Source organism: Magnolia sinica, chromosome 4 (assembly GCF_029962835.1).
Source record: "Magnolia sinica isolate HGM2019 chromosome 4, MsV1, whole genome shotgun sequence".
In the NCBI taxonomy this organism is placed as follows: Eukaryota; Viridiplantae; Streptophyta; class Magnoliopsida; order Magnoliales; family Magnoliaceae; genus Magnolia; species Magnolia sinica.
In genome coordinates this window covers 50,098,498-50,170,586 of record NC_080576.1, presented here as the reverse complement: position 1 = coordinate 50,170,586, position 72,089 = coordinate 50,098,498, and the positions used below count along the sequence as shown (strand labels likewise).

Sequence of the window (72,089 nt, the reverse complement as noted above, 5' to 3'; positions counted from 1 at the left end):
TGGACTTCTTGCTGTCGAGACAACACGTAAAATCTGCATCTCTATATGTAACTAGCTCCAAACGGTCGGATCTTGGATCTTCTATATGTGAGTGCAAAGTCCTTTGTCCTTTGCAAGTTGCGTAATACTTTCTTAACAGCTATCCAATGATTCATCCCTAGATTGTTAAGGTACCTGCCCAACATTTCAACCACAAAAGTAATATCTGTGCGCGTACAGACCTTAACATACATGATGCTTCCTACTGCTAACGCATATGGTATATCTTTCATCTTGTCCTTTTTTAGGTCATTCTTAGGACACTGAAATTGGCCAAACCTATCACCTTTTATAAGAGGCGCTTGGCCAGGAGCACAACCTTGTATATTAAACCTTTTAAGAACCATATCAATATAAGCCCTCTACAACAAGCCAAGCAGTCCACGTGATTTGTCTCAGCTAATCTGAATGCCGATGACAAATGATGCATCACCAAGATCTTTCATATTAAAGTTTTGAGATAGAAATTTCTTAGTCTCATGCAATAGTCTAATATCACTACTAGCTAACAAAATGTCATCAACATACAAAACTAAAATAACAAACTTACTCCCACTGACTTTCACATATGTACACTCATCCGCATTGTTTTTAATGAAACTATATAATGAAACGACTTTATGAAACTTTAAGTACCACTGTCATGATGCCTGTTTCAACCCATAAATGGACTTCTTAAGCTTGCAGACTAGATGTTCTGAGCCTTTGGCTTTGAAACCTTTTGGTTGCAATACATATACATTCTCACTTAGGTCTTCATTGAGAAACGCAGTTTTTACGTCCATTTGATGTAGCTCTAAATCCATATGAGCCATAATAGTCATAATGATCCTAAATGAGTCTTTCTTAGACACTGGTGAGAAAGTCTCCTTAAAGTCAATGCCCTCACGCTGACTGAACCCTTTACAACTAGTCTGGCTTTATACCTTTCGATATTGCCCTTAGAGTCTCATTTGGTTTTGAATACCCACTTACAACCAATCGTCCAATCCCTTCAGGCAATTCAACATGGTCCAAGACTTTGTTATCCTTCATAGATTTCAATTCATATTTCATGGCATCGAAACAATGAGAAGAATTCGCACTTTGTTTGACTTGTGAAAAAGATACAGGATTCTTTTCAGCCCCAATGTCAAAGTCATGCTCCCGCAGATAAACGATGTAATCGTCTGGAATCGCAGATCTTCTCTCTCTATGTGATCGTCTTAAAGGCTCAATATTTTGAATTGGGTTTTCTATTTCTTCATTAGTGGGTTGTATTTGAGGGTGTGCATGGTCATTCATAGGGATCTCAGGGTCCGCTGTTGGATGGATAACTACGCTACTCTGAATGATTGTGGTGGTAATCACAATCCGTTCTTGTTCAAACACAATGTTTCTTAAGTTTGTGCTCCCAATATCTTCGGTATTCTCAATAAACCTAGCATTCGTAGTCTTAATGACTCTCATGGATAGGATGGACAATAGAATCTGAATCTTTTGGATCTTTCTAGGTATCCAATAAAGAAGCAACTAAACCTTCTAGAGTCAAGCTTTCTATCATGCTGGTTATACGATTTGGCTTCTGCAGGACAACCCCCTTACATGAAAGTATCATAAACTGGGTTTTCGCCCTGTCCACAATTCATATAGAGTTTTCATTATAACCTTACTTGGGACTCTATTAAGGATATGTAAAATTATTTTCAACGCATCACCCTACAAAGATTCTGGCAACGTTGAATTACTAATCATAGACCGCACCATGTTTTTTAGGGTGCGATTACGCCTTTCCGCTACACCATTCTCTGAAGTACCAGGCATGGTATACTGGGGGATGATGCCACATTCTTATAGGTACCTAGCGAATGGCCCTGAATTACGCCTATATTCGTCATACCTTCCGTAGTACTCACCACCATGGCCGGATCTAATGACTTTGATCTTTCTATCGAGTTGATTCTCGACTTCAGCCTTATATATCTTAAATATATCTAGGTTATCTGATTTATCGTTAATAAGGTATAAGTACCCATAATGAGAGTAGTCGTTTATAAAAGTGATACAATACTTCTGCCCATCCCAAGATGCTGAAGGGAACGGTTCACAGATGTATGTATGAATCACTTCCAAGAGTCCTACATTCCTAGTGGCATAATTTTTCCTAGTTCTAGTCTGTTTACCTTTAATGCAATCTATACAAACCCCAAAGCCTGAGAAGTCTAAAGAGTGAAGAATTTATTGATGCATAAGCCTTTCCAATCTCTCACGAGAGATATGGCCTAATCGCCCATGCCACAACATAGATGAATTTTCACAATCTAGCCTTCTCTTGACACCTTTAGTGTTTTCATGTGATGAGTTAATGCCGTAGACATGTAAAACATCCAAATCTAGCTGATAAAGATTATTTGCTAAAGTGCTAGAACCAATCACAACCGAATTATAAGAAATACTCAATTTTCCATTTCTAGATTTAAACTCATAACCAAATTTGTCTAAACGAGAAATGGAAATCAAATTGCACCTTATAGAAGGCACACAAACAGTATCTACTAGATCAAGAAAGTGTCATGACGGTAACCTAAGCCTACAGACTCCAATAGCTTCCACGTCTACTCTAATGCCATTTTCCATATAGACCGATCTTTCTACATCAGTTAGTGTCCAACTTTGGAGCATACCCTGTATGGAATTACATATGTGAATAGTTGCACCAGAATCTATCCTCCAGGAGTCTGTGGACATATTAGATAAATTAGATTCAAAACAGACTAAAACTTGATTCTTACTCTTAGAAACGAGCCATTCTTTAAACTATGCGCAATCCTTCTTTTAATGACCAGGCTTCTTGTAGAAGAAGCAACCATCTTTACATCCCAACTTTTTTTTTCTTTGATTTTTCCTCATAGTTAAGCTGATTGCCACTCTTAGGACCTGAAGAACAATTTCCTGAATTATGCTTCCTTTTCTTATTGCCTTTTCGTCCTTGACAAGGTGTTACTAGGTGTGAACTTTGTATCTTGGTCAAATTTCTAAGTCTCTCTTCCTCCTAAACACACTGAGATATTAGTTGGTTTAATGTCCACTTTTCTGGGCCTTTTATTTAGGCATGTGCAAGACCAACCCCTGTATTCCCAGTGGTTGTTCCTTGGACTCGTGTCCATTAACCTATAGGCTGGGCTTTGAGAGCCATGTAGGGCATGCTTTTATTCCCATTTTGTGACTCCTTTATACCCTAATATAGGCCTACAATTTGATGAATTGAGGCCCATGTTTAGGATAGATTTAGTACTCATTATCGACCTAACCTTATGCCTAACATCATTTTCATTCTTTAGACCCTTTGGGCTTGCTTTAGTTATTTAGACTTCTTGTTCATATAAGATAATCTTAACCATTGATTATACTCGGACCGTCTTTTAGATATAAGTAAAACTTAAATAAATTGATGGTTGGTGTGTTTTACTTGATAGATGGCCCGTGTAATTAAGTATATATGGTTAAAATTGTTATTTAGTTCTGATCTGACTCAATAGGACCACTACCCATATGTTTGAGGCTGATATTGAGTAGTTGATCATTAAGAATTAAATCCAATCATCACTTTAGAATTTTTAAGCCTACAGGTAATTGACATCAGCCATATATTGGGCCAAATCAGAATTGTTTCAGAGTGGTCCGTTATGGGCAGGACCATGTAGCAATCCTTGAGTCTGGGAGTGAGAATTAAAGCTGGTTGTGTTAGACACCAAAGTGACCTCGATTGGCGAAGATTTTTACTTTTAGACTTCAATTTTATGGAATTCAGTGAATATCCATCATAAGGATTACATTCAGTTGCGTTCATATCCGTAGCGGGTGGTGGTCAGAACAAAGAGATATCATCGCTTAGTAGAATAGGAGCAGAATGAAGTGATTGGTGATAGTGATATAAGTTTGAGAGATTCATTTTGCCCAAAGATGATGGACGTCTTAGATTTATTTTACTAACATTGGTCAACTTCATGTTCAATACAGCCTCCTGTATGTTGCAATTTTGCCCAGAGGATGAGTTACAATGATATGTCGGGCTCTTGCTAGAATTTGATGACTATGGTTCATCATCAGTCTGGGTCATTTAATTGAAGGCCCAAATCAATCGAATGTTTATACATGTATAATATTTGTGGTTTATATTCATGTAGTATTATGTGAGACTTGTTTATTTATTAATATGAGTGTTATGCTTTATTTGTCTAGCTATGATTATTTTCAATGTTTCAAACCAGTTCAATTCCATACCTTTGCTTACTGGGTCCAACTATCATAAATGGAAATCGTCTATTGAAATAGTCCGAAGCTGCATGGACTTGGATCTGGCCCTAAAGGAAGCTGAGCCTCCCGTTCCATTTGACTCTAGTAGGAATTCAGAAAAGGCTTAGTACAAGGCCTGGACCAAGTCGAGCAAAATGTGTCTGAAGATCATAAAGAACTCGATCTCTATGACCATGCGGGGTGCCATGCCCAACACTAAGAAAGCCAAAGAGTTCCTGACCGAAATAGGGAACCGATTCATAAGGTTGGATAAAGCTGAGCTGAGTTCGCTTCTGCATAAGTTAACTCAAGCCACATATAATGGTCAGGGAAACATCAGGGAGTACATTTGTGGGTTGTCTGATGTGGTGGCAAAAATCTGTGCATTAGGCCTTTAGATTGATGATGAACTCTTGGTTTTCTTAGTTCCGAACTCCCTACCTCCACAGTCCGGTCAATTTCAAATCAATTATAATACCCAAAAGAAAGTAGACATTGAATAATTGAAATCTCAGTACGTTCAGTAGGAAGAGAGACTCAGAAGGTTGAGTAAGACATAGAGTGCACACCTAGTGACATCTGGTCAAGGATGAAAAGGTAATAAAAAAAGGAAGCATAATTCAGGAAATCATTCTTCGGATCCTGCTAGTGGCAATCAACCTAACTCTGATTGCCACCCGTAGGACCTGAAGAACGATTTCCTGAATTACGCTTCCTTTTCTTATTGTCTTTTCATCCTTGACCAAGTGTCACTAAGTGTGCACTCTGTCTTACCCAAGATTTTGAGTCTCTCTTCCTCCTGAACGCATTGGAAATTTTCAAAACAATACAGTTGGATAATTATGAGCAATGCTTGGCAGATTTGGTCCATCAAGACTACAAATATTGAATTGTGGTAGTCACCACAACATTTATACATTTCGAAGTACGATTAATCACGATCACGAATACCAATGGCCTTAATACTATGGATCAAGGATATGGGGTGTGGTATGAAAATCACACGTCTAATGTGATCACACTCACCTATCTTCAAGTGGTCCATTTGAACGTGTCACCAAGACATAAACCAAAACCGAAAGTGTACATTGAAGGAGAAACAAGATATAAAGTGAAAACTTAATCATCAATGCATATGAAAGAGATATCTAAAATCTCTGTACATAATCGGATCAAAACTGAAAACTCCCACTACTCAAATACATCCTTGGGATCTACAACTCCCATAGATGTCACATGTTCCTTAAATAGTGTAATAGGAAGGCCTTTAGTGAGAGGATCCGCTATCTTCTGCCTCGTGCTAATGAATTCTACAGACATCAGACGATTCTGAACTCTCTCCTTCACAATAAGATATTTAATGTCAATATGTTTTGATCTCGATGAATGCTTGTTGTTGTTGGATAAGTTAACTGCAGTTGAACTATCACAATACATTTTTCATGGTTTCGGGGTCATTTGTATAACCCGTAAAGCAAAGAAAAAACTCTTAAGCCAGATCGCTTGACTCGTGGCTTCATGACAAGCTACATACTCTGCTTCTATAGTAGAAGATGTCGTAATCGACTATTTTACACTCTTCTATGATACGGCTCCACCACCCATCATGAATACATAGTCCAAGGTGAACTTCTTGTTGTCGAGACAATCCGCAAAAATTTGCATCTATATATTTAACTAGCTCTAAACAGTTGTATCCTGGATCTTCTATATGTGAGTGCGAAGTCCTTTGTCCTTTGCAGGTAGAGTAATACTTTCTTAAAAGCTATCCAATAATTCATCCCTAGATTGCTAAGGTACTTGCCCAACACTCAAACCACAAAAGCAATATCCGGGCGCGTACGGACCTGAGCATACATGATAAGAATTGCCAGGAAATCTACCACATTGAAGCACAGATGGCTCTGATACCAATTATTAGATCTATATTGCGGAATTGACGGATCATCTATGCATTAATAATAGAGATTCAATATCATGATATAAAAGTGTACTTAATTGGGAAGATATTCCCGCTAACAGGAATCCTGATCTTCCACACCTCACACCTTTAAGAGAACCTTCAATGGGACCAGAGTTTTCTCTCTTGTATTGGTGAGGGTTCAAGACATCTATTTATAGGAAAGAGGGCTAGAAGCTTACCCATCGCACTTCTCACCTCTAGGGTCTCCACACCACAAGTTTCCATATCTGGCTTATTAACTAAGTATAGGGACCACGGTTCAAGCATCCCGCCCCAAGCCTATTTACAATTATCACAACTAAAGTGGGGCCCATTGAATCGCTCAATCTGAATAATCCAACGATCAGATTTAAATCAATGATCATGTGTGGCCCACCTAATAAGAGTCTTACAATCACAAATTTATAGACTTCATTAGGTGGAGGAATATTTCCGCTAGTGGGAATAAAATTCCTATGGGTGAAAAGTGGTTTTCATTTTTCAAGTCAAGCATTTATTAGATAATAAGTCCAGTGTTCTTTATTAGAAAAATATTTTTTTGGATTAGTGGTAATATTTTTCCTACCAGTGTGTTTTGTCTTTTTTCGGCATAGTTTATTTTTTGTTGAAGCATATAATTAATCAGGGATTTGATTAGACAGGGATTTGATTTATCTTAGTTACTTTTCTGCCAGTCGGGCCACTGTAGGTTTTGCCTAGTTCCAAGGATCTTTTGATTAGGATCTATTATACTTTTTTGAGTCGACCATAAATTGATTCTGAAGTTCGATTGTGGTTTGGAAATATAGTTTTTTTTTAAAATTTTATTATTATTATTATTATTGGCTTGAATCTTTGAGGCATATGCCAGGTTGGCACGTGTTGGGCGATCCGCCTCATCAACAGTCGCAATATCCATTCTCACGGCAACTAGGATCACGTGACATGTTCGAAAAGCTATGTAAAACCTTCATATGATGTGCCTGTCTCACATTTAGATCTACCTCGTGTTTTTTTTTTTTTTTTTTTTTTTTTAAAAAAAAAAAATCATATCTTCAAATGAGCTGATAAAATGATGCGGTGTATAAAACATGTAAATTATGTTAGGCCCAAAGAGCACTTCCTGCACTATAAAGCACGTCGGTGCTGTGTGCTACACTACGCAATATGGGTCGTCCTCACGTACGCGGATTAGCTACCGACATGTTGTGTAGCGAGACACGCTAGAGGTCACCAAGTTCCGTGGGCCCCACTATGATGTTTGTTTTGTATCCACACGGTTCATCCATTTTGAGATATCATATAGGGCATGATCCAAAGAATGAATCCGATTCAAAACTCGAGTGGACCCACCATAGAAAACAGTGGGGAGAGTGACACCTACCGTTAAAAACTTCTAAATGCCACAAAAGTTTTCAATCAAGCTGATATTTATGTTTTCTCTTCTTTCATGTCTGCGTTAACACATGAACAGGTTCGATCTCAAATAAACATCATGGTGGACCTTAGGAGGATTTCAACGGTGGACATCACTTTTACAACTGTTTTCTATGGTGGGGTCCACTTCAGATTTGGATCTGCCTCATTCTTTGGATCATAGACTAAAATGATATCTCCAAATGGATTAACGGTGTGGATATAACACATACATCAGGGGGGGTTCACATAATTTAATGACGTCACTTCAGTAGCGAGTCTCGTTACTCAACCTGTAAGTAGCTAATCTGCGTCCGTCCTCACGTAAGAACGGTAGAAAAACGCGCTTCCATGTCGGCCCTTTCGTTGACTTGGGAATTCTGTGTAGTCACAATCTGTGTGCGGCTTCGTCTTCGTGGATCCATCCAAACTGCGCTCTCACAATCTCGACTGTTATTGGATGCATTTGGATTTACGGGTGTGATTCATCATACGTGAATAGCGTCCTGATGGATCCACCGTATACTAATGATGCTGATGGCTCGGCATCGAGACCGTTGAGATGAAGAGCGTCAGTGCTACCGACGTGGAATGCCGAAGACGGGCGCGGCTTCGGTGGATGTGGTTTGGATCCCTGACTGTGGAGCCCACATTAATATATTTGACTTACATCCACGCCGTCCATCCGTATTGAAAAATCATTTTAGTGTATGATAAAAAATGAAGTAGATCCAAATCTCAGGTGGACCATAGTACAAGAAACACTAGCAATTGATCATTAAAAACTTCTAGTGGGCGACAAAAGTTTTGGATCAAGATGATATTTTGTGTAGTCTCTTCATCCAGGTTTTTGTGACCTTATCGGCAGGTTGGATGGCAAATAAACATTCCAGTGGACCCATGAAGTTTTTAACGGTGGAGATTCAATCATGATTGTTTCCTGTGATGTGATCCATTTATTGGATATGCTTATTTTTTTCATCATGCTGAAAAATAGGTTTCCAATACGGATAGATGGCGTGGATGTAATTCACATACATCAAGGTGGGTTCCACAGTGAGGGATCCCACTCACCTCGTGGATCGGGGGATCCATGGAAGCCGCGTCTGCGGAATACATTCATATTCTTAGAAGTAAGTGCTTGGCGCGTGAGTTAACACAGTTTGCTACGCCTTTAAGTTTTCTCAAGTGAAGACCATATCTCAGTGATCCGCACCGTTGATTTGATGGGTTGCATCCGAAAGATCTATGCAACAAAATCTTTATATTAGAAGATCCAATCCGTGGAATCTTTGGTTTCATTGAATGTGAACAGCTGATGTATTTTTTCCCTAACCGTGTATATTTCCGGACACCAATTGATGTGCTACAAATTTTCTATCTTCGAGATCTTGCATGTATGGGTCATCCGGAACTTTTCAATCATACCAACGGCGTCGATCACCTGAACGATGGAACCATACTTGTATATAAAAAATAAATATAAATAGAGAGAGAGAGAGAGAGAGAGAGAGAGAGAGAGTTCAACAATAATAGAGAAAGCCCAACTCAGAAAAAGGAAACGAGAGAGAGAGAGAGCCTTCAACAGAACAATAATAGAGAAGAAACCAGAGAGAGAGAGAGAGAGAGAGAGAGAGAGAGAGAGAGAGAGAGAGAGAGAGAGTTCAACAATAATAGAGAAAGCCCAACTCAGAAAAAGGAAACGAGAGAGAGAGAGCCTTCAACAGAACAATAATAGAGAAGAAACCAGAGAGAGAGAGAGAGAGAGAGAGAGAGAGAGAGAGAGAGAGAGAGAGAGATGGGGAAGCTGCAGTACGACCCAATGATCCACCACTTCAGCCATCCACACCCCTTACAACTCACGACCCCACAACAGGCACAGATCAAAGGACCATGCAACGGCTGCAAGCTCCAACCGTCTGGATGGATCTACACATGCATCCCATGCAACTATGTCCTCCACCTCCATTGCTCCCAGATGCCCCAACTCATCCACCACCCCTCCGATCTCAACCATTCACTCACCCTCCTCCCCTGCCCCGCCTACCCCGAAGGCTTCTTCAACTGTAATGCCTGCGGCCACCCCGGCTACGGTTTCTCCTACCACTGCACCCCTTGTGATCTCGACATCCACATCCAATGCGCTTCCATGCCTCTCTCCCTTGAAAACCCGGCTCACCACCACCCTCTCACCCTCTCCTTCTTCCCTCCCTACCGCAACAAGGGCTTCTCCTGCGACATTTGCCTCAACTTGGGCTCCAACCATTGGCTCTACCGTTGCAATGCCTGTGAATTCGACTCGCACTTGGCCTGTGCGACTGCCAAACCCAAGACTGTCGTCCAAGCCCAGACCCATCAGCTGGTGGCCCTTCAGCAACAACAGATGGTGGCGAAAGCTGGACCTGGAACGCGTTTTCAAGCTCAACCAAGAACCGGCACCCAGTTCCAATCTCCAAGCACCGGGTTTGTGAATGGATGTCAGCAACAGAATTACTACATGAATGATCAGAATACGGGACTTTCTCAGTCAGCTGATCTGCCCATGGTAATGATGAATGGGCCACAAGCCAATCAGCCCATGATAATGAGGAATGGGCCCCAATCCAATCAGCCCATGATGATGATGATGATGAATGGACTGCCACAAGCCAATCAGCCTACGACGATGATGAATGGATCACGCAACGGTGTGGTGGACCAAGCGATCCAAGGGTTCATCAACAGTGCTACTCAGCAGATGGGCCAGAGCCTGGTACAAAGTTTCCTAGGCGGTGGCGGAGGTGGTGGTTCAGGTGGAGATGCTGGCGGCGGTGGAGGCGGAGATTCTTCTTGTAATTCTATATCGGTGTCGTTGGATTTCAATACCGCCTTCGAATCATCAGACTCTTCGGCTTTGGAATGACTGGTTCGGATTGAGGTTAGAGATTACAGAATATCAATGTTTTGTTTTTGTGGTTTTCTATTGTTAAACATGTGTGAATTGTTATTAACAAAAAGACTGGAATTCTTCCTTGACAATATTCATCTTCAATTTTAATGTCGACCGTAGATTGCTGCTTTGGCCGCTGCAGGTGTTTCAGGTTTCGCCATTGCCGGTGTTTGGTACATGGCCAGAGGTTGTTGACTTAAGGTAAGTCAATATTGGAGAATGCATGAAAGTCTAACAAGGAATCTGTTTCATTTTCAAAGGAGATAGAAAGTGGAAGAAGCAATTGGTGGATCTTATCGCAATTTGGAGTGGCAATGGGCCCCACCTAGCCTGGAAAACCCGGCTGGCTCTGGACTGGGCTTGAATTATTCGTGTATGTCGTATTCGGAATTGGGCGAGACATATATGGCTGGTAAAATTTTGGGCTGGACCTTGGGCTCAAGTCATTTTATTCGGATCTATTTCTATGAAGTTATATACATGTGATCTATCCCACAACTATGCGGTTCGATCCTTGGTTTGGCGTGGCCCACTTGATCAATGAATGGATTAGGAGTATTCATATGTAAAATATGCAGGTTTTTATTTTTTTATTATTATTTTTATTTTTTTATTTTTTTTATTTTTTATTTTTTAAGGCTAGGGCTTGGCATTGTACAAAACATGTGGCACACGTGCGCCACTATAAACGTGCCCTGGAGCTAAAAATCGTGCTATTCAACTTATTGTGTGTGCCTCACGCGTGCATTAAGAGCCTGTTTCTATACCATCGAATAAGTTACTTTAACTAATTAAGTTATTTTTTTCACTTAAGCTAGTTTGTTAAGTATTATTGTAAAAATAACTTATGTGCCAAAAGCTATCTATTTTAACAAGTATTTTTTAAAAACTTCTTACCTGATGACTTTCTAGTTCTCTCTCTCTCACTGTCCATGTCAAGGGAGGCTCTCTCTCACCCCCTATCAAAGGAGGCCTCACGTGGTGAAATGTCCATATTAAAGGTGGGGCTCACACTGTGGACCATCACGTAAATGATGGGCCTCACATGATGGATGACTCCATATTATTGTGGGCCCATATGGATGGTCCGCGTCAAAGGTTGGCCCATAATGATAAAAAGCCAACATCCAAAGGAGTTTAGTATAATGGACGACTCACTTCAAAGGTGGAACCTACATTATGGATGGTCCACATTAAAAGTAGGCTCCATATGATGGATGGTAGGCATCGAAGTTAGGCCCCACATAATGGATGACCCATATTGAAGTGGCCCCACATGATGGATGGTCCACATCAAAGGTCGGCCCTTAATGATGAATGACACATATCCAAGGCAAGCCCTGCACGATGGGCAACCAACATTGAAGGTGAGGCACACATGATGGATAGTCTACATCAAAGGTGGACTCCACATGATGGGCAATAATAATAGTGGGCCCCACATGATGGGTAGTCCAAATCAAAGGTCAGCCCAATGATAAACAACCTAAATCAAAGGTGGGGGCCACATGATAGACAATCCACGTAAAAGGTGGGCTCCACATGATGGGCGGTGGATATTGAAGGTGGGCCACACATGATGGATAGTAGCATTGATGGTGGGCCCCACATGATGAGTGACCAACATCAAAGGTAGGCCCTACATATTGAATGGTGCACATTAAAGGTCGGGCCATAGTGATGAATGGCCTACATCCAAGGTGGGCCCTATATGATGGATGACCCATGTTATGGGGAAAATAGACCGACCTATGATTGACAGGCCAGGTCAACAATTCAAACAAGAGACCGATGTGGTCCAATGGCTAGACCTCCATCACCTCGACCAAGTATGGAGAAAGGCCGAGCTCGACCTCTTCAACCAAGTGTGGAGAAAGGCTGACCTCGACCTTTAGGCATGAGATCAAAGCATTTACTAATTAATTGCAATATGAAGCAAGCTCACCTCAAGTTGGCGAGACCTATCCTTAGATGAACACAGTGCCGACTTCGGCTGTGACCTAGCTCGGACTACTTTGGGATGGCTGAACTTACCCTCTGTGGGATCCGACCTAACCTCAATCAGGTCTATCCATGTTCTCGGCCGAACACCACGGAAACCGACTTCCACACGGACCACCCCGAGATTCCAGCCAAGGATCTAGAAAGATCTGCCGCTTAAGGAGTCTGAATCCTACCATAATCGTTTCCTTCTAAACAGGGATATGTGCCCCCTATGATACCGCCTCTCCTCACCTATAAATAAGAAGACCCCTAATGGTGACAGGTAGGCATAATCTTTAGCCCTAAACCCTCAATATTCAACTAGACCCAGGTTCCTGACTTAGGCATCGGAGGGTCCCCTGCACGAGTCAGGATCTTCTTTGTCTATCCCTTATGCAGGTTTGCGAGTCCAGGGAAGGCTAACCAGATTTATGCATCAACAAATTTATGCAAGTACCCTCTAAATCGTGAAGTGCAAGGGTAAATGAAAGCCGCACTGCAAAGCCACAACATAGACGGCCAACTTGCCCACGCGAGGCTGGCCAGGCACCTCCCTCAACTCTGAAGCTTGGAGTACGATCGACTCAGGGATCTGATAATCCTCCCAGACCCGAATTAGGTTTACCTCAGTCATAGTGGAGCCGAAAATACCGACCTCCATAACTTTGGCATCAAGACCCCCTGGTCCTGGCCTGACTCCCTCGTCACTCAAACCCTGAAATTCGACTTCTTTGTCCCCCATGTCTGAGGAAGAGGGGACGACCCTATTCAGACGAGTGTCTTCAAGGGAGTAGTACAAGTTGTCTCAGAAGGCCCCGACACTGACCTAACTTTGGACTAGTTTGACATCTTGGTTGAACAAGAAAAGAAGGAAAAAAGCTAGCCGAAAAGAGGAAAAAAGAAGCCGGAGAAAGGAAAACTGCAGGAAAGAGGGAAATAGAGAGGATTTTTGACTTACCGAAAATCACCTTGTCCGGTGAAGAGCAAAGAGAAAGGAGGAGAAGTGATGAGTTTTAAGCCTCCCACCCCCTCTTACACACACCTAGCCCAATACATTAATGAGACTCAATCAATGCCTAAGCACGAGGAGTTATAGTGTCGCACGAGAACACCCTCTCTGCAAGGCACGTGGCATGTAGTGACCTAGGGTGCTGAGCCACAGACAGCTGGAGCTCGATCATATGTTCGAAGATCAAGCGACGCCGTCATCCAAAGAAACACTATCATCATTACCCTCACCTCGAGCTCCGCATCCACCGCTCCTTATCATCAATGGCGGCAAACTGGCAACCCGTCCTCCTTGACTTCCCAACCTGCTCAGCAGTATAGCTCGGTTCACTTTTAAGGTTGATTTAAGATTGTCTGACCTAGTCAAACTCATACTTTTCAAGTCCACTATGCGAACTATTAAGTAGGGGGCACTTACTGTTATGGGGAAAATAGACTAACCTAGTATTGGCAGGCTAGGTCAACAATTCAAACAAGCGACTGGTGTGGTCCAATGGCTAGACCTTCGTCGCCTCGACCAAGCATGGAGAAAGGCTAAGCTCGACCTCTTCAACCAAGTATGGAGAAAGGCCAACCTCAACCTCTAAGCACGAGGTCAAGGCAGTTACTAATCAACTGCAATATGAAGCAAGCTCACCTTAGGTCGGCGAGACCCATCCTTAGATGAACACAGAGCTGACTTTGGCTATGACCTAACTCAGACTACTTCGAGACGACTAAACCCGCCCTCTGTGGGATCCGACCTGATCTCGATCAGGTCTATCCATGTTCTCGCCCGAAGACCACGGAAACCGACTTCCACATGGATCACCCTGAGAATCCAGCCAAGGATCTAGAAAAATCCGTCGCTCAAAGAGTCCGAATCCTACTATAATCAGTTCCTACCAAACATGGATATGTGCCCCTTACGACACCACTTCTCCTCACCTATAAATGAGAAGGCCCCCAACGGTGAAAGGTACACATAATCTCTAGCCCTAAACCCTTAATATTCAACTAGACCCAGGTTTCTGACTTAAACATCAAAGGGTCCCTTGTACGAGCAAGGATCTTCTTTGTTTGTCCCATCGTGTAGGTTCGTGAGTCTAGGGAAGGCTAACCAAATTTTTGCATCAACAACCCACATCAAAGGTGGGGCCCACACCATGAATGGTCCGCATCAAACGCCGGCCCCACATGATGGATGGTGGATGTGACAGAGACCAAACAAACTCAAGAGATAATTGCTTATGATGTTAGAAATCAAATATGCTTTTTGACTTTTTGGTTGATAAGTACCTTGGTTACCAAACATCCTTATCGACTGAATAAGTAGAAACAAAGCTAAGCTACTTATGGTATAAGTATCTTATCCAAAGTAACTTATGACCTTAAGGGCTTGTTTGGATACCATCAGATAAGTTACTTTTGAACTAATGTTAAGTAATTAACTTACTTTTCTCACTTAAGTTAGTTAGGTAAGCATCAAGTTTTTTTTTTTTTTTCTTTTTGCTTTTTAACCCATGGCTTTTAGAGGTGTACACGAACCGAGTTAGCTCGGTTAGCTCGCTCAACTCGACTTGAAAAAGCCCGATTCGACTTGGTTTGAAGCTGAATTCGATCGCGTCGAGCTGATTTTTTGAGCTCGAAAATGAGTTCAAGCCGAGTTCAAGCTGGCCCCAGTTCAACTTGACTTGAATCGAACCAAGCTCAAATCGAACTCAGATCGAACCAGTTCGATGACTCGGTTACTTTGATATTGATGTTGCTCACTAAGTATTTGATGAAATGACTCAACGAAGTGTGGCTGGTGGCAAGGAAGGAATGTATATGAAACAAATATCCTTTTTTTTTCTTAATTTTTATGTTGCTTAGAAGGTGTTTGATAAAATAAATGAAAAACCTTTGTTGCTGCTTTACATATAGTGGGTTTTTGAAGGTGCAGTCCAAGTGTTTATGGAAATGCTTCACAGACGAACTCGGCTCGAACTGGTCCGAGCTACTGACCGAACTGAGTCGAGCTAGCCAGCCAGGCTCGAGGACCGAGCCAAGCCGAGTTTGAGCTGAGGTCAGCTAGTGGCCAAGCCGAGTCGAGCTGAGGCCAGCTCGACTCAGTTCAACGCGATGTACACCCTTGGTAGCTTTTATACTTCTCTCTCATGGTATATGTCAAAGGAGGCTCTATCTCCTAGTCCATATCAAAGGAGGCCCCATATGGTGGACTGTCCACATTGAAAGTGGGGCTCACACATTGGTAGTTCACATAAAAGGTGGGCCCCACATGATGGATGACCCCATGTTAATGTAGGCCCACATATGGATGGTCCACATCAAAGGTTAGCCCATAATGATAAAAAGCCCACATCCAAAGCGGGCTAGGTGATGGACAACTAACTTCAAAGGTGGGGCCTTCATGATGGGCGAGTGATTTTAAAGTTGAGCCCCACATGATGACTGGCCCATACTGAGGTGGCCCCACTTGATGGACGGTCTACATCAAAGGTCGACCCCTAATGATGAATGACTCACATTCAAGGCAAGCCTTGCATGATGGGCAACCCACATTGATGGTGGGGCTCACATGATGGATAGTCCACATCAAAGGTGGCCTCCACATGATGGATAGTCGAGATCAAAAGTGGGCTCCACATGCTGTGAAATTAATAATGGTGGCCCCTACATGATGGACAGTCCACGTCAAGGTGAGCTCCACCTGATGGGCGGACCACATCAAAGGTTGGCCCTAATGATGAGTGGCCCATATCCAAGGTGGGCCCTGCATGATGAACGACCCACATCAAGGTGGGCCTCACATGATGGATGGTCCACATCAAAGATCAGCCCTAATGATGAATGTCCCATATCCAAGGGGAGCCTTGCATAATGGACGACCCACATCAAGGTGGGCCCCACATGATGGATGGTCCACATCAAAGTTCGGCCCTAATGATGAGTTGCCCATATCCAAGGCTGGCCCTACATGATGGAAGGCCCACATCAGATGTGGGGCCCACTAAAAGGTGGGCTCCACATGTTGGGCAGTGGATATTGAAGGTGGGCCGCACATTAGGGACAATAACATTAATGGTGGACCCAACTTGATGATGACCAACATTAAAGGTGGGCACGACATAGTGAATGGTGCACATTATAGGTTGGGCCGTAATAATGAATGCCCACATCCAAGGTGGGCCCCATATGGTGGACAACCCACATCAAAGGCGAGGCCCATACAAGAAATGGTCCACATCAAAGGTTGGCCCCATATAATGGATGGTGCATGTGAGGGGGACCAAATAAACTTGAGGGATAATTGCTTATGATGTTGGAAACTAAACATGTTTTTCTTCTTTTTTATTGATAAGTATGTTCATTACCAAGCATACAGTCGATGAGTAGAAACCAAGATAAGCTACTTATGGGATAAGTAGCTTATCCAAAGTAACTTTTAGTCCAAACGCCCCCTAAGGGCCCATTTGGATATCACCAAATAAGTTGCCTTTCTACTTCCAGCAGTAGATAAGCAACTTATTTGAGATAAGTAAGCTTGTGGTTTATGATCAATTATAAGTAGTTTTTTTTTTTTTTTTTTTTTTTTTTTAAAAATTTATTTTAAATTTTAAATTTTAAATTAAAAGTTACTTAATCACTACATTTTAATAAGTAGAAATAAAGATAAGCCACTTTAATGCATAAGTAGCTTATCTTAAGTAACTTACTATCCAAACGCCCCCCTAAGTTGAGAGCATTGGTCGTTTCACTCCTACAGCCGACTTCACTTATAAAAGCACCGCCCGGCCAATGAGCGGGCCATCCCAGTGAACGTTCATGGTGAAACCTATTTAGTGAGGGGCCTGCCAATTTCGTACAAATGCTCTATGCTGGTAGTTGTGCTAAGAATCATCAGAAAAAGAACGACTGTACGTCCACACAGTTACTCTTTACGTATGGCAAACATGAACCTCAATTAAAATAATAATAATAATAATAAACCCTCTAAATCGTGTCCATATTCAGCGAACAAATGCTCACTAATCATCTCTGTGAGGCCCTCATTGAGGATGGACCATGATCCAAAAATCTCCTGGATACGACAATCCTATCTTTTTAAATTTTGTAGGGAATATAAATGGCTAAGAAGATAAACGAATGTAAGATTGATGGCCATAAGAGGTGGGAAATCGTGAATCTTTGATGCTGCTTAGCAGACCATCCCCACTTTCACAAACTAAAATTAACAATGCAAATCATTGCGTACTCATTATATAAAATTTATCAGTGCCAAAGGTTTGTATCACTAGTGCCGGATGTGCCAGTGTGGACTAATGAACATGTCCACCAAAAATCAGGTCAGTCCACGCATAAGATGGGACACGAGCATTTGATGAATACAGACCACTGATCATTTTTTAACCGTCTATTGTACAAACACATCTCACAAGATAAAGCTGCCTAGATTGATTTTGGAGCCAAGACATGTTTATGCACCTGGCCGGATCAATGGTTCCACTTCCTGTGCTGTATGGGTACCTGTGGCTACACCTCTCACTTGCACAAATGGGCAAACTAGGATTCACTAATCCCGGATTGACAACATCCCAGGATTTGCAACAGAACCATCAATGCTCATCCTAAACCAGATTGTCATGAAATAGAACCAGAATAAATGTACAATTTTAAGAGATGAGAAGGGTACTCAGCTGTTAATCAGATGGGCCCACATGCATCTGCCATGGTCAAAGGACAAACAGGCTGCTCCGTCCATGAAGTAGACCATACTTTGTAAATTAAATGTACATTGATTGATCAATTTTTCTCACCACCCATAAAATCTTCTCACCTGGCCCAACTGATGAGAGGATCAACCTGATTTTTGTGCAATGGCCCACTCATGATGGGAAGCCTACCCAATGAACAACCCGGATCTCAAACATGTGAATCATCATTGTACCAGTTGCCTTGGCAGGGAAACAAATTTTAAATTGCATTCCAGATACATGAACCACACATCAGTGGCAGCAATTGGATCATCTTAAAAGAAATGCAACCAGCATACAGATTCAAACGTGGTTGTATACAGATTCAAACATATTACTTTAAATACTTACAGAACATGTTCCCACATACAACTAATCACTTATAAAGCTCAAAGTAGCTCTCTGGCAATTCATGCATAAGATGGTTACACCCAAAATACAAGGACAGAAGAATATCACACATGAAGCCTCCCTCAAATGTCCTCAGCGCTCTTGATCTCCTGGCAAAACATCATTATGTGCATTAGTAGGAAAGCATTTCAATGCCTAATGGGTTGATGAATGGTGATCAATAAGAGTTGAAAAGAGATCCAAAGTATCCTTCTTTACCTTGTTCTCGAGTGTAACTCCATCAGGTATCTCCAGTTTCACTCCAGCTTTGGCAATGATGCTCACTTTCCCCTATGAGAGAATGTTTACATATATAATGTAAAATTGAAAACATTTTATACAAACCTTACACTAGAGCTTCTCACATGCAAGTAGCTGTAGATGAGAACATCATGCAACTGGCTGCATGTGGGGTCCACACCTGCTAAGTATATATAGCATGCAACCCATCCAGCCAGGTTGCATGTGGGGCCATCCTATTTTAATGATGGAGTCCCATTTTAATGGTAGGGCAACCTGTCTGGATGTGTTGGATGCCATGCAAAAACTAGTAGCATTTACAGTTAGTTGTATGTGAGATGTTCACAGCTTGAAAATACTAATTAGGAATATAAAAGGACACTAGGGCTCACTGTGAAGACACTGTTGGATGCAGAAAGCATGTGAATAAGCTATCGATAAACTATGCATACTTACGGTCCGTTTGGATGCACCCTCAAAACGAGGGTTTGACACCTAAAGACCATTTTGAGCCAAACCCCTTTCTGACATACATGTTTGCATGCACATTCACAACTGCCTTTTGATCCTTTGCTCGATGAAATAAGAGGTAAAAAACCCACAAGCCCACTCGATGTTATGGACCTGCTTTTTCAGATACTACCTTCAGTGGAAGTTGCATCCAAGCAGGCCCTTAAGACGGTCATACAGGAAATGCCATTTCATGAAATCTTAAAAGAAATGGAGGCAAAACATACTTGAACAAGTTTTTGTTACGTTGATAGGAAAGGAAGAGAAGGTCAACTACCATGTTCTAGTTATGAAACTACACTTCATTAGATAGATGATTCTCATGCAGTCAGGTGCATGAGAATCAGACCACTCTTCTTGTCATCTAGTTAATTTATAATCACCATTTCTAGAAGGGAATATTTCAAAAGAGAGACCTAAAAGAACACAAGACATAATTTTCTAGAAAAGACTGCAAAGTGAAATAAAATAAAAAGAATAAATATTTAGGTCACATTTGGGCACACCAATTAACTGAATTGAGAATGTTCAATTTATTTTAGGATGAAATGACAAAAGTCGATGCTTTGTAGAATTCAAAATGACTTGAGCAGCCTTCATATTGCAGTTACATTTGTTTCAACTCCAAAAGTGACATAGATTCAAGTGAGGCCAGCCAACTGTCGATGAGAGGATCGGCAGTGGAATGGGAATAGTTTCAAAAGGAATGGAAACCTAACTTGTCACTAATGGAAGCAAAAAGGATCCAAAAAAGAACACCCAGCTAGAGGAAACAGAAATTTCTAGATAACAAGGTGGGAATCGCGAGACTTGCAGCAGTAATGAGAGTTTGAAGCGCACTTCAACGCCGAGTGTTTTGTGGAAAGAATTGTATCCAAATCGTTTAGGAGTACTGTTTATGTGGATGCATCTTTTCTCTACCTAATGCAAGCATTAGCTTGTTACACATAAGTGAAGCAACTCCACACTGTTAGAGAAGAATTTCTTTCTTTCTTAGGTTTGATTATGTTAGCCCTTGTTCCAAGTTAAGCCTCATTAAGATACAGAGAGAGTGTCGAAAGGTTGATGGTTGAATAAGGCCCATTGGGCCCAAGTATATGTCATAAGGCCCATAGGGCCCATTCACAAGTCCATGCAATAAGACCCATAGAACCCATTCATGTTTTTACTATTATAAATAAGAGTGGAGGGCTAGGGTTTCAATACGCCCTAAGCATCTCATGTTCTTGCTCTCTCTCTCTCGTTGTCTCTCTCATCCATCTTTCTTCTCCTTTATTCTTCTCGTTTTAGCTCCCATAGGCCCTCAATATTAGCACCATGTAACTATTTAACATTTACCACGATAGTTTTAGTTATCAGCTTGCTTGATTGCTTTATTTGCCTTATTTAGTTACATGGAGTATACATGAGTTTGTGTTAACAATAATGGGCAGACATCAGTAACAGATGAAGCAATGTTGTCTATCTCATATAATCTCATAGCATGAATTGGCATGAAATAGATCAATGATCCAAAAGGAAAGAACCACAGAAGTATGCATACTCATGTGTGCGCACACACATATATAGATATGAGGTAGAATTATATTCGATAGTCTAATACCTTGAGGGTTATGCCAGAACCAAACCATACATCACCAGCCACCTTCAAGCTATCAAGCTCAACAATGCTAGGGATGGACTTGAAGCGACTAAGGAAGTTGCCAACCTGGAAAGAGGAAAAGATTTAAAAAAATAAAAAAAATCATGTAAGGAAAAAAGGGCCTATAGACCTAATAAGAACACCCAGTATAACTGGATAAACTTACCTTTTTAAATTCGGGCCCCAATTCAATAGAGGGATTTTCCAGATTAGTTCTAGCTTTGTTTTGGATAACAAAGCCATCAACCAAGGTGTAAAGGTCCGACTACAAAACAAACACAAGTATTAGCAATGCTCGAAAAAGTCCATAGCCAAGTCAAGGGAATCATCAGCAGGACTTTCGGTTAACCTGGACAAGGAGCAGATCAGATGTCGCCTTCACCGGAAGGAACCGAGATCGGGGAACATTAATACCAATTGCATGATCAAAGAACTGGTTTGGGAGAAGGATCACACTGAGGTAAGAAACTGCAACAAGAAGTAGACATGGCATCTTAAGAATGATGTAGCGGATTTTATGCATACCCGTATAGCTGCTCCGGCTGCTGTTTCCAACTGAAGAACTTTCACACCATTCACTTCCTGGAAAAACCAGCAAAACCAGTAACTTCATCATCACCTTATAGAACTTAAACATGATAAGCCTAGAAACTTTATTAGTGCATTAGTGCAATGCCAATCCCAGGATAGGCAAGAAAATGCACCTACCTTAGGGTTTGGAATGATCTCCATTCTAAGTGCATCAGCCTCCACAAGCTGTTTAATGGCTTTCAAATTCACCCACCTAAACAAAATATATGAGCATGCCATCATTGTACACATGCGATTTTAGGAGAACATCAAATACAAGGCATGAGTTACATACAGGTTGTTGGTATTGAATATCTTGAATTTTTCTATCGACTTGAATTCATTGACCTGGATTAAATAGGAATTAGAATCATATATCCAGCATATTTCAAGAAATCCATACTTCCTATGAGCACATCACATGAAAGAAATGTTGATTAGCCAAGCAGCATATTTAATACATAGAAAAAAGAAAGGAAAATAAAAAAGTTATCACGTGGCACAGTGACTTACATGTTCATCAGGAACCTGTGCGATTTCCAGAAGCTGCATTTCACAAAGAGATAATGTCAAATAAGACTTAAGTATTGAAGATAGTATACAGATCATGGAAAATTAGCATGCGATCTGCATCTCATAGAACCAAGTGTGAATGGATCAGCATGACATCGCAAAGAGAAAAGGCCTAAGAAGCAGATCAACTAAAAGCATATGAGAGCGAGATAGGTTAAGTAGTTTGCAATGATCAAGTATTTCACAATTTTTGAATAAGAAAGGCACAACCAAGTGGCCCTGAGAACAGAGATGCCAGCATTGATAGTTGATTTCCAACCCATACCTGAACTTTTCCTTCATAAGAAATAAGGGTGCCGCCTTTTACATCTGCCAAGGTTTTTGGGGTCACCTGAACAAAATATGGAGGTTTTATAAAAAGCCCTAAACTATACTGTTTATTATTAATATGCTTGTCAGGTACCTCCATACAGTATTCATTCTGGTGTTGGATCAAATGACTTAGGATTTCTATTCCATTTAGTCAAGGATCATCGTCCACATGATTGGTTCTTATATTATGGACTACAATAAAGGCAAATTATGCGATATACTTAACTAGAAAAAGGAAAGGACTTATAGGCGCTCAATTAGAAATAAGCAGCACCTGTTTCATATGGTGTCAGTTTTGAAATTAGAAAAAGGTACCTCACATGCCTTGTGGCTGTGATTGGTCATATAGGCAGTCAAACTGAATAGAAAAAGCATCCATGCCCAGATGTGTTTGTCTCACTGCCCATGTGGACCAACAGGAGGCTGGGTAGGCCCCTATTTCTTTCTCACCCAAAATATGATTGGACATAGAAAAGCATTAGGAACGTACAACATGAAAGAATTACGCCATGAAAACCATGACAAGGATACTTAAGTCAACAATTGCACCCAAGTTATCTGAGTTGGCAACAAAAACATATTCCTTGCCCTGAAAACAAAAGGAAAAAAAAAAAAACAAAAAGAGAAGAAAAAGCAATGAAAATGAGTTAAGATCAACTAGAAAAATACAAATGTCAGCATAGGAATATCACAACTAGCTGCACAAAGATGCTGTCCTTACACAAACCTGTGATATAAATGTGTCAAGCTTGCCACTGTTCAACAAAGATGGGAACACATCACCGTGACCAGGAGGATACCTTCATATATGTGCAGCAGGTGTGAGTAGAAGGCAATAGCAGACAACTGGATTTAATGCTGTTCAATTGCTCTCCTATCTATTTAGTCATGAGAAATAATCAAGTGAGCACCATTTTTCAACTGTTTGTCTGAGCAGTGGCAGTTTTCCTGTTTGACTATATAGTACCAAAGAACTACATATGACAACTATTATTTATAGTACCCAACAATTACCATTGGACGATAAAAATTTCATACACCCATCTCTTAAAAACATTGTGATGCGGACATCGGACCATTCAAAGTATATCTACGCAAGAGACGTGCATTACCCGTGTCAATCAAGGTATCCCGTATCGGTATTGGTTGGCATAACGGTGCCCTCCAAAACCGATACGGATACGGGGGCGTGACGGCGATTCGGGGGCATAATGGCCCGTAACGGCGCAATTTTATTTTATTTTTTGCCAAAAAAATATGGATTAAATACGGAATATTCCAAGCATTCCAACTATGCATTCATTTATAAATTGGAACATGTTTATGGTGGTGTAACGGTCCACTCTTTGGTGAGAAGTTGTATTGGACTGTTGTATTAATTTTTGAACCAGACAACTTGAATTTGACTACAAAATTTATATATTTAATTTTCTAAATATCTAATTTATATACTTAACAATTTAATATCTTTCTCCCAATAGTTCTTTAAAAAAATGAAATTAAATTCAGGTAGATCGCGTTGCCAATTTGGGGCTGACTTGGAGGACCAATTCATGCCCCAAATCAGCCTCATATTCATGCAACTTATTGGCATTATCCCACTTGTGAATTGGTGGACATTGATTGGATAGTGAATCATGAAAAAATAAATAAATCAAAAGGCCCTGTTTTAAAAAATAAGCGTCCACAAATTAACAATCAAAACTATTCAAACAATTTGATTTTGGCATTTTGAGTTAGCAATTACAGTCCATAATTTAATTGGTAAATTTTAAGTTAATACATGTCTAGTGTACAATTTTTTAAGAGCCCAAATTAGGTAGGACTCGGATTGTGAAGTGTAGCACACGAGTGTCAAAGTTTTTTGGACCCCACTCGTGATGAATGTGTTATATCCACACCGTCCATCCATTTTGCCAAATAATTTTAGGGCATAAGCCCAAAAATGAGGCAGATCCAAAGCTCAGGTGGACCGTACCATAAGAAACAACAATAATTAAACGATTATCATTAAAAATTTATTGGGGCTACAAAAGTTTTAGATCAAGCTGACATGTGTGTTTTCCCTTCATCCACGTCAGTGTGACCCTATTAACAGGTTAGATGGAAAATAAACATTATAGTGGACCCTAAGAAATTTTTAATGGTGAGCATTCTATAACCATTGTTTCCTATGCTGTGGTCCACCTGAGATTTGGATCTTACTAATATTTTGAATCATAACCTAAAATGATGTGGCAAAATGGATGGACGGCATGGATAAAATATATACATCATGGTGGGGCCCATGTGGCACATGTACAATTTAATAAAATGTGCAGCGTGCTGCGTAACTCGTACGCAGTCCATTCATTTCACGCAAGTAGGTTCTATGGGTCTGATCATGAGGTATGTGTTATATCTAAACCGTCCATTCATTTGACGAGCTCGTCTTAAGGCTTGACACGAAAAATAATACAGATCTAATTATCAAGTGGACCACACTGCAAAAAGCAGTGGGGGATTGAACGTCTACCATTGAAACCCTTTTTGGGATCACAGAACTTTTAGATCAATATGAAATTTGTTTTTCCTCTTCATTCAAGTCTTTTTGACCTTATGAACAGATTGGATGGAAAATAAATGTTATGGTGGGCCTACGAATTGTTTAACGGTGAAAATCATCTTCTCCGCTGCTATTTTTGGTGTGGTCCAGACGATCTTTGGATACGATTCATTTTTTAGGTAATGCTCTAAAATGATATTTAAAAATAGATGAACGGTGCAGATATAATAAATACATCACTGTGGAGCCCATATAACTTTGATCTCCTTTGTACTGTTCATACAACTCGGAGCTCGAGGAGCGTCAGCGCTCGTCTTAGAGTGACACGTACCTACAGTAGCTAAGCTAGTGTGGTACACTTGAAAAAAAAAAAGAAGAAGAGGGAAACTAAAAAGAAAAGAGAAGAAGAAAAAAGAGGGAAAGAGGGAAAGAACAGAGAGAGAGAGAGAGAGAGAGAGAGAGAGAGAGAGAAGAAGAAGAAGAAGAAGACGACGAGGCTGCAGCCGCAGCCGCAGCAGGGCCGCAGCTGTCCGAGAAGAAGAAGGAGAAAAAGAAGAAGAAGAAAGAGAAGAAGAAGAAGAAAAGAAAGGAAAAAGTAAGTTTTTTTTTTCCAGGCCCATAACAGCCGTTATGGGTCAGTAACGGCCGTTACGGGTACAAAATCGGGACATAGCCGATACAGCCCCGTATCGCGTAACGGGTCCCACCGTTACCGTTACGGCCGATACGTAACCGATTTAGGACACCTTGGTGTCAATGTGGTTAGATGACGGGTACGGGTCGGGTCTCTAGAGGTTGAAGACTTTATATGTGTTTGTGACGTGTGTAAGTTGTTTGAATGAAATATTTTGACCGTTGGATTGTGAGGATAGTGTGATCGGGACCGTTGGATCGTCGCGGCTCACCTTCATTGCACTATCATTGGAGCCCATCGGGCATCTTGGATTTGAGTTTTTCTTATGAATATTTTATTTATTTGAGTTTTGAGACTGCGCGCGCACAATTTTTGTACGAATTTCTTTTTTTTAAAACTTTTTTAATAGGGGCATTTTGGTTATTTAATGTAATTTCGAATTTATAAGGGTGTTTTGCCATAAACCTTTGAGGAACATATGTTATGTTTATGAAAAAAGAAAACTTTTGCTTCTTCATGGCCGGATGATTCTGTCTTCGACTTCCAGTGATTGAAAGAGGGCGTGAGGCCCAGGGAAGTGATTTCTCATCTTCTCATTCTCTATCCTTCTTTCTTTTTTGAAGGTATTATCTTCTTTAAACCTATTTTCTTCCTTTTCTTCTAAATTCTCTAGATTTAGAAGCCAATCCATTTCTTTTCAATCCAAATCATTAGATCTTTGAAGATCTTGATCCCCACATATGCATATTTTGATCTTCCTCAAATCCCATCATCTAAGGCCCTAGATTTGAACCATAATCAAAGAATCATCATTTTTTCTGAATTTTTCAATCAAGAAAATTCATATTTCCTGGATTAGAAAATCTACTTAGATTGTCAGAAGGACCTATTGGAAGACGAAAGTCCTATTTTTCGCCGGATTCAACTAAATTCAGATTTTAAGGTTCAATACAACGTGTTTGTGATGGATGGCCATGATCATTACTGAATTTTCCTTAGCTCCTTCTTGTTTTATGATGTATAATGCTGAATTTTTATTGTTAATGCTTGCATAAATCTGCCCCTTTTAAATACAACATCCATTTAGGGTTGGATTACGCTGTCTTACACCACATGGATAAGCATTTATGGTAATCATTAAGTCATTTGAATATTCCAATGTATGTTGACTTTTATTTGTTATCAATTCTCATGGGAAAGGCTCAGTCTTGTGCCCTCATTTGGGTTTATTTGGCCCCTTGAGTTGAAGTTCTTATTTGGATGGCAGTCACAGACATGCCTCACAATTCATCACCACAAACACCAGAACACAAACTCCGTAGTATATCCTTCTTGTGCAAGAAGGATGAATCATCCTGCCACTTATTTGTTGTACAATGGTCCTAGAAAAGCTAGGAGAGGCCATGAGCAATGTTTTAAATATCGACGATATCGGTTGATATATCCCATAATATATCTTGTATCCCACCTGTGCAGTACAAAACACACGGGTAGTGTCGATATATCCCACATGTTTGAGCTAGTGAGCATTTTCAATTTTTGATCCTTTTTTTGTTGAAATTATGTTAAATCAATGACAAATTGTTATAAATCCATTAATTCTTTATGTATTGCATTAAAAATAATGGAGTTGGAGCTTTGATTTTGATATCTATTGGTTCTTCATGTTCTCCATGGATCTTTTATTTTTATTTTTTGAATTTTTCCTTCAACCAGCTATCAATTGAGACTAATTTCGTAGTATTTAGGAGTATATGATAAAATGATCATCACATACACTCTAATTGCGAAATTTGAGTATAGGTATGATTTGGCGAAAATTAGGAAAAATTCAAAAATTTTCCAATTTCTCCCAAATTGCTTGTAATGTTGCACCCCAAGCATGAAATCAAGCATGTATGAGGGGTTGATCTACTGATTTAAGTCCTTGTTAGTTTTTGAAAAATAAAAATCATTTTTTAATTAAAAATTAATAAAAAAAGTTTTTTTTTTTCGAAATTTCCCTTCAACCAACTGTCAATTAAGACTAATTTCAAAATATTTATGAGTGTTTGATGAAATAATCATCACAAACAATCTAAATGTTATGCATTCAATTTGAATATCGTTGCATTAGTTCAGTCAGACAACGCGTAGCTAAGGATCCGATACAAAGGAAACCTATTACATGCACTTCTTTTTTAAGATTTTATGATTTAAAAGTGTGAATTAAGGGTTATTTATTTATTTATTTATTTATTTTTATAACAATCCTTGAAGTTTCATTGAAAAATTCAACCATTTTTCCAATGTCTCCCCATGTTTCCCAAAAAGTGAGATAAATTATCCAATACAAACAATATATCCCATGCGATAACCGATATGTATCTGTATCCCAAGGATGCGATATGTAACGCGATACCGATATTTCGAACACTAGTCATGAGTAGTGTTTGAAAAATTGATAATATCAGCCGATATTATTGATATTGGCAGTCAGCAACACGAAACCTCCTAGAAATACCAAAAAAAAAGAAGAAAAAAAAAAAAGAAGAAAAAGACATTTAAAAAAAAAAGAAGCCAAATTGCTGTGTATCGTGCAATACATCGCATGATATCGCAAAATATCGTGCAATATTGCCGATATATCGCATGCTTTATCTTAATATATATATATAACCGATATCGTCGATATTGGTCGATATCGACAAATATCGACGATATCGGCCAAGAACTTCTTCCATGTAAAAAAAAAAAATCCCCAAAACCCAAAATTTCCCAATTTCCCCTCAAAATTCTAACTTAGGCTGATCTATTAATTTGTTAACTTTTTTTTATCTTCAGATTTTGGGAAAAAAAATATTTTTATTAAAAAAATAATATATATATATATATATATATATTTCAAAATTTTCTTTCTACCAGCTGTCAATTGAGATTGATTTCCAAGTATTTAGGAGTGTTTGATGAAATGATCATCGCATACACTCTAATTTTGAAATTCGAGTATAGGTGGCCCGATTTGGGGGAAATTTCAAAATTTCCCCAATTTCTCCAAATTGCTTGCAATGTTGCACTCCAAACATGAAATCAAGCATGTATGAGGGCTGATCTACTGAATTTTTTAGTCCTAGTCAATTTTTAGAAAATAAAAATCATTTTTTAATTAAATAATAATAAAATATTTTTTTTTCCTGAAATTTCCCTTCAACCAATTGTCAATTAAGACCAATTTCGATCTAGCAGCGCATAGCTTAGGACCCTATATAAAGGAAACCTATTATGTGCACTTTTTTTTGAGATGTTATGATTTAAAAGTATGTACTAGGGTCTTTTAAAAAAATCCCTAAAGTTTCATTGAAAAATTGAACCAATTTCCCAATGTTTCCCCATGTTTCCCAAAAACTGCGATAAATTACCTGATACAAACAATATACCCTGTGCAATAACCGATACATACTTGTATCCCAAGGGTGTGATATGTAACGCGACATCAACATTTTGAACACTGTTCATGAGAAGTTGGTGAGGGGGACCATCCAAATCTAAAGGCAAAACCTTCAAAGAATGCTTCCTCTTGCTCTTTATTGGAAAACATGGAAGGAAAGAAACAGTAGGATTTTTATTGACATAGTGGTGTATCTTTCCAAAGCTACAGAAGGAATCAAAACTAACTCATAAAATGGAAACTTTTGAGACCCAAGTTTTGAGGGATATCTTATTCAAACTCTCTACAATTGGTCCTTGAGTATGAATAGCAAAAATGTCCTGATAAAAGGTTTACCTACACGAAGGTGTCCATAGAATGGTTAGTGGAAGCTCAATTTCAATGGGTCCTAGCAATGTAATCCCATTACTAGTGGAATCAGTGGCATGTTGAGAAATGAGGAAGAAGCAGCTCGTCCTTTCACCTTTGACTAAAGTTGCTTGCTTACACACGTGTGTGCCTCATTTCATAAAAATCAATTATCTATGGAACAACTTTCTTTTGTTCCTCCAGCCTAGTAGTGGAGGGCGACTCAACTAGAGCGGAAGCTTTGGCCTTAGACATGGGTCAGATTGTCGATAACAGGTGCTCCAGCACAGTTATCATCGAAAGGGACCCCACTGATGTCATTAACTGGGTGGGAGGGGGCTCCGATGAGCTACAGAAACTATTTTATGATCGTTATGAATTCCTTCTTCTCTTTGCTAGGCTAAGGATTTACTTTGCTCTTGATGGCAGACAAAAATATTATTGGTTGATGTATTAGATAGAGAAAGGGGCCAATTGCCCTTCTTAATTTATTGGGAATTCTTTCCTTGCTCTTGAAGTTCATTTTGTTTCTTTGTAATAAATACCCGCTACTTATCATATGTGAGTGTGTCACACACAGACACTCGTTCACACATGCACGCAGACACACGTGCACTCATACTCACACGTGTGCACCATGCACATTGGCACACATGTTCTTAGGGGGAAAACTTGTAAATCAATATTGGGAATTCTTTCCTCGCTCTTGAAGTTCATTTTGTTTCTTTGTAATAAATACCCGCTACTTATCATATGTGAGTGTGTCACACACAGACACTCATTCACACATGCACGCAGACACACGTGCACTCATACTCACACGTGTGCACCATGCACATTGGCACACATGTTCTTAGGGGGAAAACGTGTAAATCAATTCACACAAAGGATTCTAAGGAGAGGTGTTGCTTCACTTTTACTTTGGTTTAGCTCACATGAAACAAATGTGGAAATGTGTTTTTGAATTTTCTTGCGTTTTGCTTCTTTAAGTGAAATTGTAGTTAAGTAATTTTCTTTTTTAATGTTTGTATGGTCAGGATTTGAAGCTAGGAGTATGAAACATCACCATCATCATCTAAACCTTATCCCAACTAATTGGGGTTGGCTAAACGAATCCTGCTCCGGCATTCCACTCTATCAAGGGCCAGAACTTTAGTTAGACCACAGATCATCAAGTCTTTTCTTGTTACCTCCATGATGCAGGACAATTAACCACTTGCTCTAAAAGCTCGAACTGATAGAGCATTGAGAATTAATCCCTTTATCTCATAACCCAAGCCCCACATGCATGGGTTAGGTCCTTGGTCAAACCCTCCTTGTGGGCCCCGAATCCATGGGTTCCACCCCCTCGTGGGCCCCAAATCACATGAGTTCTACCTCACACGAGCCCCCCGCAACCCACAGGCCACCCCACTCGAGCTCAATGTGAAAATGCCCCCACATTAATCACCCCCGACGAGGAATCTCGAACATGACACCTCTTACTCTGATACCAATTTGATGCAGGACAATTAACCACTTGCTCTAAAACTCCACCCATGCTCTTTTGGGTCTTCCACTTGCACTTCTAGAGCTATCTACTTGCACCAATTCACTCCTAACTGGCACGGTTCTAGGTCTCAAACTTGAGTCAATGGTTTAAAGTGTTAGGTACTAAGGCTTGGTGTAAATAGTCCTAAAAATGTAGTTGGAGTCATAACAATTAAATGAAATAGATTTCTCTTGTGAGTGAGGGTGGATTTCCTTCTTTGGTTCTTGAGATTGGGCATGCACATCACTCGAGTTACTCACAGAATGCCCAATTTTGAAGGATTTCTTTCTCTACTAAAAATGCTCACCAGGAATCTGCACCCTGCAGTCAGCCACATCATGGATTCAACATTATAAAGTCAAATCTAAGATTAATTTGCATCCTTAGGGCACCCAAATTCTAGTGCAAGCTAGACTACATTTCAATTAAGAGAGACAACAGAGGTATTGCTAGTTCAACGGCCCAACTTATTATAAAGCTAACAAACTGAGATTGGAGTGAGATGCATCAAATTTCGCAACATGCACTGCAAAGATATGATTGCCATGAGAGAATAATTATTCATTCCTCATTCCAGAACGAAAACACAAATTAAGACTTACAGGTAATGCATCCTCAATATTGAAAGATTTAATTTTAAAAGAAAAGGCATATTAGGTTTGAACATTGAAACATTAAAATTTTGGAGTCAAAACAACCCTCATCAGTTCCCATGGTGACTGGTGAGTAAGAACCCTCTTCCTAATAGTGATGAACATGTGTATATTAAAACAACACCCCAATATATTAACAACTGAACTGGGAGAAGTGAAAACATACCACCCATCCTTGCCAATCTCCCCTTTGCACGGCAATGGCATAAAATCTTCAACAACCAAACGAGGATATTGACTCTAAAGAAGGAACATCAATTTTAAGGATAGAGTCACAAATTAAGACTTAGAAAAAGAACTTAAAAAAGATATTTCAGCAACATATATCATTCATAGTTTCACAAACCTGATTGAAGGTATGAATCTCAATGTTGGAATTGGAATACTTCTCCACTATCTACACAGCACAGGTTAAACTAGTTATCCATTTGAACACATCACAACACCCACAGAAAAGCAGTGAAAAGTAAGAACATTCACCTTCAATGTATCATCATGTGTATTGAATGAGTTCATTAGAAGCAGTGGCACATTGCATCCGTACTTGGTATTGAGAGACTAATGACAACAATTGAAAATGGCATATCATACACAAGCCAAAATAGAATAGGAAAAAAAGCAAGAAAGTCTTTTACAAGCGAACCTCTATTTGGATGACAATTAAGTCAAGAAACGTTAATCCATTACGAACTTCAATGACAGACCTGTAATAAAACAAGAAAATAAAAATAAAATAAAAAGAGAGAAGAAATATCAAGGTACTTGCTACAAAGAAATACTTCCATCTAATTAGAACATGAGAAATTCGAAAGCAAGCAAGCATGCATCCACGAACGCACACACACATATATCAAAGCGTATATATTCGCATGATTCTAGTTTTCTGGAATATTTTGATCCTATCATTGACAGACTTATATATATATATATATATATGATTTACTTCCAGCGATTCTTCAAAATCTGATTTCCCTTACTGTCCTTCTCTAAATGTTGGTGATAAGACCACAGTTTATAACAAGAACAATTCTACATCGGTGAAAGTTGTCATTTAAAGAATTTGATTTCCAAGATTTTCAGTCGTTTGAACTAAAACTTTGGTTTAAATTAGTTGCTAATTGCTTATTGAACTCAACTGCAGATTCTTTTTATCTGCTTACGTTAATCTATTTGAAAACTCCAACCAAATTGCTGATTTTTAACTTAATGAGATTTGAATCCAGTTGCCAAACCCAAGTAGTTCATAGAAGGCTGAGATGATGATATATCAAAGCATAGCTGTTGAAACTTGAGAAATTAGCATATGTTGGAACATGCACATTCAGAAGACATCATTAGAAGTAACCAAATATCAGCGATTCTGGTAAAATATTAGTAATAGGAATATTTGGACTGGGGGCATTCAAATCACTATTAGAGTGTGTGTGTGTGTGTGTGTGTGTGTGTGTGTGTGTGTGTGTGTGTGAGAGAGAGAGAGAGAGAGAGAGAGAGAGAGAGATAACAACAAAACAGGAAAAGACGAAAAAAAAAAAAAAAAAGGCGGGGGGAAAAAGGACCAATGCAACAACTATGCAGAGCCTCCCAGCCTTCTAACTTAAATGACCAGGGCTGGGCTGGAAACTCCCTCCTTGGCCAACTTGTCGGCAATTCCATTTGCCTCCCGGGGAGTGTGGACAAAAGAAACAAACTGGCTTCTACATAATTCTGGAGCTTCTTCAATTAAATCTGCTATCCAGCATGGACTAGTCCATGAAGATGCCCAACCAATAGCAATAGCAGAATCACCTTCGACAATTGCAGGGAGAGCTGAAATAAGACCAAGACTTGATGACTTGTGAAAGACTAATAGCTTCAGCAAATTAGAATCTCGGAAGCCAATAGGACCAGAGAATTCAATGAGAATTATACCTATTAGTCACAAACAACCCTACCAATACCAGCCCGTCCTGGATTTCCAAAGGAGCTTCCGTCAAAATTAATTTTGAAAGTACCAGCTGGAGGAAGAAACCAATTAGCCTTAAAGATCCAGTTTCTGACTTTAGGAGCACTGCCTCAAAATTAGAAAAGAAAGCAGCTGATGGAATGGATCGGATAATATGATTGCCCCTTGTCCATGCTACCAATCTCCACTTGGAGCATGATTTTTGTGTTTGGAGTTTCTGGACATTGGAATGCCGGATATTCAAATCCCGATGGGCATCTCAATACATAAAATAAAAGAATTACAATGCCCCACACAAACTAGGATGTTCTGATTTCCACCCAGCAATTACCCCCTCTTGAGAAGGATGGACAATCAAAGGAGGAAAACATGTGATGGTTATGATCATCTGACCAAAGTGAGTTTTTGAGAGGGATGGGCAATAAAGGTGGGAACCCACATGGTGAAGGGTCTAAATCAATGATGGCACCATTTGTAGTATGATTATTATGGACCATCCATTTACCTAGCCGCTGAGTTTATAGGTAGGATCATCTGACCAGAGTGAGTTTGAGAGGAAAAGACAATAAAAGGAGGGACCCATATGATGGATGATCTATGTAAATGATCGAACAATTTGCAGTATGATCAATATCAACCATCCATTTCCTTGGCATTAATTGGACAGTTAGGATCATTGAACAATGTGATTTTTTGATAGGGATGCGCAATCAAGGCTAGGACTCATAGATAGATGATCCAGATCCATGATCAGACCATTCGTAGTATGATCAATATGGACCACCCACTTCCCTAGGCATTGATTGGAAGATTAGGATCACCCGACCAAAGTGATTTTTGAGAGGGATGAGCAATCAAGGATGGGACCCATATGATGGATGGTCTTGATCAATGATCAAACTACATTTGGTGTGATCAATATTGATTATCCATTTCCTAAGGAATCGAACAAACAACTAGGATGACCCAAAAAAGTGATCTTTTGAGAGTGATGAGCAACCAAGGATGGGACCCACAAGATGGATGATTTAGATCAATGATTGGACCCTTTGTATTGTGATCAATATGAACTATCCATTTCCCTAACAATTGAATAGATTGTTAGGATCTTCCAAGAAAGGTATTTTTTATGTTGATGGGTACCACGTGATGGATGGTATAGATAAGTCATCGAAACCATTGTAGTATGGGCAATATGGAGCACCCATTGATCAATATTGTAGTGTGATCAATATTTTTATGATGATGGGCTATCAAGGGTGGGACTCACTTGATGGATGGTCTAGATCAATGATCTAACAATTTGTAGAATGATCAATATGGGCCATCATTTCCCTAACTATTGAAGGGACAGGTAGGGTCTGTTTGTTAAATCTAAAGTTCATAGTCTGAATCTGAAGTTTGAATCTAAAGTCGGAAAGCTAGCAGTGAATTTAGAGCAACCAGTTTGTTAACTAATGTTTGAAATATTTGAAATATGTTAATTTGACACATTTACCCATATGAAATAATCGTAATTGAATCCCTATCATTAAAAGCTTCATAGATTCCTCTAGAATGTTTATTTGCTATCTAACCCGTTGATATGGTAAAAAATACCCAGATGAAAAGACCAAATAAATATCATGTTAATCCAAAGCTTTTATAGCCCACAAGAAATTTTTAATGTATGTGTTTTATCCACGCCCTCCATTCATTTTTACAAATCATTTTAAGGAATGATCCAAATCTCATGTGGCACAAAACTTTCATGGCCCATTAATGGTCAATCACCACTGTTTCCTATGTTATGGTCCACTTGATAATTGGATTTGCTTCATTTTTTTATTTTTAATTTTTAATTTTTAATTTATTTTTATAATGCCCTAAAATGAGCTTTCCATACGGATGAATGGTGTGGATGTAGTCACATACATCACAGTGGGCCCCACAGTCAAGCATCCCACCCACCTCGATGGATCCGAGGTCTCACCTAATTTGCTCCCCAAGCGGGAATTGTGTACTACGCCCACCAACCAGAAGGGGATTGGCTGGTGTGTTGACATCAACAAGTTTTGTGGGTCCCATCATGAGGTGTGTGTTATATCCCAACCGTCCTTTCATTTGGAGAGCTCGTCCTAAGGCTTGAACAGAAAAGTAAGACAGATCCAATGATCAAGTGGACCACACTGTAAAAAGTTGTGGGGGATTGAGCATCTACCATTGAAACCCTTTTAGGGGTCACAGAAGTTTTGGATCAATCTGATATATGTTTTTCCTCTTCATCCTGGTTTGTGTGACCTTATGAACAGATTGGATGGAAAATGAACGCTATGGTGGGCCCTACAAATGTTTTAATGGTGAGAATCATTGTCCAACTGCTATTTCTGGTGTGGTCCACTTTAAGATTTGGATATGAATAATTTTTAGTACCATGCTCTAAAATGATCTCACAAAATGAATGAACGGTGTGGATATAATACATACATCATTTTGGGCCCATGAAACTTTGATATTTTTTGAATCATTCGTATAATTGGGAGCTCGAGAAACGGCAGCCCTGTCCTGAATGACACCTACCCAAACCAGTACACCAGCCATTCCATTTCCACCGAAATCGAGCTAGAGACGGACGGTCTTATAAAGGAGCTTTGTGGGGCCTACCGTGATGTATATATTTTATCCACACCATTAATCCATTTTTTCATATCATTTTAGAAACTAACACACACACACACACACACACATAAAAACACACACACACACACACACACACACACACACACACACACACACACACAAGGCAAATCTAAGGCTTATGTGGGTCACACTACAGGAAACCGTGGGAATTGGGTGCCTACCATTAAAAACTCCTTGAGGCCACGGAAGGCTATGATCAAGCTGATTTTTGTGTTTTCCCTTAATACAGGTCTGTGTGACCTTATGAAGAGGTTAGATGGCAAATAAGCTTCATGGTGTACCTCAAGAAGGTTTTAACAGTAGTCATTCCATTCCACAACTTTATGTAGTATGGTTGACTTGAGCTTTGGATGTGCATATTTTTTGGGATCATGCTCTAGAATGATACAAAAAAGTTGATGGACGGTGTGGATCTAATACATAAATCATGGTGGGCCTAAAGAAGTGTCGTACATTAAAAGTTGGGTTGTGCATCTTGTAAAGGAAAAAATCTCTCTGGCAGAGGTTAATATTGGATTTTAAAATAAATAAATAAATAAATAAATGGCGGAGCGCATTTTGGATTCACCGTTAAGCTAGACCTTATTCGCTAAAAAAATTCACTATAAAATTAGGAGTGCTTTCCATGTTCGGCATTAACAAACACCACTAAACACGGGGCGCTTTCCAAATTCCACATTAAGTAAAAAAATTCAGTGTTAACAAACAAGCCCTTAGTATCATCTGCAAAAGTGATTTTTATAGTGATAGGCAATCAAGTTCCAAGTCATTCATCTGATAAAAGCGATTTTTTAAGAGGGATGGGCAACCAAGTGTGGGACACACATGATGGGTGGTCTAGATTGGCGTCAAGCCATTTCATAATATGATCAATACCATGTGTGATTGCTAACTTATAATTCAGCCAAAATGTAGGTATTGAAGTTATGGGAATCACATTCACCTACTCCGAAATATTACCCAAAAACAATGATGATATAATTCAACCAAAACATAGGTATTCAAGTTATGGGAGTCACAATCACCTATTCCAAAATGTTACCTAGTGTTTTAAATAGCAAATAGTGTGGAGTGTAGCATTCACCCCTCTGAAGCATGAGGGGTAAGCTACATGCTGCTTTTAGATCTTTAATTAAGGCTATGGTTTGTGGCAACAAATATCATGTCATTTCATGATATTCATTATTTTGCACCAAATTACTGATTAATAATAAATTTTCATGATATTTTGCACCAAATTACTGGTTAATAATGAAATTTCATGATATTTTGCACCAAATTATTGATTAGTAATGAAATTTCATGATATTTGGTCAACCAAACACAACCTAAAATAATGGAAAAAAATAGGGCAAAGAGTAAGAATAAAGGTAAAGAAAGGGCTTCAGAACTCATTTAACACAGTTACTCGAATTATTTTACTAAAATCATTGAAAAGATTAATTAATTTTTTTTTATTGAAAATAGAAAATGTCAGAAATCATTGACAACATTAATTGATTTTAATATTTTATTGAAAAAATAACTTTTACTGTAAGCTAAGAAGCACGTAACGTAATTTATGTAGCGTGTAGCGTATGCAAATTAGCGTGTAGCATAGGTTGCACAGGACTTGAGCTATTTGCATGAAGCACATAGCATTAAGGCTAAGCTATGCTATGTAGCATAAGCTACATGCTACATAGTGTAAGAAATTTAAAACACCAATGTTACCCAAACACAAATGATGATAATTCCCAGCAATTACAACACTAGGGTATAGCAATACCCTGTAGTTGAAATCCATAGGACGTCCAAATACCTTGAATCCAAACGGACCCTTAGAGAACTTCTATTGCAAGCATACAACCACAATATACAGCAAAGATCCATAACAGAAACTATCATTCTCTTTTGAGACATTCCTTTAGGAATGCAAGTGGACCAACAATGAGAGATTTAGTGAAAGTCCATCATTATACTTTTGATCAATAGTTAACCTCATACTTCAGAAAGACAATTCCACTAGCAATACGCAGAAGTACCATAGCAAGAGAACTAAAACAGTTCAGACCATGGAAGTATACAGGTGGAACTTCGTTTATAAGCTGCCACATTATCTTTTTTAGGAGTGTAACATATATTAAAGCATACCATTTAGACAAAACACAACTTGACAAAATGAAGACGCTGAATCAGGAATAACATGCTTCCAGTAAGTGTAATTTTAAGATCATACAATACCATGAAGTATGAACAGAAAAATACAAATTATGCTATTGGGAAACCCTTAACACCCTGAGACTAATATATTGATAGAGACTTAGCTATAAATAAATAAACAAAGTACACACTGGCATGTTTCGCAAGAATCTATTATCCAGGTGAACCGAGAAGGATCCATGCTATGTAACAACTAACAAGGAGATGGCATTTTGTGGATTTTCCCATGTTGATATGTGTCCTTTTCTGCAACTCTGAGAATCATCGACACCTCTCATAACAGAAATAACTTTCACGTTTAATTATTAGTTTCTTTTGGTTATTGGGAAATACCTTTCTACTCGTAAATAATAATTTTCTAAGGTTATATTTGCATTATTATTTTTAGGATTTGTTTACATGTAAGAATTACAGTATTGGAATATAATACTTTATCGCCTCCAGCTCTTTAGTTGAGTTGATGAGTGACCATCCTTCTAGAAGAGAACCAGGCTCCAGCCTATACTGGTTTCGGTCTCTGCTTGAATCGAAAACCCAAAAGAAAGAAACGTAATACTTATTTCAAATATTTGCATGGACACCAGCAAATCTGACTTTTAAAAGCCAGTGTGTCTGACACCCCATATCCATGCCCAACACTGACATCTGCACGTTTCAGGGTTAAAAAGGATTATCAAACCATACAACCACATCAATCAGTTCAGAATTTTTCCTTGTAAGAGTTTTTTTGTTATCATTGTGAGAATTGATATCTTAGGCTGCATGAATTGCAAAAACAAGAGATTTTTCCTTCATCTATACCCTCAAGTAAAAGCAGCTAAACCACTAAGATCAACATTCAGAGAGCAGGACTCAACTTAGAGCTGACAGAGGCCCTAGAGAAGTCAGATGAATAACAAGATTTTAAGCACAAAAATTATTATGAATTGTCAACGTAAAACCATAAGAGTAAGTTGTAACTCAATCAAATCTACAGTCATCCAAGCTTTTATCAAGAATCTTCAAGTTCTTCTGGTAAGGTGATTAAAAGGCCTTTGCTTCACATCACACTCATTTGACAATTTGACACACACACGTACAAAAATTGTAGGACCATCCTTTGTCCAGAGCCAAGATTGACAGATGATCAGGAACAGTGGTGAACCAAGACAAACAAGGTAGAAATATGAAACATGGGATTTTTTATTTTTTTATTTTTTTATTTTTGTATTGTTTAAAGATGACAACGGGATCCATCCAAGCTAACCTATCACCAAGGGATGAAATATAAAATAAATTACACAGTTAAGATTGTGGCCAACCAAAAAATAACCAGTGGAGGCAAAAGTCTACGTTGCAGATTATGATATTTGAATGAGTTCGTGCAGCACTTCTTATGAGAAGGAACATTATCCTTGATATAAACAATAGACATTAAAGTGAAGACAAAAACAATCACAGAGACACTCAAAGGTCAGATTAGACGATCTATAGGTGGGTTCATCATCTTCGTAACAAATATCTACTTACCTGCATAGGTACATGTATTTATATACATAGGGTTTTCCTATGGTGCCCCTGGGACCACTGGAGTCACCATCCTCCTATATTGTATTCATGCACATGGCAGATGTTGAAAGGATATTGACCATTCATCCAGTGGGCCCAGCTGTGAATGGATTGACCAAATATCCCACTGATCATAACTATCTAATCGTGGTGAACCAATGACACTATCAGACGAAAATTTCACAAATTGTTCAGTTCTCACATTCAAAAGGCAAAAGTTCATTGATAAGATAGTTAAAAACATCTGGTCAAGGCAAGTTTTGGCAAGAAAGGATTAGATAAGGGTCCTTACTCTTGCCCGGGCGGTAGATTCTCGGGAGTTTCAACTCCCAGTCAAGGGTTTGAGTACCCATAGGTGGTGAAATTCCACCAGTGTGAGTGTGTGTGCGTGTGTAAAAAAAAAAAAGAAAAAAGGATTAGATAAGCAGTTGTACCAAAAGTTCTGATACAGTCCTTTTTCTTTCCCATCAGCATGTCTTGTGTAGAATATCCAACCCGTGCAAAAGGCGGGCTGCACTATGATGATCACCTGATACAAGAATCAAGCCGATCCAGTCTCGGATGGGCTATACCAGTCCATTGAGTCATACCATTGGCTGTCCATTGATCTTGATGTTGTGTCCCGCTCAATGAGTGGATTGGATATTCTATACATGTGACATGTTGGTGGGAAAAAGAAACGATATATCAGAACTTCTGATACAACCAATGCATCTGTTCATGTCTCTTTTTTGGTGAATGTATAATCCATGGTCTAACCATCACCATGGATGTGTGGTTTGGCTCATCATACACATGGACTTGCTCATGGAACAAGGTAATGCCCTATTTATTTATTCATGCATAAAAAAAATAAGAAGATGCTGATTACAGATATTTTGGATAAGATCTTACTTAGGACCAGTACAACCCATCGTCGTCCCCAAACCTCCATTGAGCTTTAACACAACAAGCTTGTCGAGGAGCTCCTTGGTCTCCGAAAGATCTGCACATCTCCGAATAATTGGAATCATCACCGAAAGTTCGAAATATTTTTATTGATAATCAAACTTATGTTCAACAAAAAGGAAACTACAAATACATACACTGGAAATAACAATGTATCATATTGTACAGGCAATGTATCATGATAAATTCATTGGGCGATACGATAAAACTTTCATATCACAGTATGGAAATGTATTGGATATTATAGTTTACATCGGTTTGTATCCTCAGTTCATTCCAATGCAAATGGAAAGCATCATAATGTATCGTCAATCTATTTGCCTTCATATAATTTCAGTGAAATTCAATATCATACCAAGATCAATAATAACAGAACATATCATATTGTATATATGGAATGTGTCACGATAAATTTATATGGAGAGACAATACAGTCAAATGATAGTTTGAACCTTGATCTCCAAAACACTTCAGACACATCTAGACTCTATAGTTCAAAAACCCAGAAATATATTCAGTTGAATCAGGTCAACCTGAAGACTCAGCTCAGCTCAACTTGACTTGATAATTAATAATTATAAACTAAGAAGTGTTTAGGTTAATAGTAGATGTTTGGAATAGGTACGAGTATAAAAAAGGCTTAAATCTGTCACATATACAACACACGACAAGTTAGTAAACACACACACACTTCACTGTGAGGTTAGGTCATGTGTTCCAATCTCATCTTCCACTATTTTTTTATTATCATTAAAAAACCGACATGAGACTTAGTTCAAGTTGCATCGAGTTAACTGAATTAGCAAACCAACTCAACAAGTCTTGCTGACTCAAAACCGAGTCTTGCTCCTTGAAATCTCATTGAGTTGAGTTGGCTCGGCGGAGTTTCGAGTCGAGTAACCGAGTTGGAAGTAGCATTAATCAATCAGGAATTAGAAAAAATCATCTGCCAATTTTCTAGATTGTCAATTAAAAAAAAAAAAAAAACTGTAAACACGTCAGATCAGATAATTACCATTCGGAGGTGGCGACAGGCTCTCATAAGGAATAACAACTTCATCAGTCGGAGTCTTAATCTTACACCATTCAATCTGCTGCACTTCTTCACTTCAACACAATCAACCGCAACGAAAACATCAAAAGTTCAGTCGCCAGTGACAAAATCGATAAAAGAAAACGTAAGAAGAAGCCACGGGATCTACCTGAGATAGCGAGATACGAGATTTATGAACCCTGATTTCTCGTTTTCGCTGCAAATACAATGAAATCCAATTCAGTTCTGAGATTTTGAAGTGCGGGAAACTAAAAGAACCGAAATTTTGAAAATTCGAAAACTAGACGGAGCGTTTTCTTCGTGTAATGAGAGAACAATGGAAATGGTTGCATACCTGATCCGATTGAGTCCGGAGACAGCTGATCGGAGCTTCGAGAGTTTCTCGGTCTCGGAGGAAAGGGGAGTTGCAGTAACAGTCGCCATGAGAGAGAGAGAGAGAGAGAGAGAGAGAGAGAGATGAAAGGGATTTGAAAGCAGATAAAAGAAGCAGAGATGGGATTGGCGCGCGTTTTGGTATGTAGGAAGAGGAAATGACTTTTCCGTCCGTTATAACGGAATCTTCTGGAAGTTTGACTATCGTTTTGAAACACTTATGTGCTAGTTCTACTCCTAAAAAATGGTGGTGGTTCATCCACCTCACACGTGGCAACTACTTACATCCATCTAGACCTTTCAAATGATGATTCCTATTTTTTTTTTTTTTTTTTTATAGAACATTATATGAATAACCACACTGATCAGGAAAGCTTAACCAACGAATTAATGGCCATCAAATGGATGGTTAAGGTAAATTAGCCAGTGATCTAAATTCGCTTTGAAAATTACATGGATGGTATTATCTTTATCACTAAAATGTTTCGGTTATGATCAATCACTGCTAATTCAGATATTAGGCTGTCCGTATAGTGTACCGTTGGCTTCAATTTGTTTTTGGTCACGTGTAGAGAGAGGGGCATGCTAAAATTGATTTTACAGCTAAATTCAAACGGAGCAACTTGACCTAAGCCCTGAAATAGGCAGATATGTCCAATGCAATCAAATCACATATGACTAAGAGGGATTAGTCCCCAGTCATCCACTTATAAAATAGTTATTTAAGAAGATCAAGCAATTTTCAAAGGGTGAGGTTCTTCCTCTCAAGATGGGTTGTAACTTGCCAAAACTTTTATAAAAATAAATAGCCAAAAACAGAAAAGAAACATTTACGGTCCATAACAATAAGCAAATGTAAGATGCTTTTTTGAAAGATGAAGTGATTGTATTAATATTGAGAATAGTCCAACACAAAAGCATATACTTGAATTATAACTAAGGATGATCGTTAATAGATTATTGTTATTCTTAGGATAGAGCTAAGTTATAATAATAATAAGGAAAGATAATTTAACTTGTTTGATTGAGTTGGTGTGAGATGACATGCTTTGTTGAATTCTTCCACTATTTATAAATCTCTATCATGGATTCTCTTAAGGTGTTTTTTCCTTTATTTGACGGTTATATTAGTTGAATCGTTGCCACATCGGTCTTCCAGATCTTTCCTTCTCCTCTTGACACATGTCTCTTTAACCATTCTTTTCCACTCGACTACTTTCCACCTTTTAGACTTCTCGGTCGTTCTTCATCATCGATTGATGTGTATCATCCAGCTCAACGCCAGCTATACTTCTGTAGAAAGTGCTCCAAATATCTCTAAAGATGTTTCACACGCTATACATTTTCCATGCAACGACAAATGTCCTTTTTAATTGGCTATTGCAGGAACGGTCAGAAATAGGGTACAACATTACCACCATGTCGCTTCGCCTTTGGGCAAAAAGGTGAAAGCGATGGTGGCTCGTTGTTCAATGCAATAAATGCAATTGGCCATCTTTCCACATGTCAGCTCCCCATTACTTCTGCTCGACTGAGACGAAAACCAAACAATGGTTTTATTCATTTTTCATAATCGTCATTATGACATGTTGCACACAATCGTATCGTACGATGAGCCATGATTATCCTCTCATTAATACACACATCCTTGACCGATATGTACATGATTTTAAATCCATTTTTCCTTTCTACAATTCTTACTATGAACTCTTCTCCTTTTGAAGTGTCTCCTTTCTCATTTGAAATTCATGCAATTCGTCATAGTTGCTCCTTCTTCTAATCCATCTTATTATCAAGAAGATTTCCTGAAAGAACTGGATGTTTCTCCGTCCGATATAGTGTTTAATTTCATTATTTTTAATACTCCTATTGTACCAAATAGATCATTCCTTAATCCCGGCCCAATTTTTCATCCCGAAAATATTCTTGAACATATTTAATCCATAGACCCATTCTTCTCTGGATATCTAGGCGAAAAGATTTTCTTCAGTCTGGCTCCCTTTCGAATCCAGCTAACGCTTTCAAGACTTTGAGATCCTGATCGAGACCCATGAAAGGATGGTAAGATTGGTTCAACAATGTATCCAGACAACTTGTGATTCATGGCACTAGGTTGGTATCTATGAATGTATCAATTTGTCCTTGCACGAGTATATGACCAACACTTCTCTCCTCGTGGTTGTTTCAACTTTTTGGAACCAATCAACCAATACCTTTTATTTCATATACGGTCCCATGAGCCCAACAATCATGGATATTTGTGCTTTTACCCACCTCCTTTCTTTTGGAAATTCAGTCTATCCCAATTTCAATCAAGACAAGAAGCACTAGTTTGACCTTCCAAATAAGAATGAGCGAGCTTTTTCTATTTTCTTATCCACTCAGTGCAAATTTCATAAAGTTGTTAACGACTAAGAGTATACAACATTCCTATTGTAACACCCTGAAATTCGGGGGTCGAGCATAAGCTCAACTCCCGAGTTCTAACACATCACTTATGCAACATAGATAATGATGATTAAGTGTTGTCCGTATTAGTGCATTATACATGAGTGAGATTATACCAAATCAACATATCATACTCCAAAGACAATTAAATTACGCAAGCGGAAGACAGTGATAAGTATATAAAGCATATAAGTGATTGTAAGTCCCCAGAGTATGAAGGTCACTAGGTTAAATAATTACAGATAAAATTCTAAAATTTACAAAATGTTAAAGTGTATTGTTCAACAATTCACATCCCTGTAGCCTCGTTACGCAACTCCAGGTCTACATGGACCCGCCAGAGAGTTGCATGTAGGAGAACTCCTCATCATCATAGAAGGCAGGCTCTGTCTCGTAAGCCTCGTCATCCCCTGCAACTACAACAGAGTCTGGTTGGTGTTTTAAAACACCGTCTCAGAGTGAGAGTGAGTGATCAATTCAGTGGAGCTATAAGGCAAAGGTTAACATATTATCAATTCAATCAAGAAGTAATGATAAAGCAATACAACAAGCATTCCTAGGTACTCTGGTTAATACAAGGATGATATGTGTTAACGATGCATACCCTCGCCTACACTCCCTCTGCGACATCATCTCCTGATTGCAGCATGCACCCCTTCCTCTATGCTCAACTCCAACGCCAAAGGCACATGTAATGCGGTGCATGTACGTGATTAGCCAAGTTCTTACTTAGTCTTATTCATACAACAGGTTGGGAAGCTAAGGCACCTCCCTTTATATCTTTTACCCAAACAATGATTCATCTAGGGTCGTCAATCCTAGTTAATCTCATATGATAGCAGTTCTAGGTCACTATGGAGAGGCTCGTTACCTCAACGCATGCCTAGTTTATACTCGAAGTCTCTACGGAAAGGCTCGTCACCTTAGCGTAGTCCTAATGCATACTTGAGGTCACTACGAGAGGCTTGTCACCTAATTGTAAGCCGACAACTCGAATATAGTGTCCTATACCACCATATTCGGCTCACGAGTTTGGTTTGTTTACTGGACACTACGGGGAGGCTCGTCACCCCAGTGTAGGCCGACTGTCAAGCCCGTGTTCTAGTGTCCATTTCGTTCCGTAAGATCCTGCGGTCCTTCTGATCAAATCTCAGCGACTTGCGACCCTTAAATTTCATTTGCGCACGACCTTGAGTTTTATCCTGTAAACCCGAAGCGATTTAGCCCTAAACCCACGCCATTGCGACCGCGTCGTCGCCGTGATTCCGACGTCGCGTCTCGTGCGCCAATCCGACGTCTAGATCATAAGTTGTGGCCCGCGCACTATAAAGGTCATGGACCGCATGTTGCGGGACCCACTTATCATATGGCACCATTCTCAACTGGGGTGACATCACCCAAAGTCATCATTACTTTTTAGTCAAGCATTGATTGTCTTACATCTCATTATGACATGCCTCCTTACAATTAATGATGGCCTTACAAAGCCATCATTACATATCTTTCTCTCATCCCTCTCTCTCCTTCTCCATTTCTATTCCTTGCAATCTCCAACCGGCCATGAAAGCTCCCAAATCCAACAACTTCTAGCTTTAGCCCCTCCTAATCCAACCCTCTAAACCCCATCTCCACCGTTAAAATCCCTCTCTTGAAGCTGAGAAGACCAAAGCTGGAAGGAGAAGGAGATCTAGAGCCTTGAGGTGGGTACTTCTTTCTCCCTCTCTCTCTTTCCTTATTTCTTTGTAATGGTGTGGCCGTGTGGCCCACTTGGATGGACCCCACCTTGGTGTATGTCTCATCCACACCATCCCATACATTTGGTGGCCCACCTGAGCAAGGCCCACCTATATATATGTTGTATTCAAAACCCATCCAGCGTCTTCAGTGAAGGGTGAACGGACACTGTGGTGTCCTGTCCGTCAAAGCAAAAGGATATCAGTATAAAAAAAAAATAATAATAAAAATAAAATTGGGTGGACCCCTCATGCAGGCCCCACCTTGATGTATCGGTCTAATCCACGCTGTCCATTCCGTTCCCTAGTTCAATTTAGACGTTGAGCCAAAATATGAGGCCAATCCGATTATTGGGCGGGCCATGCCATAGGGAAAACAGTGGTTTTACCATTAAAAACTAATATAATGTTCTTATACACCAAAATATCATGGATATTGGGCTTGATGGGTCTGTCTTGATCCATGGGATCTAACAGGTGGGACGGATTTCCCTAACGTGGGTCCCGGATGTGAAAAACCTTAAGAAAACGATAAAAAAAAAACAAAAAAAACAAAAACAAAGAAGGGAGGCTGCTGCAGCAGGTGCTGCTACTGTCAGCAGCTGCGCTGGCGTGAAGAACAGGCTGGACCTCACGGCCCAGCTGTGGGCCCCACTGTGAAGTGTTTCGGGCATCAACACCGTGCATTTGGCACGTCCCCTTTAAATTATGGGCTAACATAAAAATCAGCAGTATACGGAACTCAGGTGGGCCACAGAATCTAAAATCATGTGAAGACAAGCCTAAAACATATAAAAATACCTGGTGGGGGCCTACTTGAAATTTGGATATGGCTGAAACTTGGTCTGGACCCTTCATTCAAGTGGGACACCCGCAATGGGTGGGCTGGATTTGTAAACCCCATCTCAGTGGGCCTGATAATGATTATGAATGTTTTCAATGGAGGGTAGCCTTCTTAACTGTTGTATCTGGAGCGGCCCACACAAGTCACAGACTGACTTGATTTTTGAGACCTAGGCCTATGCTGGAATGGTGCATCTGACCGATGGGTTAGATGTTTGGCAAACATCAACGGTGGGGCCCACACAGCTCGATGAGCACGCTAAACCTTTTCCTATATATATGTGGTGGGCCGTGCATGAACCCACCTCTGCTGTGTCTGTGGTTGTGCCAGAGAAGGAAAAGAAAAAGAGAAAAAGAAAATAAAAAGGAAAGAAAAGAGGAGAGGCAGCCACGTGCTGCTCTCTCTCTCTCTCTCTCTCTCTCTCTCTCTTTGAACTTCAGTGGGCTGTAGGCCCCACATGATGTATGTGTTTTGGCACGCCGTCCATCTGTTTCGTTGGTGGGGGCCACTGTCATCTGGCGACAGTGAATTATGTGGGTCCCACCACTATATATATTATATTATATATTATATATTATATACCATATATATTTTATAATATATGTACGGTGGTGGGCCCTATGTGGGACCCACCTTTGCCCTCCTAGTGCAGCCAGTTGTGGTGCAGCAGCCATCTAGCTGCTCCTTTATTGGCAGCAGGCCCAACATTATGTATATCGGCACTGCCTACTATTTGAACGGTGGGGCTCACCATGATGTAAGTGTTGTATCCATGCCGTCCAACCAATTGTGAGATCATTTTACGGCATGGGAAGATAGTGGTGAGTTAGATCTAAAGTTCAAGTGGACCCCACCATTTAAATAGTAGATAGTGACATCCACCCTTCAAACTTTTAAGGGCCATGGTAGTTTCCAATTAAGCTGATATTGTTTTCACTCCATTTATCCCTATGTTATCTTATGAATAGGTTGGGTCTTAAAATACATAAGGGCGGACCTGACTTGATATATATGAGACCCACCGATGCGACCTATTTGATATACATGAAGCCGATGGTGTGACCCATATAATGCGGCACATGTGAGGTGGCCCACTTAACATATGAGGCCCAGGTGCGAGGTCCACCTGTTGTATATTCGAGGCCCGATGAGATGTATGTTGGCTCATATGACGAGGACTATGTGACGTAAATGAGGCCCATCGTGATTGTACTAATGCCAAGGGCCACTATGCGTATGGCTCTATGTGGGCCACTCCTTGGGAGCAATGTTGGTTAGATATCCACATTGATAAGCAAGGATGGTTGGATGTCCACATTGTGACATTTCCTTAGGTTTTGTTAGGTCCATTCTCATCATTTTTTTTAGTGTGTTAACCCTAATCAGTGGGCCCCATTCACCATAGACGGATGACTCCGTGCTATCGGATTTGATATAACCACGGTTGAGTGTCGATCTTTATACTATGGTTGATCGGCTGATTATTTATGGACCCCGCTTTATTTATCTACTGATTACCGGTGCCAGTTATCGAGGCCGACGCCGATTATCGACCTTGATTATCGGTACCGATTATCGACGCTGATTACCGATTTTGATTGTCGTGACCGATTGCCGATTCGGATTGACTTAACCGATTGTCGATTAGCGATCGAGGTCAATTATCTTGACCGATTGCCGATTAACGATCGAGGCCGTTTATCATGACCGATTTGCCGACTCTGACTATCGATCGATTCGACTCTCGTGACCGATTTATCGATCGATCCGATTGTCGTGACCGATTTGTCGATCCCGATTATCGATCGATCCGATTGTCGTGACTGATTTGCCGACCCTGATTATCGATCGATCCCGATTGTCATGACCGATTTGTCGATTCTGATTATCGATCGATCCGATTGTCGTGACCGATTTCTTGATTCTGATTATCGATCGATCCGATTGTCGTGACTGATTTGCCGACCCTGATTATCGATCGATCCTGATTGTCATGACCGATTTACCGATTCTAATTATCGATCGATCCGATTGTCGTGACTGATTTGCCGATTCTGATTATCGATCGATCCGATTGTCGTGACTGATTTGCCGACTCTGATTATCGATCGATCCCGATTGTCGTGACCGATTTGCCGATTCTGATTATCGATCGATCTGATTGTCGTGACCGATTTACCGATTCTGATTATCGATCGATCCGATTGTCGTGACCGATTTGCCGATTCTGATTATCGATCGATCCAATTGTCGTGACCGATTTGCCAATTCTGATTATCGATCGATCCCGATTGTCGTGACCGATTTGCCGATTCTGATTATCGATCGATCCGATTAGTTTGTGTGACCGATTTGCCGATTCGATTATCGATCGATCCGATTATCGTGGCCGATTTGCCGATTTCGATTATCGATCGATCCGATTATGCGTGACCGATTTCCGATTCTGATTATCGATCGATCCGATTATCGTGATTTGCCGATTCGATTATCGATCGATCCGATTATCGTGACGATTTGCCGATTCGATTATCGATCGATCCGATTATCGTGGCCGATTGCCGATTCGATTATCGATCGATCCGATTATCGTGACCGATTTGCGATTCGATTATCGATCGATCCGATTGTCGTGGCCGATTTATCGCCGATTTGATTATCGATCGATCCGATTATCTGTGACCGATTTATCGATTTGACTATATCGATCGATTCGAACCTTGTCGAGGCTCCAATGTATTTGGCCCATGAAGGCCCATTGTTGTATTTGGCCTTGGGCAAGGCCATGGATATGTATTAGGCCCATCGATTGTTGAGGCGATTTGAGTGTAATGTCCCATTGTGAGACTCATTTCATGTATTTGAACCGATGAGTCGAGGCCTACCTGCATGTTATATCATGGCCCATGGAAGGCCCATGGTGTTATTTTGGTCCTATGTGTGAAGCCATTGTACTATGTATTAGGCTTCTATGTGGGTGCATCCTTGAGGTATTGAATGCCACATGTGTAGAGATCAGATTGTCATGTATCTTGATACCGCATTATGAGACATGACACATAGCTATCATGTACATGGCCCATAGCATCAGCCCATGGTTTTTATGAGATCCTGATGTGAACCATGATCTCTTAATGGTAGGTGTTATGAGGCATTCCTGAGGTGAAGTCTCTTGGTGAGATGTCCACATTGCGAGATGATGCATGCATTGGGGTATCTTGCATCTCGCATTTATGTGAAGGACCACCATACGCCCTACAGACATGGGGCCATAGCTCATCCCAGTATTGTTTGAGATGGCTGATGGACCATGCGATATCTGTATGGTGTTGATTCCAGTGAGGTCCCTTCCCTACTTGGTTCCGGAGGTGCCCAACGTGAGACACGAGTGATGCAAGATGACGCATGATGTGGCGTATAGTTGGCGCGTCTGCATCTCGTCATTCTATGTGACATGTACACCTACGCCCAGGGAGGGCAATCTAGGGAGTCCGATAGCTCGCAGGATGTGGATCGCTATCGATGGGCCCGATATCTGTAGCGGATGTGGGTCTTACTCACCTTATCCCATGGGGCGGCAAAGTCTATAGACCCTCGTGTTTTCCGAGAGGAATTGCTCCGATAGTCGGACTATGAGCGTGGTATGCATGAGCCATCGAGGTTGCATTCTCACTATACTCGGTTGGTGCGCGATCTATTTATTCGTGTCGATTCGGATTAGGATTTACGGTTGGCGTACGACTACACCCGAGATCGGAGGCAAGCTTAGCCACATGAGTCGACTATGCTCAGGTATTGGTTGCATATCGTATAGCCGGATAAGTGATGGTTATGGCCTATCGTGAGGTTTGCATTCTCACATCATATCCTTGTTGCGATTTCTATGTTATTCCATGGATCATGGCATTATATTGATTTGGAATTGTGTAACTTAGACCCTCGCTTTATAGTTATGCACGAAGAGGAATCCGCATGATTATTGGGACGTTGAACTTGGAGCGTGCAGTTGTCTTCTGGAGCTTTGATTTCGATATATGTATCCCTTTTAGTATTGTACTCAAATGATTATTTTAGTGGATATGTGATGATGATGTTGCCTTTGTGAATTGGGTAATCTTATGGTTATGCTTATTATGAGTTAAATGAACAAAAAAAAAATCCTCCTTGTAGCATCCCAAGATTGGAATCTGGCGTATGGACGTTAGGAGCCGAGAATGGGGTACTACGGAGGCTGTCGGCACCGGACTCGGCGATCGTGATTCTTGTGAATCCGATTACCGAGTTTGGGGCGTGACACCGACAGCTCGACCACGATGTCCCATACCACCATGCCCGGCTCATGAGTCTTAGCGGATCGTGATATCAAGGTTAAATGGGCTTTACATTGGTAAGTTGGTACCGTAAATTCAAGCAGTAACATCCATACATAGTGAACGTACATTATGCCAATCGGGTTACTTGACAAGCTCGACTAGTACGAGCGTATGTTGAATTGACCGACATGGAGTGCTAGCATTCCGCGTCGCTTAACCACTGTCGACAACCAGCGTGCGACTCGGATTCCTCGAACATATCTTGTGTGGCGAAACGACCTCGACCATTAACTCGAAGAACATTACCGATTGCCTGGACTACATCATAGCCCCAATCACATTCTAAAATAATAGCGTTCACATGTGATAATCAAAGACAACATGTGATAACCAATCTGAATATAAGTCTCAATTGAGTATTTCAACAAACACTTAGTACACATGTTATTATACACAGGCATTTCATCCATAAATCACATAATAGTAAGATAAATTACATGAAGGAAACTGTAACTATAGATAAGGTGATTGAGAATCATATCTCAATACCCTAATTAAATACATTTCAACGAGCATTTTTCATTCAAGCATTTTATCAAATACTTAGACACACATATCACATACATGTAATAGATTAGTTAAAACACATATCATTGCAAATCCTTTCACATAGGAGTTTCCACACGTACAACAATCATATATTCCCAAGCATCAATCATAATGGGTATAAATCATAATTCCATAATCATTTAGACATTTCAACAAACACATAGAATGCATTAAATTCAACCTAGTTTACATATATATGTAATATACGGAAAACATCGAATTTAGGCATATGTGATAGCAATCAAGTCAGTAATAAATCATTAACTGACATTGAAAGCCTTGAAAACCATAACCTAAACGTTTATAGTCTGCTCCTTTCACCGGTAGACTCCTAACGAGCTCAGTTTGAACACTATATCTTTGTCTACGATGCAACGACAACCTATAGCATGAAATATGTTAGCCATTTCACCATCTACTCTATTGGAATTTGTAAAACAAATTAAGGTTAGGATTTCTTACCCAAGAACGGAATCGGAATCACCAGAATAGTGATACGGGGAGGATGATTCGGCACGTGGAGCAGTGGGATCGAAGGCCAGCAACGATCTCCCACTTTCTCTCTCTTCTTCTCTCTCTTTCCTTCTCTTTTTCTCCCTTCTCTCTCTTAGGGTTTAGAAATTCGTATGGAAGGAGAGAGGGGTGGGTAAAGGTCCTTATATAGGCCCAAAACTGGTCTCAATGGCCCTTGGGCCATGGTACACTTAAGTTATAGCCAAAGAGCGACCGTTTCGGTCCAACGGAGCTCATCTGGAGGCTCATTTTCTGCATACGATCTAGAGAAAATTTTCTGACATTGGATCTAGGTTAAGTTAAGTTTTTGGTTCGATCAGGTTTATGGATCGACCACGGAGGACCAGTTTCAGTTCGACGGTCATCGACACTCGATCAGGGCCATAAGTACATTGCCTTGTGTTGGAAAATTTTCCTGATCCGAGGGTGTAGTTAGGTCAAAATCTGATGGTCTGATACCTTAAAATTGGCCCGCAAGCGAACGGTCCAAATTACTTAAGTTTGAGTTCATTTTTTAAAGATATTCGCGTTTTTCACATACTTCGCTTCGAGCTCAAGTTGTGCGTTTTTTGATACTATTAGGAATTGATTTCCGTGATGGTTGTCAAGTCCCAGAAGGTGGTCATAACTGTATAGTTTTGCATTACTCAGACTTCCGACGCACGGTCCAGGTCCGATACGGAGTTTCGTGATGCTCCTGAGAGCAACTACGTTTTGAGATTGATCCTAAGTTTTCAAGTAATGTAGAGTTAGTGATCTACGGGTTTTGGTTCTTACAAATCTCATAGAAAGCGATTCACGCTAATATACTGATTATTTCAGTTCAGCACTTAATTAATTCTCGCCTAATTTTTAAAGGATTTGGTCCTTAGTGATTTCTGCTTGATGTGGTACTTGGGTCCTTGTATGGATTTTTTCGAGACATTACAATCTACCCCCCTTAAGAAAAAAATTTATCCTCGAAATTAGTACCTTTTCGTACTCCTCGAGAATCTGAGGGTAGTTCTTTCGAACCTCGGCTTCTATTTCCCAAGTAGCCTCTTCCTCAGTGTGGTGTGTCCACAGTACTTTTACAAGTGGAATAACTATACTACGCAACACCTGCTCCTTCCGGTCTAGAATACGCGTCGGTCGCAGTATATAAGTAACATCCTCACTCAATTGCACCTGCTCCCACTTAATAATGTGAGAAGGATCAGAAACATATTTCTTCAACATCGACACATGAAATATGTTGTGCACGCCTACGAGCAAGGCAACTGTGGTGTGAGCAAAGCAAGGCGGTACGCTACCACACCCACTGGATCCAATATCTGGAATGGGCCCATAAATTTCGGCGTGAGCTTCCCTTTCTTCCTAAACTGGAGGACTCCCTTCATGGGGGAAACCTTCAGGAATACATGGTCCCTGACCTCGAACTCTAGCGGTCGCTGCCTCGTATCGACATAACTCTTCTGTCTGCTGCGCTGCCAGAAGTCGACGCCTGATAATATCGATCTTCTCTGAGGTCGCCTGTACTAACTCTGGGCCAATCAAACTCTTCTCGCCAACCTCTACCCAGTAATATGGTGCTCGACAGGGGCCCCCATACAAGGCCTCATAGGGAGCCATGCCAATACTCGCCTGAAAACTATTGTTATAAGTGAATTCTGCATAAGGGAGACAGTCATCCCAACTGTCCTTGAAATCAAGCACGCAAGCTCGCAGCATATCTTCCAACACCTAATTTACCCATTCCGTCTGCCTGTTAGTCTGTGGGTGGAACGCGGTACTGAGCTTCAATTTCACACCCATTGCTTCCTGGATATGAGTCCAGAAGATAGATGTGAATCATGTGTCTCGGTTCGACACGATCTCCATAGGAACTTCATGTAGACATACTATCTCCTTAATGTACAACCTGGCCAAATCGTCTGTTGAGTTCGAAACCCTGATGGGGAGAAAATGAGCTGATTTCGTCAACCGGTCCACGATCACCCATATGGAGTCATGTCCCTTCCTTGTCTTCGGCAGCCTTGAGATGAAAATCCATAGAGATGAAATCTCATTTCCATTCAGCTATGAGCATGGGCCGAAGCAATCCACGAGGTCGGTGATGCTTTGCCTTGACCTGCTGACACGTGAAACAACGGGACACATAATCTACTATGTGGGCCTTCATGTTGTCCCACCAGTACGACCTCTACATGTCCCAGTACATCTTCGTACTGCCAGGATGCATTGCCATCCTCGAATTATGAGCAACTTCGAGAACTTCCTTTCTCAAGTCATGAAGGTTTGGGACGCATAGGCGACCACAGTAACGTAAACCCTCATCCGTACCAACTCTACATTCAGAGTTTGCATCACCACTATCTCGCTTCCTCAACTCTAGTAACCATTCATCTCGCCCTGAGCCACTATGATTCAGTCATCCATGAGTGGCTGAACCTAAATATGTGTGATGCTCTTGAACGGCTCCTCGACAGCAAGTTTCTGCTCAAAGTCTCGCACAAACTCTACCATATCCCATTCTGCTATCATCAGTGGAGCCGCAAATGCTATCGTCTTCTTGCTGCTCAATGCGTCTGCCACAAGGTTAGTCTTGCTAGGATGGTAGGAGACCTCGAACTTGAAGTCCTTCAAGGTTTCCATCCATCGCCGCTGCCTCATATTCAGGTCTCTCTGCGTGAAGATGTATCTGAGGCTCTTGTGGTCGTAAAAGAGCTCGAGCTCCTCTCTGTAGAGGTAATGTCTCCAGAGCTTCAATGTAAAGATGACGACTGCTAACTCCAAGTCATGCATAGGGTAGTTTTTCTCGTGTTTCCTCAACTGTCGCGAGGCATAGGTAATCACCCTGTCCTTTTGCATCAGAACACAACCCAAAACAATACGAGACGTGTCGGTATATATCGTATATTTGACCCCTTGCTCTAACAATACTAGTACAAGGGCGGATGTCAACTTGTCCTTAAGCTCTTGAAAAGCTGCCTCTGCCTTCTCATTCCAGGCAAACTTAAGATCCTTCCTAGTCAGCTGAGATAACGGCCTGGCTATCTTAGAAAAGTCCCGAATGAATCAGCGATAATAGCCAACAAGTCTCAAGAAGCTTCTCACTTCTGTAACCGAACCGGGCTGCTCCTAGTCCTGAACTGCGGCTACCTTAGCGAGTCCACAACTATCCCTTCCTTGGACACCACATGTCCCAGGAACTTGACTTCTTCTTTCTAGAAGTTACACTTCTTGTACTGTGCAAACAACTGGTTCTTCCTAAGAGTATCAAAGACTGCTCGCAGGTGCTTCTCATGATCTTCCTGACTCTTGGAGTATATCAGGATGTCATCTATAAACACGATGACGAATCGAAATAGATACGGCCGAAACACTTGATTCATCAAGTCCATGAACATGCCCGGGGCGTTGTGAGTCCAAACGACATCATAAGGAACTTGTAGTGCCCAAAACTGGTCCTGAAAGCTGTCTTCTGCATGTCCTCGTCCCTGACATGCAATTGGTGATACCCTGATTATAAGTCGATCTTCGTGAAATACTGCGCCCCCTTCAATTGATCAAATAGATCATCTATCCTGGGCAAAGGGTACTTGTTCTTCACCGTCACTTGGTTCAATCTGCGGTAATCAATACATAATCGCAATGATCCATCTTTCTTCTTCATAAACAACATGGGTGCTCCCCAAGGAGATACACTCGGTCATATGAAACCAGCATCCAACAGATCATCGATCTGTTTCCTCAATTCCTCCATCTCATACGGAGGCATGCGATACGTCGACAATGAAGTGGGTGTCGCCCCCGGCACTAGATCAATGGTAAAATCAATCTCATGCTGAGGAGGCAATCTAGGTATCTTTCTGAACACGTCCTCAAAATCTGAACATGTCCTTAAAATCCTGAATTACTGGCATATTTCCAAGAATCGAACTGCTATGATCCTTTAATAGGGTAGCATAATAAAGAACCCGGAAGGGGCAACTGACCTGAACGGGGAAAGTGAAGGTCGTGTTTTTGAGCTCGTGCGTCATAACCAGTCGGGTCTCACAGTCGATCTCGGCCCTCATTTCAGTAAGCCAATCCATACCAAGGATAACGTCGAAATGGTATATCATGGTGACAATCAGGTCAATGCATATCGTCCTGCTCCCTAAATCTATCAAGCAACCCTTACACAACTTGGTAACATCTGTAAAAGTTCCTGGTGTTGCGATAACCCTTACCCCAACCATCGGGGTCGTATTCATCCCTAAGCCCTTGACTGCAGAACATGATATCACCGAAATAGTGGATCCGGTGTCCACCAACATAAATATGGGGGTACCTTCGATGTGGGCCGTGACCTCAAAAGCTAAAGGCACCATAGCTGCTAAATCAGACGCTTCAACTACAAGTGCATGTACTCGCGCCTGCTAAGAACGGTTGGGCTGAGGTACCATGGGCCGTTGAGGCAGCCTAAAATGAGGTGTAGGCGGCTAAAAAGATGGGTGTGCTGGTGCTGACTGAAGAGCGGGGACTGCAATAACTTGAGGAGGCTGACGGTTGATCCTCTGAGGCGGCGAGAAACTGATATCCCTCATCTTGGTGAAGCAGTACGTATTCGTGTGGCCTGACCTCTTGCAGTAAGTGCACCATAAGTCTGCTCGCCTCATCGGGGCTGGTAGAGCTGCAAGCCTAGGTGACGAATCTGCACGAGGTCTCTTACCGAGGAACGGTCTGCTTGGAAAATCAGGTCATGGTCTCGGACCCATAGGCACATGCGTGTGGGATAATCTATCCCCATCCTGCTCCACTCGAAGAGACATGCTCACTAGCTCAGCATAGTGGGGTATGTTAGCACAACACATCTTTGAGCGTATATCGGGTTGCAGACCCTCGAAAAATCGTCGCATTCACATCAGCTCATTAGTTAATATCAATAGAGCGTACCTAGCCAGCTCCATAAATTTATTCTCGTACTCCGCCACTGTCATCCCTCCCTATCGAAAGCGAAGGAACTCTCCCTCTTTCTCATGGCAGTATGTGAGGGGGAAATACTTCTCGTGGAAGCGCGCCTTGAAGGCCTCCCATGTCCATATGTAATCGACAGCAACGGTCCAAAGGACGATGTCCCACTAGAGGCTAGCCTCCTTCTCGAACATGTAGGTGACTAACTCCACCTATTCTGCCTCAGTGCAGTGTAGCAGCTTCAGCATCTTAGAGATGTGGTCAAGCCAATACTCAGCCTCCTCGGGTCTGTGAGTACCCGTAAAAGTGGGTGGTCAGAAGCGCTGGAATTGCTCAAATAGGCCGCTAGCACCCACATTTCCAGTAGGGTGCATGGGTGGTGCAGGTGGAACCACACCCATACTCTGGGCTAGGGCCCCTGTGATAGTGGCAAAAAACTTTTGTTGCTGCTGTTGCTGTTGCTGCATCAAAAGCATCATTTGCTCTAACCTATTAGGAGGAGGAGCCGACTGAGGCACATGCAGCGTCGAGGTAAACACGCAGTTCTGCTTAGGAACCGGTGGTGCCACAGGTGGTGCAATAGGTGCCGGCCCATTCATGGGGCCAGTGGTCGGCTGAGAATCTGGCATAGACTCGGGAATCGGGCCCGAACTGGGATCGCTTAGGGGAGGAGCCTTGTCAATCAAGTCACCAAGTGTGAGACATGCCGTACTCCGTATGGCCTTAGGTGACATTCCCTATATACAACATAGGGTGCAACCCAAGTGAGATTTAGCATATAACAATCAATTTGTCAAGCATTATATGCATTCCATAACAAAAGGAATTGCATGCATTCCATTTAACAAAATTTGTCACAATACATGAGATATAGCTTTTCATGAATCACGATAGGAAATGCATGTGAGCTAATCTAATTAAAACCTTAAACACCAAACACACCATCAAATCTACCCTACTACTAAGCCTATCAAGGCTAGTACAAAAGGAAACTAACAACGAAACGAACTAAAAGACTACTACACATGAGACTAGTCGTCCGAATCCGGTGATGGGGGAGGGGCGCCCTTGTCCTACATGCAGCACAGTAGCCTTCAAGGTGTGAGACACCTTCTTGGATTTTTGTTTCACGAAGGCCCGGGTCTCACTAACCTCCTGTCGCAGGGCGACTTAGCCCTCCTCAAGCTGCGCCAAGCGGGCTTCGATAGCAGCCCGATCACTGCCGCGCTCATGTGTAGCAGGAGGAGAGCCCTCATCAGGCTCTTGGGCCTCCTCTTCTTCTTCCTGATCTCCCCCTGAGCCATTACCCTCATCTCCACTGCCATCCCCACCACTTCCTTCTTCTTCGCCCCCACTTTCTTCTTCTGTATCAACACTCTGCTCTTCAAGGTGGGCTCGGCGTTGCCTTTGGCCAATGTCCATGTTGTCAAGTGTGTTTTCGCTGATAATGTGGATTGGGGTGATGTTTTCCATATAAGTCGGAAGCAGTAGTGGCGGGTTATCTTGCAAATAAAATGACCAAACGGTAGCGAGGAGCTTTCTCTCTCAGACCGTGCAGTGTGAATTATCTGGGATAGGACAAGAGTAGGCAGACATACTTTCTCTCCTTGGCCAACTCTGAACAAGAAATCCACCATGAATCTTATGCACTTAGTGCGGTTACTCCACCCAGGATACACGTTATACGTGCATATGTGGTGGAGCACGTGGAAGTCGGCCGTCATCTTGGATGAAGCGAGACTATTTCCCCACCTCTATTGCTCGAGTCAGCCGCATAGGAAACAAGTGCAGAGTCTCTTCTCCCGTTCACTGGTGAGATTCTTCTCACTAGCATGCACCACACCTCGCTCGACTCCCATAATGTGGGCAATCTCGTCCACACCAACAGTCACCTCCTGCCTCCCCAACGGGATAGAAAACTGGAGGGGCTTCAACAACAGATTCTAAATGAGGGCATAGAAGGTGCACACAGTGCCTTCGCTCGCATGAGTGTTTGCTTCAAATATGGGGCCCCACCCATTGTCCAGGAGAAAGTTAATGACTGGATATGTCCCAAACATCTTCTCATCGACATGCGCCTCAAATACGACCTTGCAGTCATGAAACTTACCAAGATAGATGTTCAGCAGTAGCGATCTCTCCACCGAAATGTGAGGATCGAGGTCCTGCTTGGACCTCTGCTCACGCTCGGCACTCGCACTTGCTTCTGCGTCCGCCCTCCTCATCATATGGCGTGGTCGACTCGGCCTGGCCTCATCTAGGGCTGCTCTCTTCTTCCCCATAAGGGAAAGAAGCATAGAGATTGAGAACATGGTGGCGACAAACTCAAAGAGAGCCATTGGGAATGGGATTGCTTAAAGGAGAGATGGGTTGATGAGTTTCTAAAAGGTTTAAGGCACAAAAGGAGGGCCTCAATGCTCAGATGGGGGGAAATAGTGAAGGTGAAGGGATAGAGTTGAAGAATGAGGAGGTAATTATGAACCCAATAGGATATTTGAGGGTTAGAAGTGTATGAAAGGAAAGAATTTGAGAGGGAATGGGTGGTTTAGAGGATTTTGGGGTGAAGATGGAGTGGAAGGGGTTTGCAATAGGTTAAAATAACCCTAAAAGGGGTTAAAAAGGCTGGTGGGGTGGCCCCACACTTGTACCAGGGCCCACCTAACTGGACGGTAGGCGACGCGCCACCGGTCGGGCGGTGCCGCCGCCCGGGTGCTGTGGAGCCGAGTGGTGCGCCGCCGAGTGGGCGGTGCCAACGCTCGGACTCTGGTCTGTCCGCGGTGGGCCTGCATGGGGGCGGTGTCCACTGTAACACCTGGTCTATTCGGTACTATTTTCCATGCTTATGATGATTGAAGCCCTTAAGCTAGACATGGATTGATCATTCATAAGTACACACCTAACTGACCAGAACCCCAAGACCTTGAAACCTATCTCATATCGACCGCCCCATCGCCGCGATCGTGGAGGTACCACCCGTGCGTCGGTATGATACTCCGTTAGTGAGATACGCCGTGAAGAATAATAACTGTATCATGTCCGCATGACACCATGTATTTCATTCCACACATGTGCACAACACATGTCAAGCACACATGTACATGCCACACATGGGTGAGAGAATCTCTACCCATGTGTGTGATGTCACATACCCATACCTCCCATCTCTCATATGCTCCCCAAAGTCAACATCTCTCCATGCCACACCTCATGTATGACATCATCAAACCATGCCATCCCATGCTTCTTTAATCCACCATTAATTACAAATCATGAGTTAATTATCAAAATTATAGCCTAAGCTAATATTAATCACATTAGCCTAACTTAACCAAAAGTTTATCCATTTCTCTATAAATACACTTCCACCCCTTAGCCTTTCACCATTTTTCTACAATTAGAGAGAGAGAGAGAGGATTGATCTTGGTGGGCCATCAATCACATCCCTTCCATCCATCTCAACCATTAATTTCATCTCAACCATCCATCTAATTCATCAAGGTGAGTACACCCACCCTACTCATTCTTATTTTATTTTGTTGTGTTTATGTATGGTAGAGATGATGTTAATGATGATGTGATTAATGGTGTGGATGATGAAGATAGTATGATTGATGGTGAAGATAATTGCAATAATGATGATGATGCTATTAATGGTGGGGATGCATAGGAGAAAACATATAAAATTAATTTATTATAGAGTTCATGTGGGACCCATTGATAGTGAGCCCCACCAAAATGTTTGTATGGCATCCAAATCACCCATCCATTGGCCCATTGGGCTGGCCAAACTCACACACACTTACACGTATAAAAAAAAAGAAGAGAGAGACACTTCCAGCCATTTGATTTAAAGGGGCAGGGGTTGTGGGTCCCCAACGGGCCCCACACGTGATGTATGTATTTAATCCACGTTGTCCATTTAATTTCTCAACTCATTTTAGCCATGGAGCTGAAAAATGAAGACAATCCAAATCTTAGGTGGCCCACACCATCTAAACTAATGTGTAGACATGGCTAAAGCATATAAAAGCACTTGGGCCCACTCGAAATTTGGATGCATTTGAAACTTGGATTGGACGCTCCACCATGTGGGACACACACAGCAGATGGACTAGATCGTCTGTTGTGGGCCCCATATATGAGAAACAAAAAAAAAAAAAAAAAACAAAACAAAACAACGTTGACGCTGCAGCAGCGTCTCTTTGGACGTTGGAAAGAGGTGGCCCCACCACGAGGCCTTAGCTTGATGTATGTCAAACATCGGAGTGAATTTGATGGGTCCCCTCTTGAAAATGGGTCACGCCAAAAATTAACCATACAAAGAACCTAGGTGGCCCACACCATCTAAAATAATGTGTAATCATGGCTAAAACATATAAAAGCACTTGCTGGGCCCCACCTGAAATTTTGATGTATTCGAAACTTGGAATGACCCCTTAACTTAGTGGGACACACGTAATAGACGGGCTAGATCTCTTGTTATGGGCCCTAAATATGAAATTAAAAAAATAAAAAAAATAAAAATAAAATTGCAACAGCAATGACGCTGTTGCTGCCAGCGTTGCTGCAGCAAGCAGCGTCTTGATGTATGTCGAACATCAGCACCCTGCATTTGATGGGTCCCATTTAAAAATGGGTCACCCCCCAAATTTCAGCCGTACACAGAACTCAGGCGGCCCACACCATAAAAATATATATATATATATATATATATAATAATACTTACAAAAAAAAAGAGATTTGGATCAATCTGATCATGAGGTATGTGTTATATCCAAACCGTCCATCCATTTGGCAAGTTTGTCTTAAGGCTTGAGAAGAAAAAAATAAGATAGATCTAACTATCAAGTGGGCCACACTACAAAAGTGGTAGGGATTGAACGTAAACCATTGGAACCCTTTTTGGGTCAGAAATTTTGGAGCAGTATGAAATTTGTTTTTCCCCTTAATTCAGGTCTTTGTAACCTTATGAACAGATTGGATGGAAAATAAGCGGTATGGTGGGCCCTGTAAATTGTTTAATGGTGAAATCATTAACTCCACTACTGTTTGTGGTGAGGTCCAGATAATATTCGGATATGATTCATTTTTGGATGGGCTATAAAATGATCTCAAAAAAAAAAAAAGAAATAAAAATAATAAAAAAAATAAAAATAGATGAACTGTGTATATGTAATAAATACCTCCCTGTAGCACACATGTAACTTTGATCTCCTTGAACCATTCGTACAACTCGAAGCTCGAGCATGTAAAATCATGTGTTAGGTCCACCTGAAATTTGGATGTATCTGAAAACTTGGTCTGACCCCTCAACCAAGTGGGACACACATAATGGATGGGCTGGATTTATGAACCACATCTCTGTGGGCCCAACAAATAATTATGAATATTTAATGGAGGGTAACCCTCTCAACTTGTGTGTGGTATGACCCACTTTGATGTAGGTGTTATGCCACTTAATCCACCATGGTTATGGCATGATTTATGTTTAAGATCCTCATCGTTTATCTATTTTATCAAGTCTTTTGAAGATATGTTACCAAGACTTAGGCCCATCCAATGATTAGATAGTCGTACGTTCTGAAATAATGCAAATTAAACTCTCATCATTGAAAATTCATTATGAGCCATCCTGACGATGTATTAGATATCGACCCATATACCGGGTTTCCTTTAAGCCATTATCCCACAGAACAGTCAATCCAACCTGAATTGGACCATACAATACAAGGCTGTGAGAATAAGGACTTAACTATTGAATCCAACCTAAGGCCACCATGGTGTATCTATTTAATCCATGCAGACCATCCACTTCCTCATATCATTTTAGGACTTGGACTAAAATCAAAGCAGACCTAAGTCGTAGGTGGGTCACACACAACTCAACTTCATGGGAAATCCCCATGGACTCTACTGCATAGGACCCATTATGAATTTCATTGATATGTGAGCCCAAGAATGTTAAGGCCCATTTTGAGTGAACGCCATGTGGACCCATCAGTGATAGCCTTGTTTGGGCTAACCATTGGGCCTCTTCGATAAGAGTTTGTAATTTTCATGTGTGGAATGTATGATGAACTGGTATGGTAATTTTTGAAGTAATGATGATTAATCCTTTAAATGGGCTGATTGTGGACATCCCTTGATCACTTGGCACTTTTGTTAGAGTGCGGCCCCAAGTAATAAGATCATGATACTTGTGTTTAAACTCTTAAAAACATGTTTAATTATAACAAATATATAAACTCTAGTGGTGTGAGGGTGTGATATTACTGTTTGGCCCATTGATCATGTGGGTATTTGATGTATGTATAGCCACCTAATCATAGGCAATGGTGGAGTACATGTAGTATACGTAGTCATCTAATTGTATGAATGTGAAATAAGTACAAGGCCACCTAACCGTATGAAATCAAGTGGCATTGATGACCATTCAACAATGTAGATTTGTACTTATCGACATAGATACCACCACTTGAATCACACATGACCAAGTTGTACACTAAACCGAATATGATTTAGGGTTATATTACCCAAGCTAATGCTATCAAGATCCTGGATTTTTATACAATGTGATCTTTAAACTATAAATGGTATGATGAAATGTGGCTCTCGGCCCTTAACCAGGTGACACCGAATATGAATCATTATCTATGTGACGTGCGAAGTGGTTGTAGTATAGGACTTATCATAATTGGTGTAGCCATGTATTCGTGGCCTATGGGTAAGGCCCATTGAGATATATTTCCGGTCCATATGATGAAGCTCATTGTGATGTATTTTCGGCCCATGTGATGCGGCCCATAGTGATGTGTATTAGGCCCAGGTATGTGGTCTACCTGTGAAATAGATTTGAGGCCACTTGCAATGTATTCGAGGCCCATGAGCGAAGCCCAATGTGATGTAATTGAGACTCATGGGCGTGGCTAATTGAGATATATTTTAGGCCCATGGGTTGTGGCTCATTGTGATGTATTTGAGGCCCATGTGTAGGGCTCACCTCTTGAGTATTTGAAGCCCATGGGTCGTACAGCCTGATGTGGTGTATTCATGGCCCATGAGTGAGGCCCAATGCGATGAATGTGCGACCCTTATGTGAGACCCAAAGCGATGTATCTGAGGACTGATGTGATGTGTGATTTCACCATGATGTATGTATTGATGTTTATGTGGGTCATTCCTTGGGGACAATATTGGTTAAATGTCCACATTGTCGAAGCCAATTGTTGAGGCCAGTTTTGATATTGATTATGAGTATGTGACAGCATAGCATCATTATACATGCCCATACGCATCATCTGCATGTTTGTTATGAGATGTGGTTGGCCATTGCATATGTCGTTGGGCATATTGTTATGAGACTCCCCGATAGGTGGAGGTTATCTCACATGAGTGCACGGTATGTACAGGATTGATGCATGATTGTATTGTATGACTCATGCATCTTACATTGTGTGCCCTAGCGACATCAGGGCCGTAGCCTCCACAGGCATATCGTGGATGGCCAGATGGGATACCGAAAATATTTGGTTCTAGCATACGGGCACCATAGATGTCCCTGGGTGAAAATTCCTAAACCTCCGAGGCCAGGAGATGCCCTAACGTCAAGACCGAGTGGATACATGAGCGCCCGAGTGCCAAATACTAGGAGGCCGCGTCTCCCACTATGTCGTAGTCGGTTGGGAGGGGGTGTGGCCTTACCTGCCCGAGGGTAGGGGCATTACTAGGTGAGTTTGACCAGCTCGTGAATGGGTCCGCTATCGACGTCTCCGGATAGGTATTGGCGGACTATTGGCCGGGCGGATAGTGAGGTTTCTTACGCTCACTTGGATGCGCTGCTAGGAGAGAGACAGTGTCATTTGGAGTGTACTAAACCCGGTGATGATCCCAGAGATGAACTCTTGATATGTGGACTTATTAAGCGGGAGTTGCATACTCATTCATTCATTCATTTACTATTCACTCGGGCGGTGGTGCGCAACTATCTGTTGTGTGTACCTTCGCAATGGCCAGGATTTCGGTTGGGCGCGCGACTAACTCGAGATCGGGAGTTTACCACATTGAGTCTGACTATCCAAATTAGGTATGGGACTATTTTGGATAGAAGTCCCTTGTGACAGACCCCATAGTCTGCGATACTACGTACCACCATCCCGACTTCACTCCAGCATAGTCATTTCATTCGCACCACATATTGTGTTGCATCCTCGACATCCGATATTTGACTCTTTATAACTCCTCATTTACATGCTGATTTATATTGCGTACTCTGATATTGTATGACTCATGGACTTGTCAGTATTTTCGATATTGTATAATTACGGCATGACAATATGATGATGATGACGTGATTACGGATGCATGTAATATGGTTATGGCTATGGTATGATTTCCTTGTAGTACATTTATCTTGCCTGCTTGTAGGACACACTGCACACACGTGTGTACTCACTAGGCTTTTTGGCCTAAGCCTCCTATTTCCCATTTTTTTTTTCAGGGTTGGAGTAGCTTGGAAGACTTAGCTTTCTCGATGCATTGCATTTATTCTTCGATTTGGCAATGTTGACGTTGTGTATATTTTGTAAAGCATTATACTTATAACCATCGGGACTTATGATGAAGAGAGTTGCTTGGTAGTTTGATCATGGGTCTTCATGCTCAGGTATTACTATGTATAAAAAAAAAAAAAAAAAATTTTGGTCAAAAATCTTCCTTGTGGTGCGCCGAACTCGGGACTTGGTGTATGGAAGTCGAGTGCCGAATTCGGGGCATCACGGAAGCTGTCCGTCCCCGGGTTTGGGGCGTGACATCCACCCCTCCCCGGGGTGCTGGAAACATGTGGGACCCACCTTGGGTCCCTCTATAAATCACGGTGTGGCCCCCACTTCCATTTGAGGCATTATCGAACTATTACTCGCACGTATTCGTGCTTTTGGCGTGTTCTGAGCGTGGGATTTGCCGAATTATCACCCAAACCCATCAATTTACGGTCTAAGAGGGGGTCGGGATCATTTTACATGATCTTATATGCGTACGGGGTGGAATCTAATGGTGAGTTTTGCTTCAACGGTCAGATGATCACCGACGGGTGAAATTTGGGATCTTATGATCATTTCTATGTTTCATCGCTCCCACCGAAGTCAAAGTACGTCAGTGTGCATCATGTTATCATAACCTAGGTCCAGTTTAATCCAAATCATGCTCTGATACCAACTTATAACACCCTGAAAATTGAGAGTCGAGCATAAGCTCAACTCCTGAGTTCCAACGCATCACTTATGCACCATAGATAATGATGATTAAGTGTTGTTCGTATTAGTGCATTATACATGAGTGGGATTATACCAAATCAGCATATCATACTCCATAGATAATTAGATTACATAAGCGGAAGACTGTGATAAGTATATAAAGCATATAAGTGATTGTAAGTCACCAGAGTATGAAGGTCACCAGGTTAAATAATTACAGATAAAATTCCAAAATTTACAAAATGTTAAAGTGTATTGTTCAACTATCCACATCCTTGTATCCCTGCTACGCAACTCCAGGTCTACATAGACCCGCTAGAGAGTTGCATGTAGGAGAACTCCTCGTCATTATAGAAGGCCGGCTCCGTCTAGTAAGCCTTGCCATCCCCTGCAACTATAACAGAGTCTGGTTGGTGTTTTAAAACACCATCCCAGAGTAAGAGTGAGTGATCAACTCAGTGGAGCTATAAGGCAAAGGTTAACATGTTATCAATTTAATCAAACAGTAATGATAAAGCAATATAACAAGCATTCCTAAGTAATCTGGTTAATGCACGGACGATATGTGTTAATGATACATGCCCTCGCATACACTCCCTCTGCGACATCATCTCACGATCGTGGCATGCACCCCTTCCTCTGTGCTCAACTCCACGCTAAAGGCACATGCAATGCGGTGCATGTATGTGATTAGCCAAGTTCTTACTTAGTCGTATTCATACAGCAGGTTGGGAAGCTAAGGCACCTCCCTTTATATTATTTACCCAAACAATGATCCATCTAGGGTCGTCAATCCTAGTTAATCTCATACGATAGCAGTTTTAGGTCGCTACGGAGAGGCTCGTCACCTCAGCGCATGCCTAGTTTATACGCGAAGTCTCTACAAAAATACTCATCACCTTAGTGTAGTCCTAATGTATACTCGATGTCACTACGAGAGGCTCATCACCTGATCGTAGGCCGACAACTCGAATACATTGTCCCATACCACCATATTCGGCTCACGAGTTTGGTTTGCTCACTGGACACTCGGGGAGGCTCGTCACCCCAGTGTAGGCCGATAGCTCGACCACGGTGTCCCATACCACCATGCCTAGCTTATACGTCTTAGTAGATCATGGTACCAAGGTTAAATGGGCTTTACACTGGTAAAAGTTGGTACCTTAGATTCAAGCAGTAGTGTCCATACATAGTGAATATACATTATGCCAATCGGGTTACTTGACAAGCTCGACTGGTACGAGCGTACGTTGAATTGACCGACATGGAGTGCGTAAGCATTCCGCGTGGCCTAAACACTATCGACAACCAGTGTGTGACTCGGATTCCTAGAATATGTCTTGTGTGGCAAAACGACCTCGGCCACTAACTTGAAGAACATTACCGATTGCCTGGACTACATCGTAGCTCCAATCACATTCCAAAACAATAGCATTCACATGTGATAATCAAAGACAGTATGTGATAACCAATCTAAATATAAGTCTCATTTGAGCATTTCAACAAACACTTAGTACACATGTTATCATACACAAGATTTCATCCATAAATCACATAATAGTAAGATAAGTTACATGAAGGAAACTGTAATTATAGATAAGGTGATTGAGAATCATATCTCAATACCCTAATTAAATACATTTTAACATGCATTTCTCATTCAAGCATTTTATCAAACACTTAGACTACATATATCACATATATGTAATAGATTAGTTAAAACACATATCATAGTAAATCCTTTCACATAAGAGTTGCCACACGTACAACAATCATATATTCCCAAGCATCAATCATAACGGGTATAAATCATAATTCCATAATCATTCAGACATTTCAACAAACACATAGAAAGCATTAAATTCAACCTAGTCTACATATATATGTAATATACAGAAAACATAGGATCTAGGCATATGTGATAGCAATCAAGTCAGTCATAAATCATTAACTGACATTGAAAGCCTTGAAAACTATAACGTAAACATTTATAGTCAATACCTTTCACCGGTAGACTCGTAACGAGCTCAGTTTGAACACTATATCTTTGTCTACGACGCAACGACAACCTATAGTATGAAATAGGTTAGCCATTTCACCATCTACTCTATTTAAATCCGTAGAATAGATTAGGGTTACGATTTCTTACCCCAGAATAGAATCGAAATCACTGGAATAGTGATACGGGGAGGATGATTCGGCACGTGGAGCGGTGGGATCGAAGGCCAGTAACGATCTCCCACTCTCTCTCTTTTTCTCTCTCTTTCCTTCTCTTTTTCTCCCTTCTCTCTCATAGGGTTTAGAAATTCGTATGGAAGGAGAGAGGGGTGGGTAAAGGTCCTTATATAGGCCTAGAACTGGTCTTAATGGTCCCAGGGCCATGGTACACTTAGGTTATAGCCAAAGAGCGGCCGTTTCGGTCCAACGGAACTCATCTGGAGGCCCATTTTCTACATACGATCTAGAGAAAATTCTCTGACATTGGATCTAGGTCAATTTAAATTTTTGGTCCGATTGGATTTACGGATCGACCGCGGAGGACCAGTTTCAGTTCGACAGTCATCGACACTCGACCAGGGCCACAAGTACATTGCCCTGTGTTCAGAAATTTTCCTGATCTAAGGGTGTAGTTGGGTCAGAATCTGAGGGTCTGATACCTTAAAATTGGCCCGTAAGCGAACGGTCCAAATCACTTAAGTTTGAGTTCATTTTCTAAAGATATTCGCGTTTCTCACACACTACGCTCCGGGCTTAAGTTGTGCATTTCTGGATACTATTAGGAATTGATTTCTGTGATGGTTGTCAAGTCCCAGAAGGTGGTTATAACTATATAGTTTTGCATTAGTCGGACTTCCGACGTGTGGTCCAGGTCCAATACGAAGTTTCATGATGCTCCCGAGAGTAACTAGGTTTTGAGATTGATCTTACGTTTTCAAGTAATGTAGAGTTAGTGATTCTACGGGTTTTGGGTCTTACAGATTGTATATAAAGCGATTCACGCTAATCTACTGATTACTTTAGTTCAGCACTTAATTAATTCTCGCCTAATTTCTAAAGGATTTGGTCCTTAATGATTTCTGCCTAAGGTGGTACTCGGGTCCTTGTACGGATTTTTCCAAGACGTTACACCTATTGATGTAGATTTGTCGTTACTTGCTATGTGAACATTGTTTAGATATCCAAAGAGTATGTTTACTAGCTAAGGCACTAGCCAGAGGATGACTGCCAGCCCTCACTCCATTCGTTCTCAGGCACCTATATATAAGCATATTTGAAGCAACCACCAAAGGCTTTTACTACAATGGAGGACCTCTCTAGCTTCTCCAGGTATGGTTGTATGAATACTTCCGCACTACTCTCATGAATCCTATTTCCCCTTTAGATTCTTTTACTTCCTATGGGCACCGTAACATCTATTACCCTAGAGCCTCCCATTCATTTGCCGATTATATGAATTTTTCCTTTCTGTCAACTCAAATAAACTCACTCGTTCTTTCTTCCCTTTTAATGATAAAGAATTTGATTTGGCTTGGTTCATGGTGGAATATGAGAAAGTCAATGCGAAGATGGTCAAGCTCTAGGACAAGGCTTGGGAAAGCTATCTCATTTACAGAGATCTTCCTTATGGTTGCATCGTGGAGATAGGTATCAACGTTAAGGTAGGGGTCGAGCAGCACTACCCCAATTTCTTAGCTCATTAATTTGGCCTCGCCCAATGCATTCATTATCCATTCACTTATAAAACTTGCAATCAACCTCCCTACAAGCGTACGCTAGTAGATTCGGTCCATATTTTCCAAACACTTGACACCGATTTTGAGATTATGTGCGCAGTCTTCGATTCTCTCATCTTCATGCACACTTTCTTTGAATGGTGGGTGAATTATTATAACTGATTGGTTACTGATTCCACTAAGCTTATCATCGCCCAACTCTTTCCTTCCATAATAAGGATAGAGAAACCTATGGTTGAGAAGAGAAAAATAGCGACCGAGTGTAATAAACAAGCAATAGTACCGAAATCGGCCATGTCTCTAAGTAAGAGAAAGACGTGATTATAGAGAATGGCATTGATCAGTTCGATCATTCCCCCTCTAACAACAACAAAGGTGGTTAATCCAACTCCTCCCTAACCAAAACACCAAAAGGTCACAGGTGTAGGTTTGATCAAAACAACTTTACCAATTTAACCAACCCAGACACTTATGGCTTTGCTTATTTTTAAGAGGATTTCTGACCTTGGACCTCTTCCAGGTCTTCTCCTTAAATATTTTGTTCATTCTAACATATCAACTATCAATCCTCCAACAGTGACCAACAAAGCGACCGAGCTATATCAAAGACTTCAGGTATCTCTTCTACAGTTGAGGTTGTCTCTACCTTTGAAAAATATTATAAAACCAAGTACTGGCTTAGAGCGTCGCCTTCGAAGTATTCTTGAGAGGTGAAAGAGGCTTATAAAAGATATAAACAAGCACATTTCAATAAAGCCTTTAATAAATGACATAAAGAAATGAAGAGGTTGAACAATCCCAATCTCCCCTTGGACCATTATTTGACATATTATCGGCCCAATCCACTGCCTTTTCCTACTTCTTTTCGGCCTCTGGCAATACTTATAAGTGATCCTTTTAAAATTTAACCAATGATCGACTGATATTCTACCATTGTTGTTTGTTTTGACTTACATGTTTTATTTTTTCTCTAATTTTTCACTTTTTTTTTTTTTTTATCTTCTTTATTTTATATAACGTTTCCTTGGCCTCACGTGTAGTGACAAGAGAACTATCGACCATTGAGAAATAGCCAGTCGTTGCAGTAGCTCTACAACCTTAATCAAATTTACCAACAATTACCACAGTCACAACGAGCGGGCCTTGAACTCCTACAAAGGAACTTGAAGACACTGATTCTAAAGAGACTGAAAAGGCCGAGCTAAACGTCCTTGGGGGGGGGGGGGGGTGAATAGGACTATGCCAAATTAAAAAAATT

General features: G+C 40.9%; 2 protein-coding genes across 5 annotated transcripts; one reads left to right on the top strand and one right to left on the bottom strand.

Annotated features, from left to right (window-relative positions):
- The first annotated feature begins 9,338 nt into the window (after positions 1–9,338).
- On the top strand, positions 9,339–11,099 carry LOC131243098 (uncharacterized). Of its 3 annotated transcripts, none has more exons than XM_058242195.1 (2): positions 9,339–10,589; positions 10,722–11,099. In XM_058242195.1, exon 1 carries the CDS (start codon positions 9,471–9,473, stop codon positions 10,572–10,574), a length of 1,104 nt encoding a protein of 367 aa, XP_058098178.1. In that variant the 5' UTR covers positions 9,339–9,470; the 3' UTR covers positions 10,575–10,589; positions 10,722–11,099. The 3 variants fall into 3 exon arrangements, with proteins under 3 accessions (XP_058098178.1, XP_058098179.1, XP_058098177.1); XM_058242196.1 differs by having other exon boundaries at positions 9,340–10,589; positions 10,753–11,099; XM_058242194.1 differs by having other exon boundaries at positions 9,341–10,589; positions 10,744–11,099.
- Positions 11,100–18,584: 7,485 nt separating this feature from the next.
- LOC131243097 (UTP--glucose-1-phosphate uridylyltransferase-like) lies at positions 18,585–42,545 on the bottom strand. 2 transcript variants are annotated; one of them, XM_058242192.1, is made up of 21 exons: positions 42,411–42,545; positions 42,225–42,272; positions 42,038–42,129; positions 40,969–41,059; positions 32,347–32,407; positions 32,184–32,261; positions 32,050–32,100; positions 31,870–31,943; positions 23,293–23,365; positions 23,097–23,154; positions 22,657–22,703; positions 22,519–22,584; positions 22,194–22,226; positions 21,976–22,028; positions 21,819–21,894; positions 21,636–21,692; positions 21,460–21,543; positions 21,277–21,375; positions 21,072–21,176; positions 18,938–19,009; positions 18,585–18,828 (listed from the first exon to the last, which is right to left on the bottom strand). In XM_058242192.1, the coding sequence occupies exons 1-21, from the start codon at positions 42,497–42,499 to the stop codon at positions 18,802–18,804; spliced, it is 1,434 nt and encodes a 477-aa protein (XP_058098175.1). In that variant the 5' UTR covers positions 42,500–42,545; the 3' UTR covers positions 18,585–18,801. The 2 variants fall into 2 exon arrangements, with proteins under 2 accessions (XP_058098175.1, XP_058098176.1); XM_058242193.1 differs by lacking the exons at positions 22,657–22,703; positions 23,097–23,154 and having other exon boundaries at positions 42,411–42,543.
- Positions 42,546–72,089: the final 29,544 nt, after the last annotated feature.

Bases quoted from the DNA above. Each gene is read 5' to 3' on its own strand.
- LOC131243097 (XM_058242192.1), bottom strand. From the start codon at position 42,499: ATGGCGACTGTTACTGCAACTCCCCTTTCCTCCGAGACCGAGAAACTC. The intron at 32,408-40,968 runs GTAAGATCTTAT...GTTTTATTACAG, and splicing joins ATGGGTTGTACTGGTCCTAA to GTCTGTCATTGAAGTTCGTA. The intron at 19,010-21,071 runs GTATTAGACTAT...ATTCTCTCATAG, and splicing joins GTTCTGGCATAACCCTCAAG to GGGAAAGTGAGCATCATTGC.
- LOC131243098 (XM_058242195.1), top strand. From the start codon at position 9,471: ATGGGGAAGCTGCAGTACGACCCAATGATCCACCACTTCAGCCATCCA.